At 39.9% G+C, this 72,089-nt stretch overlaps 3 protein-coding genes across 3 annotated transcripts; 2 read left to right on the top strand and 1 right to left on the bottom strand.

The window, feature by feature from the left end:
• LOC109821117 (auxin efflux carrier component 5-like) lies at positions 27,764-30,517 on the bottom strand. The gene is made up of 4 exons (XM_020387311.1): positions 30,366-30,517; positions 30,042-30,127; positions 29,810-29,964; positions 27,764-27,967 (listed from the first exon to the last, which is right to left on the bottom strand). Exons 1-4 carry the CDS (start codon positions 30,515-30,517, stop codon positions 27,764-27,766), a joined length of 597 nt encoding a protein of 198 aa, XP_020242900.1.
• LOC109822690 (pentatricopeptide repeat-containing protein At1g06140, mitochondrial-like) lies at positions 31,459-34,719 on the top strand. The gene has a single exon (XM_020388920.1). It carries the CDS (start codon positions 32,249-32,251, stop codon positions 34,580-34,582), a length of 2,334 nt encoding a protein of 777 aa, XP_020244509.1. The 5' UTR covers positions 31,459-32,248; the 3' UTR covers positions 34,583-34,719.
• LOC109821116 lies at positions 40,882-44,143 on the top strand. Its single transcript, XM_020387310.1, has 6 exons — positions 40,882-41,198; positions 41,732-42,361; positions 42,440-42,720; positions 42,862-43,222; positions 43,507-43,753; positions 43,871-44,143. Exons 1-6 carry the CDS (start codon positions 40,882-40,884, stop codon positions 44,141-44,143), a joined length of 2,109 nt encoding a protein of 702 aa, XP_020242899.1.

The following is a 72,089-nucleotide window of genomic DNA, read 5'->3' as shown; positions in this document are numbered from 1 at the left end:
TCTCTAGAAGTTTTCTCTGCTTTGATGACCTTCGCAGTCGACCGCCGCGGTCACCCGCCGCACTGTCAAATCTGCTCCAACGGCTAGTTTCCAGAGCCGTTGTTGAGCTTGTTTTTTGGTCTTTTCTTGGCTTTCTCTTGGCTTTGGGGTTTCATATAAATACCCCCTTATACCTCAGTTTTCAGCAAGAATCCAAGAGGTTTAACAAAGTTTTAATCAAGGGTTTAAGTTTGTTTAAAGCGTGTTTATAAGCTTTTAAGCATTTGAGTATTTCTGTTTTGTGAATCAATTCCACAAGAGCTTGAGTAGACCATCTATTGGTGTTTGAGCATCCAACTCTTCTCCTTCCACTCTTGATCTATTGAGAAGTTTTCTAAACTCAATCTAGCTTTATATTTTATATTCTTTGATTATCATTTTATTAAGCTAGTGTTAATATTGAGTTTAGTTGATTTTATTTTCTCTTTGTTCACACACACACACACACAACCATTGAGCTTATTGTATTTACATTCATAGTAAAATTGGGTTGTGGGATTGTGTAACTTAGAGAGTGAGCTTATAATTCATTCTCATCCATTATAGAGAACAAACACTTTGTATTGTGCTTATTATGAGAATCACTTTGTAAGACACTTGTACACCAAGAGAAGTGTGTGGAGAGAGTCGGGAATCGTCCTAAGAGGAGTGGTGTCGGTTGACAAACCTAGGGAGAGGTTGTATCTGAGCACTTGAGGGAGACAGTCTAGTTCAACACTTGAGAGGGTGTAGAGTGGGATTACAAAAGTGTGTTAGTTATAGAGTTTTCGGTAAACTAGCAAACCGTATTGTGTGGTGTAAACGTTATTCGGGTAAACGTAGAAAACCCGATTATGATAGTGGAGATCTCCTCGAGGTGAGGAGCGGAGACGTAGGTCATGGGGACCAAACTCCGTAATCATATCGTTTGTTTGTGATTGCATTGGCGCACTTATTTTTATGTTCATATCTTATATCGCCTTTGTTTATTGCTTGTTGATTATATTGTCAACTATCTAGTTTAGATTGTTTACCATTGTGTTAATTATATATCATTACATATATCTCATAGTATATCTCATTGCTAGGATATTTATCTTTGTTCATATTGCTTATTTTTGCTTGTAACATATTGTATATCTCTCTTGCAAGAATAATTTGTTAATTAGTTTTAATTGGCATAAAATCAGATTAGATTAGCATAAGACCCTAATCACCCCCCCCCTCTAGGGTCTAACAGATAATACTAGTGAAGAAGTTTAAGAAGAGTATCTAGATACAGCCAATTAGAAATTATAATAAATGTAACAACTATCATTTACACATTTCTTAGGCAAGAAATTATAATAGGAAATGCAACGACGCCCACATTATCAAAGGAAACTCTAATCCAAGAAAAGTATTTAGCTACAACCAATTTGTGTTGATATTATCATCTAGACACAAGTACTGCTAACCTGACTACAAATAACACTACTATCATCACCCTGAAGAATATTTCATTAATAGATTTGTGATATCTGCTATTCTCAACTACACACACATATTTATATTTATGGAGTTCCTAAATGAGAAAACTAGTAAGTGAGTCTCACACTGATGAAAATGCTGGTGTAATGAAATCATACAAGAACATAAGTACTTTTTGGCAATCGAGCTCACAAGCAGCCAAGCTCAAAAACATCTGATATTCAAATAACCAAGGTTCAGACAAGCAACCAAGTTCAAACTCACAAACCCACAAACCCACAAGCTCAAATGAAATCATACAAGAACATAAGTACTTTTTGGGAATCGAGCTCACAAGCAACCAAGCTCAAAAACAAGCTCAAACTCAAATAACCAAGGCTCAAACCCAAATCCCATCATTTTAATTATATATAACCCAGGTAGGGGCTCCGATATAGGTATAAAAATTAAAAACATGGATTGCCTCATCTAACAATGAAGTTGTAATGTAGGTTGCAATCACATGAATTGATTGCCTCACCTAACATTGTAAATACAATATATGTTGCATTCTCATCTTAGATTCCCCTACCTAAACATCGTAAAACATTGTAGATTGCATTCTCATAATAGAACCATCATCATTACCCAAATTGAACAATACAAAATAGCCATACCAATTCATATCATGCAATGTAGGTTGCTATCAAGTATCATATCCATCCATATTTACATAAATCTGCAAAAAAACCCAAATTATAATGAGATTGCAATTTGAGTAGTGAAATATGCATCATGTTGGCATATCGAAAAATATTGCATTCATAAAGATAATATACCCATTTATCCATGAGTACAATAATATCAACGAGTACATAGAGATACAAGCAACAATCTCTAACCAAGTGCCATCCACAACACATAACATATCCCTTACGAGAAATTATGGATACTATGAAGACTGAGCTTAACCGAAGCTCACAAATCCATCAAAGGATACAAGCATGTGATTAAGTACCATAACTTTGATAAATATGAAACTAAAACTGAAACTAAAACCATGGAAAACAAGCAAGCTCACAAGCAACTAAGCTCAGCGACAAACTTAAACTAAAACAACCAAATTAGTAAGCCATCAAAAACAAGCTCAAATAACCAAGGCTGTTCAAAGTAGGGGCTCGGATATATAACCAAATCCAATCATTTCCCCCAAAAGCAACAAAAAAATGACCCAAATCCAATCATTGGCTCTACTGATGGAGTCTTCGGCTTAGCAGCTGGGTAAATACAGATCTTTCTGTTGATGCATGATTCCTCAGAGGACCAACCTTACGTATTAACTTGTTAATTCTAGATGATGAAGGAACTATGAGGGTCGACATTCATGTGTCCTTTGTCTTTCAAAACATGCGTAAACTTTCTCCATATCTAACGGATTAACATTCATATAAATATAAACCATATAACTATAGTGAAAGTGCAACCTCTTTTGAGAAATCATTGTCTGAAGATGAGATTGTGATTCTAAATGGTGTTCATGACTAACAATAATGGGTGTTTAGTAACTAGAAGAGCAAAATTACACCACATAATGCAGCAAAACAAATGCAAAAGAAATTCTTATATGTTTAGTAACTAGAAGAGCAAAATTACACCACATAATGCAGCAAAACAAATGCAAAAGAAATTCTTATATCTAACAGAGATTTAGTCACACAGTTACACCACATAATGCAGCAAAACAAATGCAAAAGAAATTCTTATATCTAACAGAGATTTAGTCACACAGATAATATGCATATAAAGAGATAGATAAGGGAATGTAAGACAGAGCCATTGTAACATACCAAAGTTTTCTTCAGACCTTTGAACATTAGGCGAATATTTGGTGTTGTTGACGACTTTGGGCGCCGATTGTAGAAGAAGTTAGGAATTGGCAATGGCGCGTAGGAGAAGACATGATGAAAAAAATTTACTATCATTATGCCCATGGAAATCTACATAAACCCCTGCATCCCATCATTTATCATCTCCACCTTGTAATCACTCATCATCCTACATCAATAATACTCCCAAAAATAAGAAAAAAACAAACTTTAGTCAGCCAAATAAAAAACCAACAAAAGGGCAATCGAGAAAACTCATAGTTTCATCAAATCCATCTCACGATGCTTGCTAGGAGAAGACATGATGAAAAATTTTTTTGGTAGGTTCGCTTTTCCCCCCTTTTTCCCCCTTTTTTCTCTTTTTTGTATAGAGACTTGGTAGCGGAAGGGGGTGGAGAACATTAGGGTTTGGTAGCGGAAGGGGGTGATGCGACGGGAGACCCTGGTAGAGAGGGAGGAGGTGGAAGAGGTGAGGGAGAGGAGCTAGAAGTTGGGGATACCGAGGAAGCGAGGGCGAGGAGCTGGCAGTTGGGGATGCCGAGGAGAGGCGTAGGCCAGTGAGGTTGAGGGCGGAGAGGAAGGAGGGGGTGGCGTCATAGAGGCGGAGTTGGGGATGCCGAGGAGGAGGTGTAGGCCAGTGAGGTTTTCACGCGAAAAATGGACACGACGGGTAAAAGAGGAGGGAGACGAAAATAAAGCGGTGACTCTAGAGTTGGGAGCATCATTAGGATATTGGGATCTCATTCAGGGTTGTGATGAGCTGGACATGAGGACGTCAGAGATCCAGCCCACATCCTAGCTCAAAGAGAGGATTTCACAAATCCTAAAAACAATTAGTTTTTTATAATTTGAGGATTCAATATCCTAATTTTTTTTTGAAACAAATAAGGTTTATGGAATAACAACACTCAAAAAAAAACTTTTTACATCCCAAAACTTGAAATCCAGCCTATATCCTAAAAAAAATTGAAACAAACACCCCCTTAACTAATAGAGTTTTGGGGATGCTTAGAAGTAGGGTTGCAAACAGTTTGGCTACTAGTCAAATATAATATTTATCGTATCTATACTCACTAATTACAGATATTAATATGGATACTGATGTGCCTCGATAAAGAAAACTCATATCCGTCTCTACTAAAATCGGATACAGATAAATACATGAAAATACAAAAGAATATTATGAGAAGACCAGGTAACATTGAAAAGATTATTGTTCATATGATACAATAAGGTTCATTAATATATTAGTTATGTCCAAAAATAAAGTTTAGATCTCTAGATCGTCAAAATCAACCCTAAATCCATAAATCTAGGTATTGAAAATTTTGCAACTCTAGGACCAACATTAGGGGCAGATCCACCTAGGTGGAAGTGGTGTCACGTGACAACTTTCACCAAGGTGGTTCCTTACGTGCCCTTGAGTTAAATTGAGATTTTACAATGTTGTAAGGGCATATATAATGCTACATTGTAAAATATCATCTGATAAGCTTCTAACACCGTATGTGATCATCAACCACACAATGACAAATCAACCATATATGAGTTGTTACAATTCTGAATTTGCAAATTGAAAGACATTCAGCTACACTCCTTATGGTTAAGTTACAAAAGTGAGACTAGGTATTTGATAATATTGTTAATGATTATTTGAAAGCGTTACTAACAATAAAATTATATAGTTTTCTCAAAGTGTGAAAACTTATCGGGAACAAACATAAATTAAGTTAATTAATTATTAATTATATGGTGACACTACTTTTTAAAAATCATGAATCTGCCACTGACCAATATAGAGTCGAACTTAACCGAATACAAAATTTAACTGAATCCAAGAAAAAAGGGGTGCTTGTTATGGGCGGTCTTTGGTCTAACTTCATAATTTTTAGTTTCTGAAATTGATCCAGGTCAAGACAGAACTAAACAGAAGAAAAAAAGTTCCTCCCCTGTGAGGGAGATGTACAGAAAATCACATGGAGAAAACGAAGATCCCAACACAAATTTTAAATTTATGATAGTAATTACATTGAGCCAGTATTCTAATGGCACTGATTCAAAATAGATAGTAAAATATGCTTGATATGATTTTTATTCACACAAATAGGCTCCAAAAACTATCTTTAAGGTAATACAAAAACTAAGATTTTTCCCATGCACTCTTATTTTAAGGAGAAGGAGATTTATGCAATAATTAATTCCAACATTCCCAAGAAGCATTATTTCATAATTATTTGTTACTAGAAGTCTATACGCATATATGTAATATTTATAAATTAATAAGATAATATATTTGAGGAAAATAATGTTAGAACAACAGCAGAGATTAGAAAACTTACTAATAACAAAAAAAATATCACATAACAAAAAAAAAATTCCAACAAGATTATAGAAATAAAGATGACTACAACCGTGTACAAAACAACGTTATTAAAAAATACATTAGCTGCTATGACAAACCTTGTGATAGGTAAAAACCAAAAACTTGCACAATAAATTTTTTTGTTTGGATTGATTAACAAACAGCCAATTAGCCACAATAAATAGGTAAAAGACTATTCTATCAAATGTTCATTTATACGTCTACATAATTACAACGTACAAAGCATGTAAGAAAGAGATATAAAGCTATAACTTACAATCACAGTTTGAAAACATATGACAGAGGCATATTAACCAAAAAGCATAAAGGGATGAGGAGATAAGATTAAATAAGGCAAATTAAATTTAGCAGAATAAAAAAAATAAAGCAAGAGAAGAGACCAAACTAGATGGAAGCTTGAGGCCTGTCAATGTCAGTCTCCTTAAAGCAGATTTCCGGCATCCAGGGTGCTCGAGGAACACGTCGGAACTGCCTCCCAGTATACAAAAAGCCTGAGCGGAGTAAGCAACACGACTTCTCCGCTACGTCAAACCAAACTTGAGAAGAACACACTCAAAAGTATGCAATGAAAGAAAAGAGAGAAGGTTTTTGAATTTCGGTGTATTGACAAGAATGGGAGACTTCTTATTTATAGGCTAATACAAGGGTACTAATGGAAATATGAATTGAAAAAAAAAAGAAACTGTTTACTGGTTTTTCTCTCGTGAGAAGCTCCACGTTCAGCATGAAACTAACTGAGTTTGAATATTTCAGCAACTACTTGTTGATATTCCTCATGCACATTTAAAACAAACCAATGACCAAGTCCATTATCAAAGGTTAGGCCCAAGTTGGTTTTTCTTTTTCTTTCTTTGCACACATGGGCTTATTCAAACATGAGCTTCTATTATACCTATTTCTAAATTATTTTTCATTCACTATTTTCCAACAATTCGTTACATGAATTAAAAATAGTTTTAGTTTGATTCTATAATTGTGTTCAGTGACTGATACCTACATAGGATATGTAGGTGTTATCCTTTTAACATTCCCTTGTGAAATACAATTGCTTTACAAGCTGTCCAGTAGACATGTTGTCCTTGAACTGTCCCAATTTCTCCTGTAAAGAGCCATATATTTCACACAGATATCAATCTCTCATTGTTTGGTTCTCATGATTATGTTCGTTTTGGCCATGAACATCTACCTGGTTCTACGATAGTTTTAGAGAATTAAGCCCTTACAATTCTCTATTGAAGCGGCCCCACTTCATTCTTACATAGGTGATTAACTTAAGAATCATTAAAGCAACACATTGCTAGCCTAATCACTTCACTCACTGTTTCAAAATAGGAATAGGTTGGGGTTATCCCCCCATAGTGACTACATCAAGTTCTTATAGCTAGGTTGTCCCTTTGAACCAAGATCTTGGGATCTCTAGTCAACTAGGTTGGGTTTTCTTTACAAGAACTTATTTACTCATGGGCTTTAGTCACATTCCTTTAGTCAACTTCTCAACCAAATCTCGGTTTAACCCTTTGGTTAACGAATCCGCTAAGTTATCCTTTGATCTCACATAATCAATAGTGTAATTACCTAATGGTATTATGTCTACGACGTATATGTCTAGACTTACCATTGTACATATCACTCTGTGCTCTTCCAATTGCAGACTGACTGTCACAATGTATACAAATTAGAGGCACATGTTTCTCCCATTTTGGAATGTCCTCTGAGAAATGGCGTAACCATTCAGCTTCTTCTCCACATTTATCCAAAGCTATAAATTCGGATTCCATAGTGGATCTGGCTATAACTGTTTGTTTCGAGGACTTCCAGGATACAACAGCTCCAGCCAATGTAAACACATATCCACTTGTGGTTTTTTTGGTCTTTTATATCAGAAATCCAATTTGTATCACTGTATCCTTCTAAGACTGCATGATATCTTGTATAATGCAATCCATAATTTCGAGTGTATCGTAAGTATCTTAGTACTCTTACGATTGCTTTCTAATGATCAGCACTTGGATTACTTGTAAATCTCCTGAGTTTACTGATTGTATAAGCTATATCAGATCTTGTACAACTCATTAGATACATTAGACTTTCAATAATTCTTGAGTATTCTATTTGGGAAATACCCTCTCCTCTATTCTTAGCTAGATGGAGACTAGTGTCTAATGGCGTTCTGGCAACTCCAGTATCATCCTTGTTAAAATTTTCAAGGATTTTGTCCACTAATGAGACTGATTCAAAAAAAGTCTTTGTGATGTTCTCATGATTTTAATTCCTAAAATAACATCAGCAAGTCCTATATCTTTCATGTCAAATTTAGAATTTAACATGTTCTTGATAGATTTTATCATTTTGTCATCACTACCAATAATGAGTATGTCGTTAACGTAAAGACATAGAATGACATATCATTTTTCTGTTTCCTTAGTGTAAACATTTGTCACACTCGTTGATTATATATCCGCTGGTAATCATTGCATGATCAAACTTTTCATGCCACTTCTTTGGGGCTTGTTTTAGACCATATAATGATTTAACCAATTTACAGACTTTCTTTTTCTTCCCAAGAACTACAAAGCCCTCGGGTTGTTCCATGTAGATTTCTTCATCTAAATCCCCATTTAAGAAAGCTGTCTTTACATCCATTTGATGTACTTCTAGATTCCTCAATGCAGCGATTGCAAGAATCATTCTAATGGAATTTATTCTCGTCACAGGAGAATAAGTATCAAAATAATCTAAGCCTTCTTGTTGCTTGTATCCTTTGATTACAAGCTTGACTTTATACTTATCAATAGTTCCATCGGGTTTCATTTTCTTTTTAAAGATCCATTTGGACCCTAAAGTCATACAACCAGGAGGAAGATCCACCAATTCCCAAGTGTGATTCTGTAAAATAGATTCTTCCTCACTTTGGATTGCTTCTTTCCAAAAAGGTCCATCGAAAGAATTCACGGCCTCAGTATAAGTTTGAGGATCATTTTCTATCAAGTAAGTTAGAAAATCATCCCCAAATGATTTTTCTACTCTTACTCTTTTACTGTATCTCAGTTTATTTTCTTGAGCCAAATCTTGACTCTCATCTTGATTCATAATATCATATGTTCGCTTTGAAGTGCTCGCTTCATGATTGGATTTGCAAAGAAAGATATTTTTCAAAGAAAGATGCATTCCTTGATTCAATTATCATATTCTTGTGTATATCCGAATTTTTTGAATCACGCACAAGGAACCGATACGCGTTACTGTTATGTGCATAACCTATGAAGATACAGTCCACCGTTTTAGGACCTACCTTTATTTTCTTTGGTGTTGGAATTGCTACTTTGGCAAGACACCCCCACACTCGCAAGTATTTATAGGATGGTTTCCTACCCTTCCATAACTCATAAGGAGTTTTATTTTGTTTCTTTCGAGTTACCCTAGTTAAAAGGTAATTGCTTGTCAAAATAGCTTTACCCCATATATTTTGAGGTAGCCCAGAACTTATAAGCATCACATTTATCATTTCTTTTAATGTGTGATTTTTGCGTTCAGCAACACCATTTGATTGAGGTGAATAGGGAGGAGTTACTTCATGTATGATTCCATGCTGAGCACAAAAATCACCAATTGGAGTTTCATATTCTCCACCTCTATGACTCCTTAGTCTCTATATTCTCTTATTAAGCTGATTTTTTAACTTCCTGTTTAAAGAGAATAAATTTCTCTAAGGCTTCATCTTTGCTCTTTAGCAAGTACACAGAACAATATTTTGTGCAATCATCAATAAAGGTAATAAAATATTTATTATCACCCCTTGTTTGCACAAACTTTAAATCGCAAACATCACTATGAATCAATTCGAGGGGTTCAGTGTTCCTTTCAATTGTTTGGAAGGATGATCTCATTAATTTTGCTTCCACACACTTCGCATTTGTGTTTGAAGTTAATTTGGAAATAGGGAATATGGTCTAAGTTAATTAGTCTACGTATTGTTTCATAATTAACATGACCAAGCCTGCCATGCCATAGATCACATGACTCAATCAAGCAAACGAAAGAAGAAGTACTTTCATTAATCTTCCGTTTCACAATCATTACATTAAGCTTAAAAAGCCCATTTTTGGCATATCCTCTTCCCACATACACCCCATTTTTGGTAAGAGTTATTTTATCAGACTCGAACACCATGCAGAAGCCATGTTTGATGAGCAGAGACCCAGATACCAAATTTTTGCGAATATCCGGCACATACAGCACATCAGTCAGGGTCACGACTTTGCCGGATGTCATTTTTAGCATCACCTTTCCTTGCCCCTCGATGACAGATGAGGTAGAGTTTTCCATGAATATCTTCTCACCTTCTATTGTAGTGAATGTGGTGAACAGATCTCTGTTGGGGCAGATGTGCCTCATAGCACCTGTGTCAATCCACCATTCTTTTAGGTTGGATCCCACCATGTTGACCTCAGATATCACATCCACGAGTTCGAGATCATCCTTGACTGTGTCCTCAGTCATGTTGACCTCTTTTCTCTTTGGAAGCCTACACTCTACTGTGGCCCATCTTGCTACAGTTGAAACACTTGTCCCCAAATTTCTTCTTAGAGATACCTCCTTTGGTTCCAAGTTTCGGGTTTGCAGCACTTGCAACCACTTTCTTTCCTTTGGCTTTAAAGCTTTGACCATGCTCCACCATATTAGCCTTGGCAGTCATATGCTCAGATGCCTTTCCCTCAGATCGGTGGTTCTCCTCAATTTGGAGCTTCACAATTAGATCCTACATTGTTATCTCCTTGCGCTTGTGTTTGAGATAGTTTTTGAAGTCCTTCCATGCAGGGGGTAGCTTCTCGATCGTGGAAGCTACTTGGAAGGTCTCACTCAGTACCATCCCTTCGTCTTGAATCTCGTGCATAATCACTTGCAGCTCTTAGACTTGAGAAATGACGGATTTAGAATCCACCATCTTGTAGTCTAGGAGCTGGCCGACTATGAATTTCTTTGTACCGACATCTTCGGTTTTGTACTTTTGGTCCAGTGATTCCCACAGCTGCTTAGAATTCTTGAAAGCAGCATACACTCCATATTATGAATCATGAAAGATATTCATTATATAGTTCTTGCATACGAAGTCAGAGTGCTTCTAAGCCTAAACAGTGCTAACAATATGCACATCAGTTTCGCCCTCAGGCAGCACCGGAGCATTCCCCGTCAAGAACCTCGCAAGGTCCAAAGTTGTTAGGTAGAACAAATTCTTTTGTTGCCACCGTTTAAAGTTCATGTCATTGAACTTTTCTGGTTTCTCACTATGAGTGATGGAAACCATTGGTCCATTGACCACAATCGGAATTTTTGAAGCAACATGTTGTGCAGCGACAGAACCGTCAGCAGACACATTACCCTCGACAACCTTAATCGTTTCATCATTGATTGAATCCATATCAATTAGTTAAAAGAAAAGAATTTGCTTTAAGTTTGTTAGAACAACAACATAGATTATAAACTTACTAATAAGAAAAAAATATATCACACAACGGAATAAAAATTCCAGCAAGATTATAGAAATAAAGATGACTACCACCGTGTACGTTATTAAAAAAACATTAGCTGCTACAACAAACCCTGTGATAGGTAAAAACCAAAAACTTGCATAATAAAAAAGATTGTTTGGATTGATTAACAAATAGCCAGTTAGCCACAAGAAATAGGTAAAAAACTAATCTATCAAATGTTCATTTATATGTCTACAAAATTACAACGTACAAAGCATGTAAGAAAGAGATATAAGGCTATATCTTACAAATCACAGTTTGAAAACATACGACAGAGGCATATTAACCAAAAGACATAAAGGGATGAGGAGATAAAATTAAATAAGACAAATTAAATTTAGCAGAATAAAAAAATAAATAAAACAAGAGAAAAACTAGATGGAAGCTTGAGACCTGTCAATGAGAGTCTCCTTAAAGCATATTTTTGACCTTCGGGATGCTCGAGGAACGCGTCGGAACTGCCTCCCAGGATACAACAAGCCTAAGCGGAGTAAGCAACACTACTTCTCAGCTACGTCGAACCAAACTTGAGAAGAACACGCTCAAAAGTATGTAATGAAAGAAAAGAGAGAAGGTTTTTGAATTTCGATGTGTTGACAAAGAATGGGAGGCTTCCTATTTATAGGCTAATACAAGGGTACTATTGGAAATATGAATTGAAAAAAATTAGAAACTGTTTACTGGTTTTTTTCTCCCGTGAGAAGCTCCACGTTCAGCACGAAGCTAATTGAGTTTGAATATTTTAGCAACTACTTGCTGATATTCCTCATGCACGTTTAAAACAAACCAATGACCAAGTCCATTATCAAATGGTTAGGCCCAAGTTGGTTTTTTCGTTTTCTTTCTTTGCACACATTGTTCTACGCAGCAAAAATTTTGGTAGCACCTCTGGTGCACAACAAGAGAGTAAGATCACAACTAAATCCCTGTTTCACAAAGAAAACAAGAATCGAAAGTGCTATATCTTAACAAACTGGGATATACACTCTTCCTCTCATTAGTTCTAGGACTGACTTGTCGAGGGAACATAAACAAGTTATTATAAATCACAGTAAGCCAAACTATTTTTACGTGGTTCTGCAAGTTGTTTATGTCCACGGGGCAAGGAGGGGGAGATCTACTATTATAGAGAAAGAGAATACAAATAGAGTTTACAATCATACAAGGTCTCACAAATTAAACCCTCAAACAATCTCTTAAATCTTTCACAATTTCTCTCCTCTTTGTTTGTGGTGAAAGTTGATGTTTTCATTGTTATAGAATCTATTACAACTTTAGTCGTTACAATAAACTCGAATAAAATAAAAAGTTGATCTTTTTATAATATCTCCTTACACAAGAAAATAAAAAAAATTTACAACTTTATCAAAAAAACGCAGAGATCGTTTATCGGTCTTCTGCTTGCGTGGGTGTCTTTGCCTGTGCCGGGGTTTATCCGTGGACTACCGTCGATCAGATCTGATTACTGAAAAATCGGGCAGAGCTTCGTTGATTCGCGAAGGAATCAAGAAACCGTAGCGCTTATCTCGACAACGGCGAGATAATTACTCTTCTTAAGATTATCGCAACAGGATAATCTTAAGGAACGAACCCGGGGAACTACAGATCTGAATAATCTCTCTCTCTTGCGTTGAAGAACTCGATCCGATCTCTCCTCCTCCTCTCTGAAATCCGTGCACCTTCAGTCTTCAATCCGGTAGGGCTTCGCCTAATCTCCAAAATTCCAGATCTGAAAAAATAAGGCTCCAGGGGCTGTATTTATAGGCTTCCAGGAGGTCTGGGCGGTTAAAACCGATCGAAAACCGTCAAAAATACGTCCCAAGTGCGAGACAGTTCGGGGTGTCTCGCACATGTGCGAGACAGTTTGTACCCTCTTCAGTATTTCGGCTCTAATTCTTTCATCCGACCTCGGAATCAGGTTATTCAAGTTGTGTTGGAAAGATAACGAAAATATCTACAACTTTTATCTTTTAGGATTATTCAGATTCGAATCAAATCATGGTAAAAATAGCTTCACAATGTCAGAGACACCTTTGGGTGTCTCGGCCAGGTCCGAGACACCTTTGGGTGTCTCGGCTATTTTGGTCATAACTTTCTCATATGACCTCCAAATGACCTGATTATAGATGTGTTATAAATCTGACAAAAAGATCTACAACTTTCATGTTTTGAGTTTCTTCATATTCAAAACGAATCATGGTCAAAACAGCTCCACAAAGTCCGAGATACCTTTGGGTGTCTCGGCTATTTTGGTCATAACTTTCTCATATGTCCTCCAAATGACCTGATTCCAGATGGATTAGAAAGCTGACAAAAAGATCTATAACTTTTATGTTTTGAGTTTCTTCAGATTCAAAACGAATCATGGTCAAAATAGCTCTACAAAGTCTGAGACACCTTTGGGTGTCTCGGCTCAAGCCGAGACACCGAGACACCCTAGGGTGTCTCGGCCTTGGCCGAGACACCTTGGGGTGTCTCGGTTGGGCCGAGACACCTCAGGGTGTCTCAACTCAGGCTGAGACGCTCCGTCATGCACGTTTGTTCGTTTCCGTCGTAACTTCTTCATCCGAACTCGGATTTGAGCTATTCAAAGTGTGTTGGAAAGCCGACGATGAGTTCTATAAGCTAAAATGATTAGATCATATGTGGAATAAATAAGACACAAAGGGAATTTCGTCTTTTGTAAGTGACACGGGGCTCCCGATCAATTTGTATCCTCGTTATTCTGAAACTCCATTGCTTCACATAGTTCGCCGATTCACTTCAAGCGTTCGTCGACGTCAATCAAGCTTCTGTGACTTGGATAGTATCGTTCATCGTCTTCTCTTAGCTTTGAGCTATTCGTGGAGACCTATATGCAATTTTCGATGCCTACAGATACCCCTTCCAAAGCGTTCCAGACTCGTTTCTTTTATAGAAGAGGCTGGAATACTTTGGATGTGATTGGTCCAACCTTCGATCGGTATAAAGGACTTTTAATTAGCTTCAACTCTTGGCTCCTTTGATTTTCAGTCTATTCGATGCTTTGACAAATAGCCGAAGTCCTTCCGACGCTGCGTTTATCGCCTGGCCGTCGTCAGAGTCTCGAGTCTACCACCCGTGAGTTGAGTTTGGCTCGCGTCATTGAGTTGACTTTGAACTGACTATCTCCGTCATGATATATTAACTCGCGTTGACTTTTGTCGTAACGCGTTGACTGACGTTGATCTAGGGTTACGCGTTGACCGGCGTTAACCTTAGGGTTTAAATTATCATATGTTGACACAGTTTATACTCATACGTTTACTGGAGTATACACAGTTTAAGCTCTTAAGGTATTGGAGCCCTAAGTGTCGGGGCTGCAGGACCAACTGTTAAAGCTGATTCATCTGCATGTGTGGATCTTATCTTAATGTTGTTGGATAATCGAGTCACGAGACCAACTAACGGAGCTGATGCGTCAATGACTCGCATTTATAGAATTTCTAGCAAATCCTCAGCCATCAACGGATTTGATTAGCCTTTACCGACTACTGTTTGAGTCGGGCTAGCATACAGATTGTTTAAGTCCGTTCCGCATGTGACGTTAAGCTAGAAGAGTTAACCCTTTTAGCGCTACGATGTTGAATACGTAGACTTCGTCTTTCTCCTGTGAAAAGACTAAACAGCAATGTGTATCAGACATTGACTTAGGATTTTTGGCAAATCCTCAGCCATCAACGGATTTGATATGTCTTTACCGACTACCGTTTAAGTCGGGCTAGCAAGCGGATTATTGAAATCCGTTCCGAATGTGACGTTGTGCTAAAGGAATGAACTCCCTTAGACTTGATGCTACGACTTCGAATACGTAGACTTCGCCATTGTTACGGGAATAGGCTACCCGGCAACGCGTGTTAGGCGCTGACTTATCCTTACTTAGGATTCAGGATAAAAGTCCCCAGATTCGGATTCTGGTGTCTTCTTCAATCGGTAAAAGACTAAACCGGCAACGCGTATTAGGCGTTGGCTTATCCCTGCTTAGGCTTCGGGATAAAATTCCCCGTGCGTGTGTAGCACGGATTTTGGTGTTATTAATAACAACCTGCCACAATATTGAATATGTGGGCTTTTGTCCTTTTTACGGTCAAAGACTAACCGGCAACGCGTGTTAGACGTTGACCTATCCCTACTTAGGATTCGGGATAAAATTCCCCATGCATAAAAGGCATGGATTTTTGGTTACTACGATGCTGAATACGTAGACTCGGTCGTTTTTACGGGAACGAACCATCCAGCAACGCGGGTTAAGCGCTGACTTATCCCTACTTAGGCTTCGGGATAAAATACCCCAGACTGGATTCTGGTGTCTTTTTTAATCGGTGAAAGACTAAACCGGCAATGCGTGTTAGGTGTTGGCTTATCCCTGCTTAGGCTTCAGGATAAAATACCCAGACTGGATTCTGGTGTCTTTTTCAATCGGTGAAAGACTAAACCGGCAACGCGTGTTAGGCGTTGGCTTATCCCTGCTTAGGCTTCGGGATAAAATTCCCCGTGCATAGAATGTACGGATTTGTGTCTTTTCTCAGGGTAAAGATGAACCCAAAATGGAAGAGGAAGAATTTTATATTCTATCTCCCGGCACCGAAGAGGAAGAATTTTATATTCTATCTTCAGTTGGAAAGGAAACTCGAAGTGGGATCTCCACCCCCAGAATCCGGAAAGATGAAACTAGGAGTGTGATCTCCACTCCGAGAATCAGAAAGATTCAAGTAACCCGTTGCTTGATCCAAGAAAATAGTTCCTCATTTATTAAGGGGAAATTCCGATTTCGACCCTAACTTTTATAGGTTTGGCTGAAAAAGGAAAAGATGAAAGTCTTTCGTTTATCGAAAGGGATAACTCAATCTTAGTTCTAACTATCTGCATGTTTGACTAAGTGAAGTTAGAGACAATCCTAACTTTTATAGGTTTGATTGCTCAATTGAAAGTGGACCTCTCGTTCATGGAAGGAATCGAGAGGAGAATCTGGTTATGGCCCTAACTTTTATAGGTTTGACCAAGGAAGTAGTGGAAGTGGGAGGTTTGAGACGATCTTACCTTTTATAGGCTTGATCATTCAATTTGAAAGTGGACCTCTCGTTCATGGAAGGAATCGAGAGGGGACTTTGGTTGTGGTCCTAACTATAGGAAGGTTTGACCAGGTAGACAGTGAGAGTGGGAGTACAAATCATAGTGGGGGTTTAGTGTTTATCACTTTGTTCGTAATTATCGGGTTATCCCTAAGAAAATTACATATAGCGTTCTTCTAGGAACTTCCCATTACATGAATCATCCACCCCCAACTTCTTTCTTGGAACTGGGTCTGACTTTGTACTCCGTTACATGATCGGGTTATCCTTAAGAATATTAGCGTAACATTCTCCAGGAACTTCCCATCAACGGTAGGTAACAGTTTAGACTCATATACCTATTGGAGTATCAGGGAGCAGTTTAACCTCATATACCGATTGGAGGATTGAGAAGCAGTTTATACTCGTATACTCTTCGGAGTCATGAGAAGCAGTTTATACTCGTATACTTGTCGGAGTGTAGGAAGGAACAGTTTATACTCTTATACTTATCGGAGTGTTGAGAAGCAATTTATACTCTTATACTTGTCGGAGTCTTGCCGTTCTCGTTTGGCTTATCCCAGTGTTATGATGTCGGCTTCAACCAAGGTCTGAATGCTATTCTTTAAAGTAAAGCAAGCCTTGGTGGGATGAAGTACCCTCCTGTGGTACGCACAGTACTTCGGATCCGTAGTATTGTCAGCTTCCTCCTGATTCGTGATGGGTGGCAGCTTAATCTTGTTGTTTTCAAGAAGGGTCTCGAAGATGGCTAGAACGTCTTCGTCCTTGAATGAGTATTCTTTTTGGAGCCTCAAATCCGAAGTCTTCTGCTGTCTTTGGGGTTGCTGTTGCGACGTCTGATTAACATCAACAACTGTTGTAGGTGCCTTCCCTTCATCATGGGAAATGAGACTCGAATTCAGAGGGTTAGCCATCGGTTGGCTTCTTTCGACCTTCCTCCTTTTGAGAAAGCGTTCAGCCTGCTCTCCGCGCACCTTCAACTCTTTCCAGGTATCGAGCGGCTCTACTCCCATAACGTCCAAGATGTTAATGGACAAGTTGTTATGACAGGTTTGCAAGATGAATTCCTCCGTGACGGGATCCTTGCAGTTCATTACCTGATTGCGAAAGCATTTGATGAAAGTATCCACCGACTCTCCGTCTTTTTGTTTCTCATCAAAGAGTGTCCTGATCGACACTTCGGCATCATCATCGAAGAAATGAGTGAGGAACATACTCTCCAGGTCCTCCCAGCTGTTGATGCTTCCGGGCTTGAGACGACGGTACCAATCGAAGGCGGGCCTGCGAAGGGTGCTAACAAATGACCGTACCATCAGGGGCTCGTTACCAGAGATCACTCCCAAATGGGACTTGAAATAGATCAGGTGCTGAGTGGGGGAACCATTCCCGTCGAACGGCGTGAAGTTGATCAGGTTGAACTTCGCCGGATACGGGATCGATTCCCATTCTCTTGGATAAGGACACAGAATCCCGGTCTTCTTTACCTCTTGAGCAGACATTAAAGCGTTAATTTTGCTCTCGAGGTCCTTCATCTTTTCGTCCACATCTATATCTTGTTTTGGACAATTTTTGAGAGGAATAATGTGGCCACCCCTAGTGTTATCATCATTGGTGGCTCCACCCTCAGCATCATTATTTTTAGTGGGGCCACCCCCAGCGTTGTGTTCATCCACATCTGAATCGCTACCTGCTTGGTTAGCAGTGCTGCGACGGCTGGATCCACCTAGCTGATCGACAAAGCTCGGATTTGTTGGTCGTGCATTTGTCTCATCTCCTGCATAGCCATTTCCATCTCAATCTTGAATGCCTCTTTCTGCTTGGCCAAGGCTTCCTTAACCATTTTGGTTACTTCCTCGGTATTAATCATAAACACTTCACGGGATTGTCCCGGACTGGATACCGTATTATCAGAAGCGATTGCCGAGTTAGTATCCGATGCTTCATCATCCGAGGATAACCCTCTCTGCATTCTTTGATAATCCCTTTGTCTAATAGTTCCTGATCGTAACCGGGTTAGACGATACGATACAAGCGGATCAGAGCTAGAAGGTCGAATCGATTTTCCCTTATCAACCATATTGATGGTAACCTCTGGGGGTTCGTCACCTTGAACGACCGATCGTTTCTTACGGAGACGCTTTTGATTGGACTTAGACTTTTCGTTGGAGATCCTCTCAAATATCAAGACCCTCTGCGGAGTGGTCTTGGGGCAGCTACACGCTGATAATACTGCCCTGATAATTTTGATACACGGACAGTGAGAGTCCGCTTCCCGGGTACTTCTCTTTCGAGATTTATTCGTACCCCCAGCCCGATAGTACAACTCATCGACGTTGCGGTCAGAGCAACTTATCGGCTGTTTACATAAATTCTCAGGTATAACGCATTCTTCTGTTTGACGTGTTTTCCTCTGAGTAAACATTGCCTTGTTGGCGTCTGCATGAGTCACACGTTTGGAATCACACCTTTGTGAGGGTGAAACCTTAACGGGCTCCTGGTTTTCTGCACGCACCCCCGAGCAGGCCGTTGTAGAAATTAATTTGTTAGGATGTCGCGTACGACCCCCAGTCCGGATGTTAGCTCGAAGCTCCTTCAACGGTCTCAAGCTTTCCTTAACAGGCGCTTTTCCTCGATCCTCGGGTAGAGAACCGATGCGATCTTTCAATGAGACTCTAGCTTTGGGGAGAGCCACGTTGTCATAGAGCTTCACCGGAAGTGCGGGAGCAGGGTCTGGAGTTGACGAAGGCCGGAGAGCAACGTCGCCTGCTTTTGCCTTAGGCGCTGATTTGGTTTTTGGCACCCAAACTTGTTTGGATCTTGGCGATCTCTTAACTGCCTCTTCCTTTTGCATTTCCTATGCTTTTCGCACAAGGGTCCGGGCATGCGCAAGCAAGGCGCGGTGCTTCTGGATTCGCTCCTCGAGAGTAGAGCGGGTTCTTTTAACACGAACACATTCGTTAATTGGAGATCGAGAAGAGGATTCCGATGCTGGTCGTGGTAACAGATTAGCCACTTGGCGCTTTCTGAACTCCAGATCTGCTTGGTAATGGAGTCCATCCACCTGATCCAAAGTCTTGGCGAATTGGCGTGCGAGGCGTTGGCGTTTTCTTTGACGTGCTCTCTTTGATAGAGTTGGCACATCTTCAGCAGTCGGCTCCTTGATCGCGAAGGAGTTCAGATTTGCAGATCTGGTCTCATTGGATACCGGCAGACCGTTGCAAGGTATGACTGTAGCATCGACTACAGGGAGATCGACTTCTCGGATCTTCAGATCTGGAGACCGGCGGATCTTCTGGGAGGAGGAGATCTTCCTGCACTTATGAGGAGGACCAGATCCGGAGGAGGAGGAGGAGATGTATTCTTCAAATTTCTGCTGGTCGAATTCGTACTCAACCTCTTCAGCCACGGGGATCTTGATCGTCGGCTGCAGCACGACAGCTTCGGCAGCGAAGCTGTTGGCTCCCACTGTGGTCGCTAGTTTGTTTGCAGTAAAAGTTGATGTTTTCATTGTTATCGAATCTATTACAACTTTAGCCGTTACAATAAACTCGAATGAAATAAAAAGTTAATCTTTTTATAATATCTCCTTACACAATGAAAATAAAAAAAATTTACAACTTTATCAAACAAACGCAGAGATCGTTTATCGGTCTTCTGCTTGCGTGGGTGTCTTTGCCTGTGCCAGGGTTTATCCGTGGACCACCGTCGATCAGATCTGATTACTGAAAAATCGGGCAGAGCTTCGTTGATTCGCGAAGGAATCAAGAAATCGTAGCGCTTATCTCGGCAACGGCGAGATAATTGCTCTTCTTAAGATTATCGCAACGGGATAATCTTAAAGAACTAACCCGGGGAACTGCAGATCTGAAGAATCTCTCTCTCTCTTACATTGAAGAACTTGATCCGATCTCTCCTCCTTCTCTCTGAAATCCGTGCACCTTCAGTCTTCAATCCGGCAGGGCTTCGCCTAATCTCCAAAATTCCAGATCTGAAAAAATGAGGCTCCAGGAGCTGTATTTATAGGCTTCCAGGAGGTCCGGGCGGTTAAAACCGATCGAAAACCGTCAAAAACACGTCCCAAGTGTGAGACAGTTCGGGGTGTCTCGCACATGTGCGAGACAGTTTGTACCCTCTTTAGTATTTTGGCTCTAATTCTTTCATCCGACCTCGGAATCAGGTGATTCAAGTTGTGTTGGAAAGATAACGAAAAGATCTACAACTTTTATCTTTTAAGATTCTTCATATTCGAATCGGATCATGGTGAAAACATCTTCACAAGGTCCGAGACACCTTTGGGTGTCTCGGCCAGGTCCGAGACACATTTGGGTGTCTCGGCTATTTTGGTCATAACTTCCTTATATGACCTCTAAATGACCTAATTCTAGATGTGTTAGAAAGCTGACAAAAAGATCTACAACTTTCATGTTTTTAGTTTCTTCAGATTCAAAACTAATCATGGTCAAAACAGCTCCACAAAGTCTGAGACACCTTTGGGTGTCTCGGCCAGGTCCGAGACACCTTTGGATGTCTCGGATATTTTGGTCATAACTTCCTTATATGACCTCCAAATGACCTAATTCCAGATAGGTTGGAAAGATGACAAAATGATCTACAACTTTCATGTTTTGAGTTTCTTCAGATTAAAAACGAATCATGGTTAAAACAGCTCCACAAAGTCTGAGATACCTTTGGGTGTCTTGGCTCAAGCCGAGACACCCTTGGGTGTCTCGGTGTGAACCGAGACACCCTTGGATGTCTCGGCCTTGGCTGAGACACATTGGCGTGTCTCGTTTGGGCCGAGACACCTCAGGGTGTTTCAACTCAGGCTGAGACGCTCCGTCATGCACGTTTGTTCGTTTCCGCCGTAACTTCTTCATCCGAACTCGGATTTGAGCGATTCAAAGTGCGTTGGAAAGCCGACGAGGAGTTCTATAAGCTCAAATGATTCGATTATCTGTGGAATAAATGAGACACAAAGGAAATTTCATCTTTTGTAAGTGACACGGGGCTCCCGATCAATTCCTATCCTCGTTATTCTGAAACTCCATTGCTTCACATAGTTCGCCGATTCACTTCAAGCGTTCGTCGACGTCAATCAAGCTTCTGTGACTTGGATAGTAACATTCATCATCTTCTCTTAGCTTTGAGCTGTTCGTGGAGACCTATAGGCAATTTTCGATGCCTACACTCTTGATATGAAAAATAAACTCTGATTTTCTTCTTAAAAGGATAGCCGCCAAAACCTTTTTTCTCCTCTGCGTTTTCCTCTTGCACCTAACCCTAGGAACTAATTGAAATGTTATATATATAGCACAAAGTCAGGTGGGCTTGTCCAGGAAACGAAAGAAAAAAAAACTGCTCACGCGCTTTGCCTCCAGCTCGTGGCCCCCACGTGCTTTGCCTCCCACGCGTTCACCTGCTCATGCTCTTTACCTCCAGCTCGTGGCCTTGTGGTCCCCACTCACAATTCTCCACCTCGGTAAAGTTTCCTCCAAAACTGAGCCGACACCAAATCATCTAAATGTTCCATTTGTTATATCTAGTACGTCGTGAAGTTAATTTACGACAACGAACTCAATCCACAATAAGTCAGGAACGAGAGCTCAAACAATCTTCCCCATCGAAATTAACTAATCTAATCCGGCTACATCAAACATGACTGTCTATATATCTTCTTGCCCAAGGAATCAAGCCTCACGTAGTTCACCCAAATGGTCACGAATAACCTTAATCAACTAGAAGAGTTCGGAACCCTTGTCCAACATCATCAACAAATTTACGGCTGATAGCTCTCCTAATAGCCCCAAAGTGAAACAAACCAAACACCTCCTCTTGAGGTGAACCAACGACCATAACCAAATCTGAACTATGTCCACTAGCTGCACTCGAATCAAACAACTCCTCATTTGCATCCAAACTAACATGATTCCTAATCTGTGTCACCTCAGCTAGAATCACAAATGATGCAGTATGATCTGGAGAACGTGGAGGAATCTCCACCCAACGTGAAGTGGCATCACACTCCACCTGCTGTGAATATCCCAACGATCTGATTAACACTCTCTACATGCCGAGAGTTAAAAGTGATATACTTGCTCAGAACAAAATCAGAGTCTTTCAACTGATAACTAAACGAGCATCTGAATCCCAAATGTGCAATCAGATCAAATCTCACATCCTCGATGTGACCAAATGCTGAGCAACCAAATATTTGATGCAACCCAAAATCTGAAGCAGCTCCACCAGATCCAAAATCTCGAAACGCAGTAATCGACAACCTGTGACGAAGTTGTCCCAAACATGTCGAAGCCCGATCATCATAACCAATGATCAACATCAAACGTTGATTCTCCTCCAGTAAGGAATAGCTCACCAAATCTGTCACCTCATCTCGTCACCTCAATGTTTCCTCTCTAATGAAGTGTCTCCAACTACCGTGAGCTCGGTACAAGCGCAGAAAAGAACCCATACCTATAAAAGAACGATGAGTTACCTTCCTACCAACATACTTCCTCCAACTATTGTTGACTTCTAGGACTTCATACCAATGGGACTTGGTTGCAACCCACTAATACTTAGAACAGTTACCAACATAAGAAACTACATACTTATTACCTCCCAATGATGCCTCCTTGGAAGGCCTCCAAATGCTTGAATGAATACCCCTTAGAAGACCCCTCGATCAATGAATAGAAGTGCCAAACTCCACCTCGGTCTTCTTGCTCATACCAATATGTTCATAGGACTTTAAACTACAGGTCAAAGCACTCCTCAACAAATAATACACGATACCAATAACAAAATATCCCAGCCTCAAACAGCACCACAGTCTAGCCAAATCCGAAGAAGTCGTCAGCTCTCTATCAATCACCGTGCTTCCAAGCAAATAATACAATTTACTCTTTCTGACGCCCTTCATCACAATCATGAACCCCAATGTGACCTTCAAACGTGCATCCACCAAGGTCACCCTATAGCATACTGCTTTTAAAACTCCAAGTGAAATGATATTTTTCTTTAATTGCAGAATGAACCTCACTTCATCCAACTCCCGAATCACCCCATCACACATCCTAATCCGAACGGTACCAATACCACTAATAGAGCATGTATGTTCATTACCCATGAGCACGACATCCCCTCTTTCCAACTTCTAAAATCTGAAGAACCAATCCTTCCTAGGGCAAATATGGTAAGAAGTACCCGAATCCAACATCCACTCTTTAGAGTTAGCAACACAAACTGACGGTAGTGCAGATAACGAATAACCTGAAGAATTCAAATCTGAATTGTTGCCATTAGACTTGACAACATTCACCTCTGAAGCTTGTATAGCTTTTATTTTATTCTCCCCGGCTCGATCTAACTTTGGGCATTCGGCTTTTTAAAGTCTATCATCTTTACAAAAGGCACACTGATTTTTATGAACTGCAAAGTGTGCACCTCTAGACTGCAACCTCCTACTACGATTTGGACCACAGCCTTGAACTGCTAATGCATCTCCTGATGCCTTCTCGGAGGGTTCATCAACACTCTTCCTCAACTCATAATTCATCAACACTGAGGTCACCTCATTGTAATTAACAATCATTCTTTCATTAATCATAGTGAGAATAAAAGTATCATAATCATCCTCAGGTAACGAACACAAAAGTAGCATCACCTTGTCTTTATCCTCAACCATGATATCCACATTGGTCATATCCAAAAGCAGCTTTGTGAAGTTGTTAACATGCTCCCTAATGAAAACTCTCATCTTCATCTTGAACTGGTAAAACCTCTTCTTCAAGTGAAGGCGATTCTTAATGCTCTTGGTAAGGTACTTCTCATTGAGCGTTTCCTACAATTTCTTCGCCGACGTCTCGTTCATCACATCATAAATAAGATCTAGCGTCAAGCATGACCGAATAACTCCACAAACCCTATTGTTCAACTTCTTCCAAACCTTGTCCTCCATATCATTAGGTTTCTCTTGTAACTCAAGTGTCTCCTCCAAATTCTGCGTGTCCAACGTATCCATCACCTGGCATCTCCACAAACCAAATTTGATCTTACCGTTGAACTTCAAAACATCAATCTTTATATTATTGATGCTCAGACTCTGTATTGCCTTCGTAAGATACGATCTTGATGTGTTTGTTTCACCCATGTTGTAGATCTACCTCTTCAAATAAGAATCCTTCAGCGAATCCTTTGAACAAAAGCCCCAAGTCAAAACCTGGGCTCTGATATCACTTGTTGTGTGCATCGGAAATTTCGGCAGCACCTCTGGTGCACAACAAGAGAGTAAGACCACAACTAAATCGCTGTTTCACAAAAAAAACAAGAACCGAAAGTGATATATCTCAACAAAGTGGGATATACACTCTTCTTCTCATCAGTTCTAGGACTGACTTGTCGAGGGAACCTAAACAAGCTATTACAAATCACAGCAAGACAGACTATTTTTACGTGGTTCGGCAAGTTAGCTACGTCCACGAGGCAAGGAGAGGGAGATCTACTATTAGAGAGAAAGAGAATACAAATAGGGTTTACAATCACACAAGGTCTCACAAATTAAACCGTCAAACAATCTCTTAAATCTCTCACAATTTCTCTCCTCTTGATCTGAAAAATAAACTTTGATTTTCTTCTCAAAAGGACAGCCGCCAAAACCCTTTTTTCTCCTCTGTGTTTTCCCCTTGCACCCAACCCTAGGAACCTATTGAAATGCTATATATATAGCACAAAGCCGGGTGGGCTTGTCCAGGAAACGAAAGAAAAAAAAAACTGCTCACGTGCTTTGCCTCCAGCTCGTGGCCCCCACGCGCTTTGCCTCCCACACGTTCACCTGCTCACGCGCTTTGCCTCTAGCTCGTGGCTCTGTGGCACATTGGCTTCTTCAAACATGAGCTTCTATTATACCCATTTCTAAATCATTTTTCATTCACTATTTTCCAACAAATGACATTATGGAAATAACACCTAATTCAAATAGCAGCATCCTTGTTTCCGTTATTAACTCCAGCCCAAATATTTAAGGGGAAGGGATAATTGGGTTAATTAAGAACTAAATGAAAATACAGATCTCTTCCGAATTTGAAATAGGAACTAAACTGGGGGACTTTGTTAATCCTTGACTGTTTTTACTGAAATTGTGAAGATAGTTACATCCTGAATCCATTCCATCTATGATCTTTCTGAGCTACAAAAATATTTGATTTTTCCCTTCGAATCCATAGTATGCTTAATATCATATAGCAACCTATTTATACTGAAAATTTATTTGTTAATTTGTAAAATTGAGGACACTACCCATGCTGACTTTTTATTTGTTTTGTAATCTCTACAAGATACAAGAAGAGATCAGAGACAAGCCAAGAACATAATAATTAGGCAGATAAAATAAACAAAAATAAACATCAGCAAATAATCAACTCAAGAAATAAAAGCTTTATTGGAGCAATAGCAAGAACTACATACGATTACATAATCAAAATTCAACCCCAAACTTGCTAGAATTAATAAAGCTTTTTTTCCTAATTAATTATCACTTAGCCATAAATCTCAAGGGCCGTGTCATCGTCATCATCAACGAAGTAATCAGCCCACCAGTAAGGGCGTTTCTATAATACATCCCCTGCTTCAAGCTCTCCACGTAGTCAAGCAGCGCATATCGGCGTCTCTTGAAGTCTCTCGCCGCCTCCTCAGCCCTCTCTGGCCTCACCCGGCCCCACCACTCGGCCTGTTCCACCACCTCCATGGCCTTTACAACCACCATCTCCGCCACCATCGCCTTCTGCTCCTCGGTCTTCAATCCTGACTTGTTTATGATACGCTTCAAGTGTTTCTCCACGACCTCGGTGGCCGCATTGACGACATCACTCGTCGATGGTCGTTGCGGGACGTCGGGGGAAGGAAGATATCGAGGGGGAGTCGATGGAGAGGATTATTCAATTGGAGAGAGAATTTACCGAGTTGTGAATTGCAATGCGAAGGCTTTCTTTGTTTCCTAGCTAGGTTCATGGGTGAGGGTGTATATATAATATATAATATAAGGATTCGGATCCTCTCCACTACAAAAAAAAATAGTGGAGGGACCACTACATAATCACAGCCATTGATTATCTAGTTGATGGTTATGATTTTTTCTTTTAGTGTAAATTAGGAATGAGTGCAATACACGGGGGTATGGTAAGTGTTAGATTTAGATTGTATCATAACCGCCTACTAAATAATCAACGCTTGAGATTAAAAGTAGTGTCTCCACTACTTTTTTGTAGTGGAGAGGATCCAAATCCATAATATAATATATAAGAGGAAACTTTCTGGTTGCAGTTTCAGGTCTGAGAGTAGAATTTGGGTAGGATTAGGAGTGCATTCTTGATTGGCGTATGCGTTTTATTTATTTGAGAAAGGAATTGCCTTTTCGGTTTTGGTAATATTAATCTATTAAGTCTATACTAGGATATGGTTAGAATCAAGAAGTTTTATTTTGTTTTTTTGTTTTTTTGAAATAGACTAAGTTTGATATTTAATTAGCAAAATAGATCAAACAAGTTAATTAGCAAAACATACCAAGTTTCAGCCACATAGTTGAAAGTTGGTTTATTTTGCTAATTAAATATCAAACTTAATCTATTTCAAAATTTTGTCTTAATGTTTCTAGTGTTTTTATATATAGATATACTCTTTTGTTTTACTAATTATATATATAGCCTCGTTATGTTAACTTTTTTATTTTGCTAGTGTACCCTTTTGTTTTTTCAGGTTTTTTCTTTCTTTCTTTTTTTTTTTGTTATAAGTTAATGCAGTTTCCCTTATTTGTGTATGCAACAATTCAATTGTGTTTTAATTTTAAAATATAGTAATTATTTTGTTATACTGTACACTTGTTAACCACAATTACAAAACAAAAACACTTCTAAAAGAACAATGAGCAACTAATCAAGTTCTTTTTGTTTCAAAAAAGTAACTTACTTTTATAGTTATTTAGAAGAATTATAATTTCCTTAAAGTTGTAGTTTTTTCATTAGTTATTTCTATAATCATGTTTATCATGTTTTCGAACAAAGTACGTAGTTTTGAAAGATTTTTTTATTTTTTATTTTTTTGAAATAGATCAACTTTGACATTTAATTAGCACAATAGACATGGCTGAAAATTAGTATGTTTTGCTAATTAAATATTTTAATCTATTTTGCTGATTAAATGTTGAATTCGGTCTATTTCAAAAATTTCCATTTCATTTTTGTTGATGCTGAATATCACACAGCCAATTGGATCCAAGCTAGGATTGGTTCTGATCCGGAACTAGATTGGTCCCCCATTGAGTCTTCACCGGGACGTGGTAGGGGAGAGTGATGGAGGGGTCGCTTCCTTCTTCAACTTTATGCCTAGTTTTTGAACTGGAGATTTATGTCCATGCTACACGACGGTCAAGTTAGTGAAACTCGAGTGGGGAAATAGAAGATCAGGAACCAATGTGATTCTTGAAGTGGAAATGTCTCTGTCCAGAGGATCTACATGAGCTCCTATATCTAGAAGAAGAACTGTGTGTTCTTGTTTTTGTGCCATGTATGCTTTAGGGGGTTTTTTAGATTGCGAACCTCTAGCTATGGTGAATAGCATCTGCATATAAAGAGAACGTCAATGACAGATTGGTCACTTCGGCCATGAAAATGACGGTGACAAAGTGTAAGCTGGAAAGTGAGTCATCCTTTGTTCTACATGTGTCGGCTGGCGACTAGAGGGGAAATCACTTCGTCATGGTAAAGGGTGTCTCCGTATTTTTCGGAAAGTGATTAATAGCGTGACAGAAGGCACGTGGGCATACTGAATCATCCCTCGCTTTACAGGTGTCGGCTGGAGACTGGAGGGGAAGTCACTTCGGCATGGGTTTTCGGGAAGTGATTGATAAGTCATGGAGGCACGTGGGCAGCTGACAAGTTACAGAGATCATTAAGCTAAAATTTGTATAAGGTTTGTCCGATATGGACTGAAATGTTGACATATGCTCTGGGGGAGAGGCTTGAGGCCTGGGCCGAGTCATCAACTTAGCCGACAACAGAGAATGTCTCTCGAGTCGTCTCCGAGAATTGCCCAGTGAGTGGTAGAGTGCCCTAAGTGGGTCGTCCTCGTCGATAGGGTAGACTGATCTCACCTTTCGTGTCGGCGTGAAAGAAGGTCGACTTGATGAGTCGGCGAGGTTGAGGCCTCTGTTGGGCTTAGCCCACTCAAGTGGGTTTGAGGTTATTTTGCTAGGACTCTTATTGTATCATTTTGTAAATGCCCGTATCTTGGGTGAGTGAACATCATAACAATTTTAGTATAATTTGTAGTCTAATTTGGTTTGATTAATTTTGGAACAAGCTAGTCAACCTTATTAACTTGAATACTTGCATAATAATGATCTGAATCGTTTAGGATTTGGTTCCCGTCTTACTTTTTAAATGCCTCGCCTCATTGTTTAAGGAGATGAGCTTTTTAACTTTGTTTTGGATCATCATTAATGATGTCTGGTGTCCACTTCAGGCATACGTCAATGAGATTAGTTAGTTGTTCGAAAATTCGGGTATGTGTCAAGGAGATAAGTTACCTCTTGGTGTTTCTTCTTAGCCGGAGATCATCTACATCCTTGACTATAGAAAATCTCTACAATTTACTAATCCCATCATCTTACTTAGTTAGGGTTGGGCATATGCTGGTTTGATTCGTCACACCAGGCTGGGCCCAACCAGGCCCACATTGGTGGTGGTTGATGGGCCAAGCTAGGTTTTGATCCAGACTCGGCATCAGAGAAGCTAACCCGGCCCATCGTAGGCCCGACTCACCCCCTCCAACCCGAGTTTAATTATAAATATTTACTTGATTTAGCAAAAAGTAAATGAGCATCAAGCCAATCAAGTATTCTTTCAAAATCCGAAATTGCCCATATCTTTATGTTGCAACGTGTGTGTGTGCGCGTGTGTGTGTGTAGAGAGAGAGAGAAATGAGTATGTTTGGTAATGAGGTTGCATAATCTCATCCACTCATTCAAATGGTTGCATATCCCCATGCACTACTCAACCCATGTGAATGTGGTCCCCCCTTTGAATGAGTGGAGGGGATCGTGCCACCTCACTACCAAGCACAAATTTTGTGCTCGGTACCAAGCATACCTATATATATATATAAGAATAAGACTCCTATCAACTTAAGTTGATGTCCACCAAACTTTCTAGTCACTCACTTATTAATATAAAAAATCTTTTCATATCATTAGGGCTGAGCACGGTTCGGTTCGGTTTGGTTTTTAACAAAATTTGAACAACCGAACTGAACCGCCCATTATTCAAAACCGACCCGAACCATTGCAAGTCGGTTCGGTGCGGTTCGGTTCAGTTTGTTCGGTTCTAACTTCATCAAACTTTGAGTATTTTGTCTGAACTATAAGGAGCATTTGGGCGTGTAGGAAATGAACTAGCGTCTTACCTGAACTATAGAGACTCTGATTGGTTTGCCTCTAATGACGACTGCTACAGAAGCTAATGCTATTACAGCAGGACCAGTAATGAACCTTATCAACGTTCCAATTGTTGCATGTTTCTTTCCACAGGTTATCCTTGGTTGCAAAGCCATGAACAATCCTAAGAAGATAATTTTATTTCACATCCTCATTTTAAATGTGATCCACAAAATCTTTAATTTTTGGTACAAATATCACCTAAACTAAACATAGCCATTCGCAATTCAGCATTTGATAACATTGTCACTGAATTCTCCAGTATAGCAGGCTTCTGTGTTCCCCATCTTTAAGTATGGTTTGTGCGAAACTTTACATAAAGCCATTTTAATGAGAGAAAGCTTGGTTAGTGATATTGATTATGGTAGCGGTGATGAGTTACATCATCCAGATTGCTAGCCCATATATGTGGAGATTAAAGTAGAATAACTTATGTTTATGAGCTAATTTCTCAGAAACCAAACATATAAAAAAATGCAACTTTGCATCATTAATTCATATTATCCTACTAAAAAAATGACTCACCTGTTACAACCCAGAGTGATAACTGTCCTCACAATCCCATCCAGCTTCAACCTCCTCTTCCTCCTTGTAACATTCACCGACACCAGCACCAGAGTCCCATCACCCCCCAACTCTGCCTCCTTTGCCCTCCTGGGCGGTAACCTGATCCCCATGGCCGAAGCCCTCGACGGGAAGAGGGAGATGAAGAGGGAGGGGAGAGAGCGGGCGGTGGTCAGCGGAGAGAGGGCGGCTGGAGGTCTTTTTTTTTCGGGGGGAGAGGGAGATCTGAGAGGGAGAGTGAGGCGGTAGGGGTTGGGATAGATTAGGTTTTTGTAAATTTTTTTTGCCCAACCTGAAGAGGACGGAGAGTGAGAGAGGCGGACGGAGAGTGAGAGAGGCGGACTGAGGAGAGGATGAGATCTGAGGAAGTGGCGTTTGGGAAAAGGGAATGTGATATTAGGGTTTGAGATGGATCGGGTTTGAGTGGATGGGAAGTGGGTATTTAGTTGGTTCGGGTAGTTCGGGTTGAAAAATTTTCAACCCGACCCGAACCGCCCTAATCATAAAACCGAGTTTTTCGGATCGGTTCGGTCGGTTTTTTCGGTTTGGACCGAACCATGCTCAGCCCTACATATCATGTAATGATCCCTAGGTAATATGAGTAGCTAAAAAGTTTGGTGGACAACTTTTTACTATCCACTTATGTTGGCACAATCAAGACAAATAAAAACTTTCTCTTATGAACTCTATATATAAAAAATCCTTACAAAATCGGGAAGGGTTAGTTTGTTAGGTGGCCTTGGATAATTAAGATATATAAATGTATCACACATTTTTAATGAATATAATTATAAGTTTCATATATGATTCTATTAAAAAGATGTAAGAAAAATATATACATGTATAGTAATATCACATACCCATTATCCTCCTAATGGCAGTGGAGATTTATTTTGGATTGTTTCCTATATTTTAAGAAAATCCAAGACATGTAAAAGCTACTTGAAGGGGGAGAAAAATCAAAATGTATATATGCATCCTTTACCAACCAAATCAAGAGAAATCCATTTTTGTTATTCAGTTGGGAAAGAAGGGAAGAATGTTAATTTTAAAGATTCTGTTCTTCAACGGCTGGCTCTAATAAATTCCTACAATTTATTTAAATGTTTTTTAAAACATGTAATTTTATACCGAAATAAATACAAAAAAAACATTCTCAATCTTCCAAAATTTTCAAGAAACAAAAATAAAATGAGTCACCGACGCACAAATTCCGAGTCCGCACAAATTTTCACAAATCCCTCCAAAATAAAACCGAAGCCCTACCCTTCTTTTTTCAGCTCCTGTTTCGCCTGCGAGACGTCCGACACGTCATCGTACCGGTGCCCTCCGCCCTCCACGTGTCTCCCTGATCCGAAACTCAAAGGCCGTTACCGGCGCCAACGCCACCACTCCGCCGATTTCCGCTACGATCCTCTGAGTTACGCTCTCAATTTCGACGACGGACGGAGCGGCCGGCGGATTGCGCCGATACCGCTTACCGCGGAACGACTTTCGGTGTCGGAACTTTTCGGATCGGCTTCCCTCTTCTCCGCCGTCGAAGTTTGGGGGGTCGTCGAACTAATTGCCGAGATTAGGGTTACCCTCTTTTTTATTCCTTTTTTCTTTTTTTTTTCGTTCTATGTTTTCTGCTTGTTGTTTCGCTGCAATAATTGGAGAAATTAAGGTTTCGTTCGTTTGCCTGTTTTAGTTGAATTTTTGCTTATATTTGTGGGAAAATTTCATTCTTTTTGATAAATTCATGATAAAGATGACTTTTTTTCCCGTCGGTGTCAGATTCCATGTTTGCTACTTTGCCAATTCTTTTTCTTTTTTGAGAAATTCGATGGATATTGAATAAAAAGATGATTTCTTCGTCTTCTGGGATCCAGCCTGTTAGACTTGTTCGTAAGAATTTATCGAATTTTGTGGAGTCAGCTTTGGAGAAATGTGTAGATATCAGGTCCCTTAGAAAGGCCCATGCTTGCGTCCTTACCCATGGCTTTAGTTACAGCATTGACATCAAGTCGAAGTTGCTGGGTTGCTATGCTTATTTAGGTAGCTTGTCGGAATCACGATGGGTATTCGATAAAATGATCGGTAGGAACCTTTCTCTTTGGAATTCAGCCATTGTTGGGTACTTTAGAGCGGGTTACTTTGAGGAAATTCCTCGGCTATATTCAATGTTAAAGTCAGAAAGGATCGGTGTTGACAGTTTAGCCGTTACGTTCAGTTTGAAGAGTTGTGTTGAACTGAGAGATGTGGAATTCGGAAAAAGAATTCATGTAGATGCTATTAAGGCTGGTTCCAACGGCAGGAAATTTGTTGGTTCTTCTCTCATTGGATTGTACTCGAGGTGCGGGAAAATAGATGATGCAAGACAAGCATTTGATGAAATATTGGATAAAGATATCGTTACATATACCGCACTCCTTACAGGGTATGCCCAAATTCCCGACTCCCGAGCACGGATGGCCTTTAGAATTGCTAGCAGGATGTGGAGGGAAGGATTTGATGCTAATCGAGTAACCTTAGTGAGCTTGCTTCAAGCTTCAGGGCACTCAAAAGCACTGAAAGAAGGCCAATCAGTACACTGCTATGCCTTGAGGAGAGGAATTGGTATTTCTGATGAAGTACTGAATACAAGTTTTGTTGGCATGTATTCTAGGTGTGGTGCTTCAACTTCTGCTGTGCGTATTTTAAGTCAAATGGGAACAGCAGTTGCTTCTTGGAATGCTTTGATTGCTGGGCTCATTCATTGTGGTCAGAGCTCCCAGGCTTTGAAGCTTTTCTGCCTTATGGTGAAAGAAGCAAACTGTTTGCCAGATTCTATTACCTTGGCAAACATTCTCACAGCTTGTTCTGATCTGGATTATGCTTTTCAAGTTGCGAGTGCCCATGCTTACGTAATCAGGAGGGGATTCCCTCTTGATTTAGTGGTAACTACTGCTCTTGTCGATTTGTATTCAAGATGTGGTAAAATAAGGAAGGCCAGGATAATTTTTGATGCGCTAATAACTAGAGACGAAGTTTTATACAGTGTAATGATTTCAGGTTATGTACAAAATCGTGACGTTGATGAGGCCATTACAATGTTTAGAAGCATGGTAAAAGCAGGCGTCAGGCCAAGCTCTGTGGCAATACTGAGTCTTCTTTCAGCCTTTACTGATCTCGGAGATATAAGGAAGGGCAGGTCAATTCATGGAATTATTGTGAGATTGAGTCGTTACGTTGAGATAGAAGTTTCAAATCAGATAATAAATATGTATGCTAAACTGGGATACACAGACACAGCAAGGAGATTTTTCGACTTGCTACCTGAGAAGGATCTGGTGTCTTGGACTTCTATGATGATGGGTTATGTAAACTACAACAGAGATGATAAGGCTCTAGCACTTTTTCATCTAATGAGAAGAGAAGGGGAGGAGCCTGACTCTGTGACTCTTATCACCTTACTTCAGGCATTTCACCAGGTGGGATGCTTAGAAAAAGTTAAAGAAGTCCATGGTTACATATACAGGACTCACTTAGAGAAGGACGTTGTTACCATTAATTCTATAATCATGGCTTATGCCAAATGTGGAAGGTTAGGTGTTTCTGAGGCTATGTTCAGTAATTTGGTAGAACGAGGGCTGACCTCATGGAACACGATTATTGCTGCCTATGGGATTCATGGGCACTATAGAGAAGTCGTCGAGCTGTTCCATAGAATGCCGGATGAAAATATTATGCCAGATGAGATGACATTCACGTCTGTTCTCTCTGCTTGTAGCCATGCTGGGCTTGTTGAAGAGGGTTGGGAGATTTTCAACTCCATGAATTCCAATTATTTCTCCATTGTTCCCAAGGAAGAGCACTACAATTGCATGGTTGATCTGTTGGCTCGAGCAGGTCGGCTTGAGGAAGCTTGTGACTTTCTCAAGTGCTCACCGTTCAGCGACAAGACAAACGCACTACGTGCTTTGCTTGCAGCTTGTAGAGTTCATGGAAACACAAAACTGGGGGAGATAATTGGGAGGCAGCTCCTTGATTTAGATCCCCAAAATTCAAGTGTTTATGCCCTGGTTTCCAATGTATTTTCTGAAGCTGGGAAGTGGAATGAGGCTGCAAGTTTAAGGAGTGTAGCTAGAGAGAGAGGGTTGAGAAAATTGCCAGGTTTGAGCTTAATAAAATCAGATGAGCATATATGTGGGGTATGACTCCTTTACACTGTTAAGAGTTTTGTTTATTTTGTTAACTGTTGTTTTATTTTAGAGGGGGTCATGGTGCCGACTTTTGTCCAAATCTATATCATTCATTTGAAATGCGTAATCATAAGAAAGTTTTGAGTGCTCAATTGCTGGGACATTTGTGGTCAAGCACACTAGATGCGTACTCACAGCATGGGGTTTTATTTGTTTGAGATTTTATAAATTTGGTGCCGTTCTCTGATATAGGATGTTCTTCTACATCAAGTTTCTTTAGTCTCTGGGTGCTTGGTATCTGTAGTTTTGAAAGCGCCGAATTCAGTGCATGAGACCAATTTATCGTGTGTTGTTGCGTATTATCTTGGTGAAAAGGCACGCCGTAGAGCTTGAAACTTCCTTTTATGTCACTAATTCAATGATCACCGTTGTATCGGGGCACCATGAAAGTTGTGGGCAGGGATCACTGGGTACTTTCTGCTTGTATCGCCTACAGGGAAAAGTTAAAAGCAATAGAAGTGAGTTTATGCTTGCATTGCCTGTTCTCCAGTTTGTGCCTGCTTCATCATTTAGTTGGCGTTTGAAATAGCTAACGTTTCAAAATGCAGATCTTGTATACCAGCATGGAGGTGTCTCCTGCCTGTTTCTGCCGTCTCGAATCGTGTCTACTGATGATAGACATGATGGTTTCGGAGATTAAATTGCTCACTTGTTCCTCATTTGTTTTTCTTTTTCCTCCTTTGTTTCAAAGCAAATCCTAGCATATAAGGATCATGCATGCTACATCGCGCGACATCTCTGTTTTACCGCGTGCTGTAGGGATTTCGTCCAGAGATAATTAATTATAAAGGCTGTTCATTCCTGGTCATAATTTTTCAGTTTTTTTCTTTTTCTTTTTCCTTTTTTTCCTCTCTCTTTTTGCCTGGAGAGGCAAAATGAGAGCATGGTGAGTCTCTCATTCCTCGTATTAGCCTCCCATGTCATCGGCCAATTTGCTTAGAGCTTCATGTTGGAAATATATCAAATAATTAAGATTATAGCATGAAATAATTATGAAATTAAAATAAATAAGAGATAAGAAAAATCAGGTCTGACGGGAGCAGTCGTGTATTCACTGTCCTAGAAGATTGAGAACCCGCCTATCGTCCTGGCGCAGATGGTTCCCTCTCCCCTAACGGTAAAAACCCCGGAAACGGACGGCCTCTGTACTCGGGCGAGAGTACAGAGCTTCTGCTCAGATGAAGAAAGCTGCCCAAAAATAAAACCAATACTATGAAGAAATAATATGAAGAGGAGAGAAAAGACTTGTTTTTCTTGTTGTTTTTCTGAGAATGCGAAGGGTTGTTTATATAGGGGTCTTAGAGAGCCGTTACAAATCCTAGCAATCAATACAGTAACGTACGTCATAATGTCGACCGTTACGTAATAAACCCGTAATTAATACGGTAACGTTCGCCATAATTATATAGCCATTATGCACATTAATTGCTGAGGAAAATAAAATATGTAAAACATGTTAAATTGCCTTTTCTTTTTATAAAATATCCAACACTTCAGTCAATAATTATTTTCACCAAAAATCAAACTAAATTCCATTATTTTTGTGGGGTAAGATATAAAATTAAACTAGAGGTTTTTAGGAATGCATGGGTATATAGTGTTTGTTAATGTCTCTGCACGATTTGGTTTAGGTTACTGTTTTCTTGCGTAGATGTAGTTAGGGGTGGGGGTGGCCGGTCCGGATCAGAGTGGGTCGGGTCTATTTCTCTGATCCAAGGTCTGGAGCTGAACCCAGCCCGGCGCACAACCACCCAGGTGTGGGCCGGGTTTGATCCGGCCCGCCGCCCATGACTCATGGGTCGGCCCATGGGGTTTTCATCCAATTTTTTCCTAATTTTTATCTTTTTAATTACATTAAACTTGTATTTACAATTATAAAATTATTTCTAATTTATTATTTAGTAATTTAAACTTATATTGAACTATTTTTAAACTTTTTAATCCATCTAGATAGACAGCAGCGAGCTTAAAGCTCACTGCTTTATTTCTTAGTGGCTCAAAAGCCCATGAGCCAAATACTTATGGCCTTTTGGCTTTGTTGGCAGCTAGTTTCAGATCCAAAGGGCTAAAATAACAGCTAGTTGTAAACCCAAAAGACAAAGAATAATTAGCCCAACCAAAAAATATATCATGTGTCGGGGTGGGTCGGGCCAGGGCAGGTCGGGCATGGGCCGGGCCTATTTCTCTGATCCCGGGTTTGGGACTAGACCCAGCCCCGCTCATGAACCAGGTATATCATGGGTCGAGTCGGGTTAGGCCCACTACAAGCCGGGCCAGATCGTGACCCATGATGGGCTGGGCTGAGCCGGGTCAGCTAGCTGGTCAATACAGCTCATACCCAACTCTAAATGTAGTTGATGTCTTTGCTTTGCTGTTCCAATTTTTAGCTTTGGTCAGTTTGGCATCATATGTACAAAAGATATATTCTAGTTGAAATTGGTTTTAATAGATATAGTATTTGCATTGCACATCATCTGTTTGGCGAGTCCAGTATAATAAATAAATTACATCAGATGAGATGGTTGATAGGCTGGTGGAGAAGAGACATTAGGAGGATTTCTATGCCCATTCTCCGCAGAGCTCTCACGTAATTGTGAGTGCAGGAGGAGCCGTTGGTCTAAATTGCATCTTATATTTTGCTGGGAACTTAATATTTTATTCCTTGGCATCGGATATTATTGAATTTACCGTCATCTGCTGCGTTACCCAACATCTTGTATCGAATTTGGTTGTGTGGAAATAGAGTTGCATACGCAAAATAATCCAGTTGGATTTGTATTTCAATTGTTTTGTACGTGACATGTTATTGGACAAAGGTAAATGAACCTATCGTTTAAATATTTTTTAAAAAAATCTACAGTAAACATTGCAGTCAATTTGAAGGAAAAGTATCACAAGCAAAATTACATTAATCTCTATTTCTCATTCCTCCCAAAACCTTTCGGAAAAAATGTGTCGGGGCCCCAAAAGCTGAAAAATCATGTGACGAGGCCTCTTATATTTTCCCCCTTGTGTATAAGCCCCAAAAAGCAGCCTTTAATATTTCTAGGGCCCTCTACGTCAGCTCTATACAGCCAGAGGCATTGTATTTTAAAAAAACCCGACTTTGCCCTTCTCCTTCTTCCCCAGACGCTTCGTCACCACTCTTCGTCATATCCCATTAAATGCAAACTACTGTAAGAAATGGAGGGAAATTTCCCCCCTTTTTCAGTCTATCATGAGCAATAAATATCTAGTTATCCATTACTCTTCTATTACTCTTCCTCAGACCAAAATTCTCTCCATTACTCTTCCTCAGACCAAAATTCTCTCCATTACTCTTCCCTCCACTTCATAATGGCTGAAAAGGACATCACCTGCATCGTAGCTTCGGGTGATAGAGCAGTATTCATGAAGATTAAAACTTCAACCACCATTCTTGATCTAAAATTTAATGTGTCAGATAGGTTAGATCTTCCATATGAATCATTAAGTTTGTCATTCAAAGATGAAACGAATGGAAGCTTCAAAATTCCTATTGAGAACGAGGGGGATCCGTCGTCTATGGTGGAGCATTGTCATAACAGAGGATTAAAGGAGGTTCACATGCAAGCTTTCAAGGAAAAAGAGGATTCTTCAAAAGTCCACAGTGCCGTTCACGTTCGAGATGACATGTATGGGCAAGGATTTTTTTGATGCTAAGACCAATATTCATGTAATATCAATTAATGTTAGTTCATTGGATTATAGCTCGGATTCTAATAGATTTGCTAGTTCTAGCCCACAACTTGCTAGTTATAAACTCAGCCCTTGTTTTTTAATTCAAACTTAATAATTCTTGCTTCTACGTTAGTTCTAACTTCTATTACCCTAGTTCTAGCTTGTATACAGTCAGTTCTAACCCACAACTTGCTAGTTCTAAACCCAGCCCGCGTTTTTAATGCAAACTTGTAAATTCTAGCTTCTACGTTAGTTCTAGCTTCTATCTCACTAGTTCTAGCTTGTATACAACCAGTTCTAGCTTACAACTTACTAGTTCTAATCCCAGCCAGCGTTTTTAAATGAAAACTTGTTAAATCTAGCTATTACGTTAGTTCTAGCTTCTATTACCCTAGTTCTAGCTTGTATACATCCAGTTCGAGCCCACAACTTGCTAGTTCTAAACCCAGTCCGCGTTTTTTTCATGCTAAGTTGTAAATTCTAGGTACTACGTTAATTCATGTAATATCAGTTAATGTCGGTTTAATAGATTTATTGTTAAGTATAATCTATTAGTTGTTAGTTCCAATAGACTTATTGTTAGTGCTAATCGATTTGCTATGAGATCTAGTTCAAACTGTGTTAGGTCCAACATGTTAGTTCTAAGGGGGGGTTATTGGTTGGGGGTAATTGTTGGGATAATGAGATAATTTTTGAAACACTAATGTTTGGTGTTATTCATTGGGGTAATTGGAACTGGGGTAATCTGTGTGGTGTTATTGGTTTGTTGGGGTAATTCTGGGACAAATACCCCCATTTCCCCCAATTTATCCCACCTATAAAAAGAAACTTCAGCCCTGCCCCAAAAATTTTCCCCCTTTCTATCGCTGGAACCAAGAAACCCAGCCGAACGCCCGCTCTCTCCGCCTCCTCTCTCCGCGTCCGCCTCCTCCGCGTCCTCTATGTTTTTGGTCTCTAGGTCGGCGTCCGCCTCCTCCGCCTCCTCTCTCCGCCTCGAGCTCGTACGTCGTTCGTCACCGTTCGCCGCCTCGAGCTCGTACGTCGTTCTCGAGCTCGAACGCCCGCTTCGCCGTCGCCGTTCTCGGGCTCGGTCGCCGCCGCCATCACCTCCGCGGCCTCCTCCGCGGCACCGCCTCCCAACCCAGGTACAATCTCTGGTTCCATAAGGCACCGATGTCAAAACTGAATTTTATAGTGAACAAATTGAATAGCATGCCTATGGAAACAAATTGAATGTTTTAACAGATTAGGAAAACAAATTGAAAGGTTTTTACTGAACTGATGTATTACGAACAAGAGTTGATTGACATTGCATTTGGTCTATAGGTATTGAGTGACATTTCATTTTTTGCTACTAATCTCCTCATCAATGCTAGCAAGTCAAATTTGCTGCTGGAAAACTCACCAGCTACTAATATCCTCATCAATGCTAACAAGAGTTGAGTGACATTGCATTAGGTTCTGTAGAGTTTTGGTGAATCCCTTTCACCTATTTAAGCATTTCTTGGATATGAGGTGATGACACATGAATTTGTACCCCACAAGTTAGTACTTTGACAATCGTTGAGAATGATCATTCTGTTTAGAAATATACTTGGTAAGGGAATTCATAAATTTCCAAGGTGATTAGTTTTGTGTTGTATTATCTTTTACGCAATGGAAAATGGTGGTTGTTTTATTCTTGAGGTACTATTTTGATACTCAAGAGAATGACACTCAATTCAAAAATTATAGGATTTGGATTTCCATATTGCAATAATCATACAAACAATTACACATGGAAGGAGTCAGATAGCTGTGTGAAGGCATTCGAGTATCTAGTCATGATAGTAGTAAACATGGCTGCACAAATAGGAGGTCTAGTCACGAGTATCTCGCACCTCATATCACAAGAGGAGATAAATCTACTCATTTCCCAACTCAGACATGGCATTACGGACCTTGGCCTTCAATATTTGAAATTTAAGATGGATAGCAACCCACGTGATTTTCGTCGAGTATACCGTATGTATCCGGATTGCTTCATGAAATTGTGTATGGTCTTGCGAGAACGTGGGCATTTACAAGATACACGGTATATCAGCGTTGAGGAGATGGTTGCTATTTTCCTACTCACCGTTACTCAAAATCAACGATATTGCATCACCACTGAAAGGTTTGATCGATCCCGATTTGCCGTCAGTGTTTGTTTCAATAAGGCACTACAGGCCCTTGTGTCATTAGCCCCTTGTATGATGGCTCCTCCTCCTACTGATCCACCAGAAAAGGTCACATCTGAATCTCGTTTTTGGCCTTACTTGCATTATATTTTGTAAAAACCCGACTTTACCCTTCTCCTTCGTCCCCAGACGCCTCGTCACCTTTCTTCGTCACATCCCATTAAATGCAAACTACTGTAAGAAATGGAGGGAAATTTCCCCCCTTTTTCAGTCTATCATGAGCAATAAATATCTAGTTATCCATTACTCTTCCATTACTCTTCCTCAGACCCAAATTCTCTCCATTACTTTTCCTCAGACCAAAATTCTCTCCATTACTCTTCCCTCCACTTCATAATGGCTGAAAAGGACATCACCTGCATCGTAGCTTCGGGTGATAGAGCAGTATTCATGAAGATTAACACTTCAACCACCATTCTTGATCTAAAATTTGATGTGTCAGATAGGTTAGATCTTCCATATGAATCATTAAGTTTGTCATTCAAAGATGAAACGAATGGAAGCTTCAAATTTCCTATTGAGAACGAGGGGGATCTGTCGTCTATGGTGGAGCATTGCCATAATAGAGGATTAAAGGAGGTTCACATGCAAACTTTCAAGGAAAAAGAGGATTCTTCAAAAGTCCACAGCGCCGTTCAAGTTCGACAAGACATGTAGGGGCAAGGTAATAATAATATTATTATTATTATATTATTTTTAATATTTTATATTAAAATAATTTTAAAAAATAATATTATTGTATATTATAACTAATATTTATTTAATCATTTGATGTTATATCAAGTTAAACTTGAACTTAATTGAGCTATAATATAATATTATAAAAAGATGTCATACCAATTGTCCCACTCAAATTGTCCCATTACCCCAATTTACCCCACTTTACCCCACTTTACCCCACTCAAATTATCCCATTGGGTAAAATTACCCCATTGGAACAATTTACCCCACTCAAATTATCCCATTGGGTAAAATTACCCCATTGGAACAATTTACCCCAATTTACCCCAAATTATCTAAACGTTTTCATGTTAGTTCTAAATGAAATCTTTTTAGTTCAATTGGATTCCACGATAGTTATAACACAAGCAGTTGATGTTTTTTTGCTTTTTCCTTATTTGTGTTATTTGTTGATGTTTCTATTGTATAGTTTATGATCATTTGTTCATATTCTTTAAATTTGCAGCGCTACCAGCAGTATGAACTCAAAAAGCATAGAGGGTGGTCCGCCATTGTCGACGCCCACATGTGTTTCAGATAGGATCCCCAATGATAATCCTTCTGGAGATAATATTCCGATGATTGATGACATGATTAGCAGATCAGAGAGGATTCCTGCTTGGTGGCACACTACTTTAACCGGTGAGGGACAACGGTTTGAGAGTGCGAAGGAATTAAGATTGGCTTTACTATACTATTCCATGGCCAAAAAATTCGAGTACTTGTTTGCTAAGAATGAACCGAAGCGTATTCGAGTCTTTTGTCGGTTCAAGGAAGCCCAAAATTGCCCGTGGATGCTATTTGCCTCTCCAACACAAAATGAGAACAGACTTGAAATCAAAACCTTCGTGGACAACCACACATGTGGGAATTTTGGTAATAATGTAGGTCAATCTAGGGTGTCACGACAATTCATTGCGACCCAAGTATTACCCACGTTAAAGGTCCGACCAGATTTACGACCTATCGACGTACAAAAGGAGTTACTAACTTCGTATGAGCTTAGGGTCGATTATAGCAAGATATGGTGGGGTAAAGAAAGAGCACAAGAGCAACTATATGGTGATGCCCATGAGTCCTACGATCAATTACGATGGTAAAAGAAGATAATATCTATAATATAGACACTAATTTCATTTATGTTGATCCTAACATATAATCTTCAATGGTCTAGGTATGTAGAAGAGGTTAAGAAGACAAACCCAGGTAGCTACATTCATGTTGAACAAAATGAGGAGAGGTTTTCAAAGCTATTCATCTGTTATGCCGCCTACATAAATGGGTTTTTGAACAGTTGTAGACCACTTATATTTTTTGATGGTACCTTTCTGAAAGATCGTTTCAAAGGTATACTCCTCAGCGCCGTTGCATACGATGGAAATCAGGGGATATTTCCATTAGCCTATTGCATCTGCGATCAGGAAAATACTGTAAACTGGAATTGGTTCTTACAAGGTTAGTTCGGGTCATGTTAGTTCTACTAGAATTCATGCTAGTTCTAACTCATTCGTTGTTAACTCTAACTTCAAATATGTTGACTACAAATATTTCGTTGTTAACTCTAACTTCAGATATGTTAACTACAAATATTTATAGGTTTATGGTCTATTCTCTATGAAAGGCCAGATCCATACAACCCTCCACACAAGCTAGTTATAATATCTGATGCGGATAAGGGGATCAGAGAAGCAGTCAGAGAATATTTTCCGGATGCTATACACTCTAGATGTGTTCTGCATCTAGTTGAGAATTTCAGGACAAAGTTGCGGGATTTGGGTTTCAAGGCAAAGGATACTCGGATTTTGGGCAACCTTTTGCAATCTGCTTGTTACAAATATACTAAAGCAGAATGGAATGACTATGTGGAGGACATTAGACTGGCGGACGAACGAGCCTACAATATTGTCATGAACTACGCTCCAGAGAACTGGACTAACGCATTTCCCCCAGGAATTGGGTAATTTATAAGCTATGTCATTTCTTATTTCAGTTAGTTGTTTGCCTAACTAAATTAGACATGAATGGATATACTGGAACTAACTATAACCTAGTCGGAACTAACATAGGCGATATACCCAACACTTGTAATAGAACATGGATAATAACCCAGTTAGCTGGAGTTAGAACTAACTGGGTACCATCTAGAACTATCACGATAGAAGCTTTCACTAAGAACTACTCAGCTAGAACTGACATGACAAATAACTCAGTATTTTTGATGAATTCCCTGTTATGTTCCAGATATGGTCACGTTACATCAAATGTTGCAGAGTCATTCAACAAATGGATACATGAGGCTAGGCTTCTACGGATACTACAACTCGTAGAACACATACGTAAACAAATTATGGTTCACATGAATAAGCGACGATTAATGGCTGAAAGTTGGAATGGATTTCCTTGTCCCAAAGCTGAACTTGTCCTCAAAGAGAACATGGAAAATGGGCGTCCATTGGATGTGCGTCAGTCTCATACAAGATTATTTGAGGTACAATCTCATAAAACTTGTAAAGTGGATCTTGACAATAAAACATACACGTGCCGCGCGTGGGATGTAACCCGTATCTCTTGCAAACATGCATGGGCAACTATTATGTTTATGAAGAGGGATGTTTACCAATTCTGTGACTGGTTTATGACGGTTGAAGCTTTTAAAAAGAGCTACGAGCCAATCCTCTACCCCATCCCCGATTACGAGAAGCGTAGCGTACCACGGGAGGAGATACAGATCCTATCACCATTAATAACAAAAAGGAAAGGGAGAAATAAGACCAGGCGTATCAACAACAGAACAGTTTACACCTGGCTACTTAAATGCTCTCGATATCATGTGGAAGGTCACAACCGTAAAACATGTAATGAATCTATTGCTGACTAAGTACTTGATATGTTGTTAACTGTTTTATTTGTATATTTACAAACTAGTACGTTTTGTTTAATGTTGAAAGTATTCTCATGTGTGATGAGAACTAGCATCATCTCCACTAGCAAAAATGTTGTAAGTATTAGAACTACACGAGAACAAATAGATCTGACAATGGCTAAGATAGAACAGACATGACAGCATCTAGAACTAAAACCACAGCAGCTAGAACTAACATAGAACCCATAACTAAGAACTTAGCATGTAAAAATCACGGGCTGAGTTTAGAATTAGCAAGATGTGGGCTAGAACTGACTGTATACAAGCTAGAACTAGTGGGATAGAAGCTAGAACTAACGTGGAACACAGAACTAAGAACTTAGCATGAAAAAAACACGGGCTGGGTTTAGAACTAACAAGATGTGGGCTAGAACTGGCTGTATACAAGCTAGACCTAGTGGGATAGAAGCTAAAACTAACGTGGAACACAGAAATAACAACTTAGCAAGAAAAAACACGGGCTGGAATTAGAACTAGCAAGATGTGGGCTAGAACTGCCTGTATACAAGCTAGAACTGATGAAATAGAAGTTAGAACTAACGTGGAACGCAGAAATAACAACTTAGCATGAAAAAAACGCAGGCTGGATATAGAACTAGTAAGATGTGAGCTAGAACTGGCTGTATACAAGCTAGAACTAGTGGGATAGAAGCTAGAACTAACGTGGAACACAGAAATAACAAATTAGCATTAAAAAACAAGGGCTGGGTTTAGAACTAGCAAGATGTGGGCTAGAACTGACTGAATACAAGCTAGAACTAGTGGGATAGAAGCTAGAACTAACGTGGAATCAAGAATTAACAACTTAGCATGAAAAAAACACGGGCTGGTTTAGAACTAGCAAGATGTGGGCTAGAACTGGCTGTATACAAGCTAGAACTAGTGGGATAGAAGCTAGAACTAACGTGGAATCTAGAATTAACAACTTAGCATGTAAAAAATGCGGGCTGGTTTAGAACTAGTAAGATGTGGGCTAGAACTGGCTGTATACAAGCAAGAACTAGTGGGATAGAAGCTAGAATTAACGTGGAACCCAGAACTAAGAACTTAGCATGTAAAAAACACGGGCTGAGTTTAGAACTAGCAAGATGTGGGCTAGAACTGGCTGTATACAAGCTAGAACTAGTGGGATAGAAGCTAGAACTAATGTGGAACACAGAACTAAGAACTTAGCATGAAAAAAACGCGGGCTGGGTTTAGAACTAGCAAGATGTGGGCTAGAACTGGCTGTATACAAGCTAGAACTAGTGGGATAGAAGCTAGAACTAACGTGGAACCCAGAACTAAGAACTTAGCATGTAAAAAACACGGGCTGGGTTTAGAAATAGAAAGATGTGGGCTAGAACTAGCTGTATACAAGCTAGAACTAGTGGGATAGAAGCTAGAACTAATGTAGAACACAGAACTAAGAACTTAGCATAAAAAAACGTGGGCTCGGTTTAGAACTAGCAAGATGTGGGCTAGAACTGGCTGTATACAAGATAGAACTAGTGGGATAGAAGCTAGAACTATCGTGGAACACAGAAATAACAAATTAGCATGAAATAAACTAGGGCTGGATTTAGAACTAGCAAGATGTGAGCTAGAACTGAATGAATACAAGCTAGAACTAGTGGGATACAAGCTAGAACTAAGGTGGAACCCAGAATTAACAACTTAGCATGAAAAAAGGCGGGCTGGGTTTAGAACTAGCAAAATGTGGGAGAACTGGCTGTATACAAGCTAGAACTAGTGGGATAGAAGCTAGAATTAACGTGGAACCCAGAACTAAGAACTTAGCATGTAAAAAACACGGGCTGGGTTTAGATCTAGCAAGATGTGGGCTAGAACTGGCTGTATACAAGCTAGAACTAATGGGATAGAAGCTAGAACTAAGGTGGAACCCAGAATTAACAACTTAGCATAAAAAAAACACGGGCTGGGTTTAGAACTAGCAAGATGTGGGCTAGAACTGGTTGTATACAAGCTAGAACTAGTGTGATAGAAGCTAGAACTAACGTGGAACACAGAAATAACAAATTAGCATATAAAAAATGAGGGCAGGGTTTAGAACAGGCAAGATGTGGACTAGAACTGGCTGTATACAAGCTAGAACTAGTGGGATAGAAGCTAGAACTAACATGGAACACAGAACTAAGAACTTAGCATGAAAAAAACGCGGGCTGGAATTAGAACTATCAAGATGTGGGCTAGAACTGGATGTATACAAGATAGAACTAGTGGGATAGAAGATAGAACTAACGTGGAACACAGAAATAATAAATTAGCATGTAAAAAACGAGGGCAGGGTTTAGAACTAGCAAGATGTGGGCTAGAACTAGCTTTATACAAGCTAGAACTAGTGGGATAGAAGCTAGAACTAACGTGGAACCCAGAACTAAGAACTTAGCATGTAAAAAACACGGGCTGGGTTTAGAACTAGCAAGATGTGGGCTAGAACTGGCTGTATACAAGCTAGAACTAGTGGGATAGAAGTTAGAACTAACATGGAACACAGAACTAAGAACTTAGCATGAAAAAAACACGGGCTAGAATTAGAACTAGCAAGATGTGGGCTAGAACTGGCTGTATACAAGCTAGAACTAGTGGGATAGAAGCTAGAACTAACGTGGAACATAGAAATAACAACTTAGTATGAAAAAAACGTGGGCTGGAATTAGAACTAGCGAGATGTGGGCTAGAACTGGCTGTATACAAGCTAGAATTGGTGAGATAGAAGCTAGAACTAACGTGGAACCCAGAAATAACAACTTAGCATGAAAAAAACGCGGGCTGGATATAGAACTAGTAAGATCTGAGCTAGAACTGACTGTATATAAGCTAGAACTAGTGGGATAGAAGCTAGAACTAACGTGGAACACAGAACTAAGAACTTAGCATGAAAAAACGCGGGCTGGAATTAGAACTAGCAAGATGTGAGCTAGAACTGACTCTACACAAGCTAGAACTAATGGGATAGAAGCTAGAACTAACATGGAACACAGAAAAAGTATGAAAAAAGTATGGGCGGGAATTAGAACTAGAAAGATGTGGGCTAGAACTGGCTGTATACAAGCTAGAACTGGTGAGATAGAAGCTAGAACTAACGTGGAACCCAGAAATAACAACTTAGCATGAAAAAAACATGGGCTAGATATAGAACTAGCAAGATGTGAGCTAGAACTGGCTGTATACATGCTAGAACTAGTGGGATAGAAGCTAGAACTAACGTGAAACACAGAAATAAGAAATTAGCATGAAAAAAACTAGGGCTGGGTTTAGAACTAGCAAGATGTGTGCTAGAACTGGCTGAATACAATTTAGAACTAATGGGATAGAAGCTAGAACTAATGTGGAACCCAGAATTAACAACTTAGCATGTAAAAAACGCGGGCTGGGTTTAGAACTAGCAAGATGTGTGCTAGAACTGGTTGTATACAAGCTAGAACTAGTGGGATAGAAGGTTTAACTAACGTGGAACACAGAAATAAGAACTTAGCATGAAAAAAACGCGGGCTGGAATTAGAACTAGCAAGATGTGGGCTAGAACTGGCTGTATACAAGCTAGAACTAGTGGGATAGAAGCTAGAACTAAGGTGGAACCCAGAATTAACAACTTAGCATAAAAAACCGCGGGCTGGGTTTAGAACTAGCAAGATGTGTGCTAGAACTGGTTGTATACAAGCTAGAACTAGTGGGATAGAAGGTTTAACTAACGTGGAACACAGAAATAAGAACTTAGCATGAAAAAAACGCGGGCTGGAATTAGAACTAGCAAGATGTGGGCTAGAACTGGCTGTATACAAGCTAGAACTAGTGATATAGAAGCTAGAACTAACGTGTATACAAGCTAGAACTAGTGATATAGAAGCTAGAACTAACGTAGAACCTAGAATTAACAACTTAGCATGTAAAAAACACGGGCTGGTCTAGAACTAGTAAGATGTGGGCTAGAACTGGCTGTATACAATCTAGAACTAGTGAGATAGAAGGTAGAACTAACGTGGAACACAGAAATAATAAATTAGCATGTAAAAAAATGAGGGCAGGGTTTAGAACTAGCTAGATGTGGGCTAGAACTGGCTGTATACAAGCTAGAACTAGTGGGATATAAGGTATAACTAACGTAGAAGCATGTATTAAAAAGTAGCGGTTAGAACCAACATTGTAACCAAAATTAACAATTGCAGCAGCTATAACACGCTCGAGGGCTAATAGAACTAATACGATAGCATCTAGAAATAACATATTATTCGGTATAACGTTTGTAAATAGAATTAACAACGATTTATAAAAACAAGACTGTGAAGTACGTTTATAATAACGATTTATAACTACCGTCCACACCTTGCAATGGTTTTTAACAATGATTTATAACTATCAACGAATAGTTTCCTTCCATTACAGTAGCAAAATTTGACAGAAACTATCTTCATACGGTGTTGCGGAGAAGAAAGAAGCTGGAACCTCATTTGTTGCTTCCCTCGCTTGAGCGGTAGATGTCTGATAAAACTTTATCACTACTAGTTCTCTTACGCTTTCCACGTGTGGATGATGGAGAGCTGGACTTTGATGATCCACTTTGCGATCCTGAAGCGTTTCCTGGCTGAGGAGAATTGACGGTAGGGTGAGCCACCGCCAAATTGGAAGGGCCGATCCCTTGGTTTTGGAGAAAGCGCTGCCACTGTTCTCTATCCACAGTTATGTGCCTACCGTCCCAGCTAACGTCTTGAAACTCTGGATCATAACTAATAGGCTGCGCAGGCTGTGACCCTAAGTTAAGGCGAGTGGATCCCTGAGACCTCTCCAAACCCGTCCTGCATTGGACCTGCGTGACGGCGTAGCCTTCCTTTATGTTTCCGTCAACCGGAGATGTGTAACGGAACCCAAGCTTCTTAGGGATGTCAGATAAATCCCTAACCTTGAGGAGCACTTTGCAGTCTTCAAAGTTAGTATTGTTTATGACGTCTCTAGAGCACTTAATGCATTCACCAATACCAGCGAGGAGAGTTCGCAGGAATTCATAATTCCAAAGGTGGTATGGTACATTGAAGAGACGGATCCATACAAGAAAAGGTTGGGGCACCATTGTTAACTTGTGATCTTCCCTCCAACGGCGGAATCTTCCCCTAAAGGTGCCCATGTCTACTAGGCCGAGCTCTATGGCTTGGGCAAGTAGGGCGTCCGATGGAAACTGCACCATGAAGCTATGCCCTGCCGCGTTTTTTATTTGATGGGGCCATGACGTTAGATTGAATCGATAAGCCAGCATCTCTCTAAGCTCCTGGATGGATGGACGGCCTGCTTCAAGATTGAAGATGGCGAAAGCAGAGAGATGCCTGATGGTGCTGGTGGTGGTGGTAGGGACGGTAAGCAACCTTGGTGGGGCCCGAGCAGTAATACCGTGATGACAATCTCGAGAGTGGTGCCCTGACCCATGGCAATATACACAGGCACAATTCTTATCCATCTTTGATGTTTACTAACAAAGATTGAAGCGGGTTGGGTTTGAGAGTTTGTTTTGGAATAAGGGGTTTAGAGAGTCCGCCGATGCTGGTGGAAGAAGAAGAAGTTGATGGGTTATGAAGGTATGGCGTCGACGTGAGAATCGAGAGAAATAGCACTAAACTATACTATATTAAATGAGAATATATGATGGAAACGCTGTTGGGATGATAGGACATGTCTTGAAAAGGTGCAAATATCCGGTGTGTCATAAGGCAGGGATGAGATATTATTTTCTTAGGAAGACGCGCTCAAAATGAGCCAGAAAAAAAAATATTCATCCTAGAACTATCACTTACAAAGATAGAACTATGGCAAAATTATAGATAACAAGAATAAGCTTCTATTACCCTAGTTCTAACTTGTATACAGCCAGCTCTAGCACGCACCTTGCTAGTTCTATACCCAGCCATTGTTTTTTAATGCAAAATTGTAAATTCTAACTTCTACGTCAGTTCTAACTTGTATTACCCTAGTTCTATCTTTTATACAGCAAGTTCTAACACAAACCTTGCCAGTTCTAAACCCAGCCTGCGTTTTTAACATGAAAACTATAAATTCCATGCTTCTACGTTAATTCTAGCTTCTATCCCACTAGTTCTAGCTTGTATACAACCAGTTCTAGCCCACATCTTGCTAGTTCTAAACCCAGCCCGCGTTTTTTACATGCTAAGTTGTTATTTCTGGGTTCCACATTAGTTTTAGCTTCTATCTCACCAGTTCTAGCTTGTATACAGCCAGTTCTAGCCCACATCTTGCTAGTTCTAAACCCTGTCCTCGTTTTTTTCATGCTAAGTTGTTAATTCTAGGTTCTACGTTAGTTCTAGCTTCTATATCACTAGTTCTAGCTTGTATACAGCCAGTTCTAGCCCACATCTTGCTAATTCTAAACCTTGCCCTCGTTTTTTACATGCTAATTTGTTATTTCTGTGTTCCACGTTAGTTCTAACTTCTATCCTACTAGTTCTAGCTTGTATACAACCAGTTCTAGCCCACATCTTGTTAGTTCTAAACCCAGCCCGTGTTTTTTACATGCTAAGATGTTAATTCTAGGTTCTACGTTAGTTCTATCTTCTATCTCACCAGTTCTAGCTTGTATACAGCCAGTTCTAGCCCACAATTTGCTACTTCTAATTTTAGCCCGTGTTTTTTCATGCTAAGTTGTTATTTCTGTGTTTCACGTTAGTTCTAGCTTTTATCCCACTAGTTCTAGCTTGTATACAGCCAGTTCTAGCCCACATCTTACTAGTTCTAAACCCAGCCCGTGTTTTTTACATGCTAAGTTCTTAGTTCTAGGTTCTATGTTGGTTCTAGCTTCTATCCCACTAGTTCTAGCTTGTATACAGCCAGTTCTAGCCCACATCTTGCTAGTTCTATACTCAGTCCGTGTTTTTTTCATGCTAAGTTGCTATTTCTGGGTTCCACATTAGTTCTAGCTTCTATCTCTCGAGTTCTAGCTTGTATACAGCCAGTTCTAGCTCACATCTTACTAGTTCTAAACCCTGCCCTCATTTTTTTCATGCTAACTTGTTAATTCTAGGTTCTACGTTGGTTCTAGCTTCTATATCACTAGTTCTAGCTTGTATACAGCCAGTTCTAGCCCACATATTGCTAGTTCTAAACCCAGCCCGCTTTTTTTATGCTATATTATTAATTCTGGATTCTACGTTAGTTCTACCTTCTATCTCACCAGTTCTAGCTTGTATACAGCCAGTTCCAGCACACATCTTGCTAGTTCTAAACCTTGCCCTCGTTTTTTTCATGCTAAGTTGTTATTTCTGTGTTCCATGTTAGTTCTAGATTCTATCCTACTAGTTCTAGCTTGTGTACAGCCAGTTCTAGTCCACATCTTGCTAGTTCTAAACCCTGCCCTCGTTTTTTCATGCTAAGTTGTTTATTCTAGGTTCTACGTTAGTTCTAGCTTCTATATCACTAGTTCTAGCTTGTATACAGCCAGTTCTAGCCCACATCTTGCTAGTTCTAATTCCAGCCCGCGTTTTTTCATGCTAAGTTGTTATTTCTCGGTTCCACGTTAGTTCTACCTTCTATCCCACTAGGTCTAGCTTGTATACAGCCAGTTCTAGCCCACATCTTGCTAGTTCTAATTCCAGCCCGTGTTTTTTCATGCTAAGTTGTTATTTCTCGGTTCCACGTTAGTTCTACCTTCTATCCCACTAGGTCTAGCTTGTATACAACCAGTTCTAGCCAACATCTTGCTAGTTCTAAATCCAGCCCGTGTTTTTTACATGCTAAGTTTTTAGTTCTAGGTTCTACGTTAGTTCTAGCTTCTATCCCACTAGTTCTAGCTTGTATACAGCCAGTTCTAGCCCACATCTTGCTAGTTCTATACCCAGTCCGCGTTTTTTTCATGCTAAGTTGCTATTTCTGGGTTCCACGTTAGTTCTAGCTTCTATCTCTCCAGTTCTAGCTTGTATACAGCCAGTTCTAGCCCACATCTTGCTAGTTCTAAACCCTACCCTCGTTTTTTTCATGCTAAGTTGTTAATTCTAGGTTCTACGTTGGTTCTAGCTTCTACATCACTAGTTCTAGCTTGTATACAGCCAGTTCTAGCCCATATATTGCTAGTTCTAAACCCAGCCTGCTTTTTTTCTTGCTATGTTGTTAATTCTGGATTCCACGTTAGTTCTAGCTTCTATCTCACCAGTTCTAGCTTGTATACAGCCAGTTCTAGCCCACATCTTGCTAGTTCTAAATCCTGCCCTCGTTTTTTTCATGCTAAGTTGTTATTTTTGTGTTCCACGTTAGTTCTAGATTCTATCCCACTAGTTCTAGCTTGTGTACAGCCAGTTCTAGCCCACATCTTGCTAGTTCTAAACTCTGCCCTCGTTTTTTTCATGCTAAGCTGTTTATTCTAGGTTCTACGTTAGTTCTAGCTTCTATATCACTAGTTCTAGCTTGTATACAGCCAGTTCTAGCCCACATCTTGCTAGTTCTAATTCCAGCCCACGTTTTTTCATGCTAAGTTGTTATTTCTCGGTTCCACATTAGTTCTAGCTTCTATCCCCCTAGTTCTAGCTTGTATACAGCCAGTTCTAGCCCACATCTTGCTAGTTATAAACCCAGCCCGTGTTTTTTACATGCTAAGTTGTTAATTCTAGGTTCTACGTTAGTTCTAGCTTCTATCCCACTAGTTCTAGCTTGTATATAGCCAGTTCTAGCCCACATCATACCAGTTCTAAACCCAACCTTCGTAATTTACTTGCACACTTGTTATTTTTGCTTCTACGAGATTGAACCAGCAGAAACGAACGTAATACACTTAAACTAATGCTCAAGTAGAGTTAACAAGAAAGAGCTATAACATTCGCAACTGCAATTAGAGCTAACAAGGGCTCTTTTTGACCAACAACAGGACATTAGAGAGTCCAATACCTCTGTTAATGTACATTTTCAATCTAACTGCTGCATACATAATTGTATTTTTATAAACATTGAATCATTCTCTTTGTGTAAACATGTCATTCATCACTATAAGCTGACCCATCTGCATGTCTTTGCTCACAACCGGCTAACAATAATTTTGCGGCAACCCTCGCTCGCATAGTTTCAGGGGTTTCGTCCGGAGGATTTACCCGCAATGTCGAGCGACCTTGAATTATTGCTTGGATGTAGAGGTAGACGAATACACCATAGTCATAGCTGCAACATAGTATGCTATATTAGACATTTTCTCTAGAGATAGAACTATAACACTTTTTACAAAAAGGAACTAACCTCCCTCTTTGTTGCTCGCATTTGATGGCCCTGTATTTAAATACTCTGGATACATTTGACCTTACAAAATCAACTTGCTGTTCATTAAAATAGTTTATGATTTTATGAACAGGCACCATCCAAGCTTCATGGCCAGCAGAACTGTAGTGGTTGACGACATTTTCTTTCAGATCAACTTCAACCAGATGCCAATGGTCGTGCCTGACCAACGGAATCAATAGATGCTCTATGCGAACGACTGTGTATTTTTCAATATATTGCAAAAATAGATCGTAATGCGATGGGTCGACGGAGTAAAGTGAGTGCTACCAATAGTAGCACATAATGTTTAGTATTATGCATGAGGGAAGATAGAACCAACTTGCTTCTACATTAGGACTAACATGTTATAAGCTAGAACTAACATTCTAGTTGTTAGGGCTAACGTGACGCAAACTAGAACTAATATGGCTCATGCAGAACTTACATGGCTAGAACTAAAACTAACATCCATTTTCGCCAAAACTACCACGATAATTTAGAACTAACATGTACTTACAAGAAAGAACACCGAGACGACGCCAAATTTTTTGTCATATGACTCTTGGTGGATCGTGTCCAACAATGCTTCTTCCATTTGTAACATCAATGAAACATTAAAATTTAATATATGAACAAGACTTTATACATTATTAAGCGTATATAATCTAACCTTGTCATCAAGCCGGCCACCACGAAGCAAATACAACAGCTCTTCTCTGTTTATAGTGCTATTGGCTGTTTTAATAACATCATATCTCCTGAAAATAAGAACTAACATGGATTAGGACTAACATGTAAGGAATTAGCATATAAATAGTCAATTGAACCTTACTTGTGATTCTTTTGGGAGCAAAACTTGGTTAGGCAATTATTTTCAGCTGCGGAGAGTCTAGCAGATACTTCAGATGGTATCCTAAAATTATGTACAAAGGTACCCCTGCTATCTATTATACGTATGTTAAACAATGCAGTGTCTGGAATATCTCTATTTAACTCGCCCAATAGACCTTCCTCCTCAGCCATCATTGCCTTCAAACTCAACTCATCCCAAGTGGAATATTGTTTGCCATTATAAAAATTGGTAACTTTGTCAGCTTTGTGTACACCATCAGGACTTGCATGTATATCTATAATAACTTTTTTCTTTTTCTTTCCCTTTCCCTCTGTGTATGAGGTCTTACACCATTTAGACCGCTTGCTTGCCCTTCGAACCTTCCTCCGTGGGGCTGCTACAATCTCCTCTGTTTGTACATCACTTGACAGAGCTTCTAAGATTTTGTCCACCTGATGTGAAATATTAGCAACAGCCTCGGCAGAACTATCTACATTCCCACTTTCTCTTCCAACATGCTCCTCTTCCCTATACACAATCTCTGCCTCTTTCTGTAGATTCTCCTCAACCCTGCTATCTACATTCCCCCTTTCTCCACCAACAAGCTCCTCTCCCTTCTCTGATTTCTTATCTACATTTTCCACCTCCTTATCTACATTATCTACTTCCCTATCTACATTTTCCTCCTCCTTATCTACATTATCCTCAACCTTGTTATCTACAATAACCTCTTCTCTATCTGAATTCTCCACAGCTTTATTCTCGGGGGGTTCCGCTTCACCATTCTTCTGGGGGGCGACATCCTCCCCGTCTTCCCCTTCTATTATAGCTTTCCCCTCAGCTATATTCCCAACATCAGCTCCTTCTTCCATTGAACCAACAGGCTCCACAACTTTGCCTTCCATTGTGGTGCCCTCCAAATCAACTTCCCATCCATGAACAGCAACATCATCAACAGGCTCCTCGGCATTATCCTCAGCCATCTTATGCTCAGCTTCTTGCATGATGGGGTCTTCCTTATATAATCTACTAGATTTGGAAGGCTGTTCCTCCTCATCAGGCCGTGGGTTTAGCTTCATTTTTTTATATTTTTTGTTTGATATTTTCCTTCAGCACCACCGGGTCTATGACGTCATCAGGTCTTCCAAGTTCTTCAATTATTCTGTTTAGCCTGTTGATCTCAATCATAAATTCTTTACAATATGTACTCTTGCTCTGCTTTGTGGCAAAGAGTAGTCGTTGGAGGAATTTAGCAGAATTTCTCCAAAAGGTAAGTTGCTGCTCAATGGGTAGATCCTTCACCTCCTCTTCATCTTCAAAAGCATTGTCAATATGTTTTGACATGATCTGAAATTATTAAGAGATTATATTATAATAAAATAGGATTATACATACATGGATATTGTTTACATTTAGCTTTAGACAACTTAGACTTAATAGGATACTTACATAGCCTATTGAGAAGTTCTTCGTTTCCTCCGCCCTCGCCTTCCTCTTTAACTAAGGCACATGACGCACTCCTTCACTCCCCTGAACGGCGGGAAGTGCAACAACCTTTGAAGGAGCAGGCCCAACTTCCACAACAGGCCAATCAACTTTAGTTATTGAAGCTGATTTAGCCTTCAATGCAATGGTCCTCGCCCTCAAATATGAGACTTTCACCTCCTTTTCTGATGCCCAGTTTGTCATTGGAGGTCTGGACTTGTCGACGTAGGCATATTTCTTTAACCCCGTCATCTCATAGTACCAAAGCTAAAGCAAATACATTAAGCATTCAAATCAGAACTAATAAGGCATAAATTAGAGCTAACAAACAGATACTCCGTTAGAACTATTGTGATCCCAACTAGAACCTAGAACTAGCATGCCTCCTATTATAACTAAGGTGAGATGCAATAGAACTAACCAAACTTTATTAGAACTAACGTGACCCAATTCTGAACTAACATGATGCCATTTAAGGCTTAGCAGCATGACCCAAATAAGGACTAACATGAATACGGCTAGAACTAACATGAGTAGAAACTAGAACTAACGTGGTGAAAAGTAGAACTAACATAGCAGAAACCAGAACTAACGTGGCATAAGTTAGAACTCACATGGCATGAATCAGAGCTAGAATGAACCAAATTAAGTAAAACATGTCACTTACACACAAAAGTGTCATGCAACCTGGGACATATGTGACCCCTGGCTTCTTCTTGCACTCCACAGCAACTTTAATCCCCCTGTTAATTTCTGTATAAAAGAATTGAGCCCAAGCTATCTTTTTGACCCTCTCAATGCTATCCAGATATCTGAGTAGAGGTCTAAGGATACCCTCCCCACTTCTGGGGCACCATATCATAGAGCATTGGTACAGAATTTAGAGCAGAACAAAATCTTGGATATTCTCTTCTTCTGTAGACTCCACGAGCCTTTCCAGCTGCCCTTCAAGGTATCTTCGATGGGTAATTGTTGCTTTTTTTAACTTCTTCCCATCTTCAGTTTTAAAAAGATGAGCGAAGTATTACAACCAGATTCTGTTTGTTGAGTCCCGGTTAATACGTATGACTTCCCTATAAGCTGGGAAGTATGTATGGTTATGGACCCATTGCAAATCATATTTAACACTTTTCAAGCCCCCAGTCTTTGAATCAGGGATACAAAATGTGTCATTGGCCCTATCATAATAACTCAGGAGCAGTTCAAGCATGGGGCGATTAGGCGCAAGAGCCCCGAATAAAATGTAGTGCTGAAATATCGATCCGCGATATGCATCCCTGTGACACTGACGCATCTTCAGAGCAATACACTTCATGAATTACCAATAACCCATGATATTGACGGTTATCCTTAATGATTTAAACGCGTTATTTTCAGCAAGCCTTTTCCTGTAAAAATAAAAATTTTAAGTTCAATTAGAACTAACGTGAACTGAATTAGACCTAACACTAAACGACATCTAATAGAACTAGCGCCGACTGTTATAGAACTAACATGGACTCAAACTAGAACTAACATTGCCTAGCACTAACATTAGGGCACGGCATCTAATAGAACTAACGCCGACTGTTATAGAACTAACATGGACTCAAACTAGAACTAATATTGCCTAGTCTAACATTAGGGCACGACATCTAATAGAACTAACGCCGACTGTTATAGAACTAACATGGACTCAAACTAGAACTAACATTGCCTAGCACTAACATTAGGGCACATTACTTCGAAACCCCAAATAGTGGATAACCTAACACTTACTGTTTTTCTGGGGGAGGGGGGGTACGATGGTACGACCAGCCCTTGCCGTTCTTCTTTGACGGTTTCACTATTCTAGGGCCTACTTTTGTATTACCATGAGGGTTTGAGTGGCTTGAGTGGCTTCCTCTGCGCTGCCAACCCCAGACGAACCGTCTTTTTCCTTCAAATCGCCGCGATGAGAGATTTCGTAGTCATTTACCGATTCCACTTTCCTGGACGACATTTTCCGGCGAAAAACCAAGCCCGCGAAAATAAACTCCGTCGCTGGAAATGGAAGTTCGAGAGTTTCGGTGGCTCTTTTGTATTTTGGAAGAGAGAGAAATAGAGGCGGGGTTCTAGAAAAAGTAGGGGGCGCAGTAATCGAGTCCAGTCCATTTAATGAGATGTGACGAAGCGTCTGGGGACGAAGGAGAAGGGCAAAGTCGGGTTTTTTCAAAATACAATGCCTCTAGCTGTATACAGCTGACGTGGAGGGCCCTAGAAATATTAAAAGCTGCTTTTTGGGGCTTATACACAAGGGGGGAAATACAACGGCCTCGTCACATGATTTTTCAGCTTTTGGGGCCCCGACACATTTTTCCCAAACCTTTCATAAAAGATAAAACAACAAAAAAAATTAGTAAAAGCTTTAAGAAGCTATTACATTTACCTCCCGTCCTCATTCATTGCATATTTTTCTTCAATTAAAAATTCTAATATTTAAGTATTTTGTTCTCAAATTCAATCCTCTTTCTTTTTTCTTTCAATTCCACACACTTCTTATCCATCTCAATAAGCTCGGCCTTCATGTTCTTCTTCTTCTCAAATATGAGCATATTTATCATCACTTTTGGCCTACAAATGATCTCATCAAACCATTAGAAAAAGTGACAACATTTGGTCCTCATTGAATGATCATAGAAATGACTACTGTAAGATCTTCTCCTAGGATTAGCTTCAGTTTAATAAGTTAGCAAAGAACCCCTAAATTTACATTTGAAATGCACCTCACTAAATTTCCCATGGGAAGAAGAAGATCCACCAGCAACAATGTGTCTTGGGAGAGCAAATTATCTACCATCTCTCTTCAACCTGTAGATGAAATCCAAATTTTTATTAATTTTTCTTCTTCATGGGAGAGAAATTAATAGATCAAGGATTAGGAAGTTGGGTGAATTATGAACCTAGGGTTTGGAACTAAAGGGGGATCATGTTTTTCTAAGAAGAGAGCGGAGCACACCCCTCCCCTCCCCCCTCCCCCCTCCCTCCCTCCTCTTTCTCTATCTCTGTCAAAGTTATTAAATGTGGAATCCATTTTAGCTGGTTTGATTAGGGGTTTGGTTAAGAGATGGCACATGTAGAGCACATGAGCTCTTATTAGGGTATTTCTGGGATTTGAGATAAAAATGTGGGGTTAGGTGGTTGACTGGAACAAAAAGATAAATATAATGTGGTTATGGTAGAAATTAAACATATAATGTGGTTTGTGTGAATTGAACCTAAATATAAGGTGGTTTTCATGAAAAGCCCAACTAAGAATGAATTATTGGAATCATTAATATTGAAGTTCCCAATCTACCTTCATAGTGGTTCTAATTAATTTAGTTATGGCCTGTGTGAATTATTGTTTTACCTATTTTTGTAATTTCCACTTTTATATTAATAGAAAACCACATATTTTCAAAATAATATTGTGCCATTGGATGGTTGTCCCTGCGAGCATAGTAAGTTTTGAAGTGAAAGTCCTCCTACTAGGCTTGATAGGTTTTAATATGATTACACTATTATGAGAACTGAATAAGCGGGAAAACCCTACATTTCTGATCAAGTTCAAACTTCTTTGCTACTACTTTTTGAGGCGAGCAAGACCTCAGATTTCACGCGCTCTGCTTCACCGCATGCTCCTTTGCACTCCACTTCTTATGTGGTACAAAGGAACGTCTCCGCAGGGATAATTATTCTTTGATGATTTGAATACTTTTACTCATAAACCATAGTATGTCTACGAATTATTTGAACAGTTCATCGAAGTTTAAGTTAGATTCATAAGAATACAAATATATAAATACATGAATTTTTTTAAACAATTTAGAGAATGAAACAGTGCTAGCTACTGTCTGATATGTCGAGGCCGCTGGACTTTATTTTACAGAATACTTTATTACTTTATGCCTTTTACATAAAGGGCGTGTTTGGTTCACGATAACAGACCCGAAAACCCCTTTCCTCCTCTTGACAACATCGCCACCTTGACAAAACACATTCTAGGGTTTTCTTTTCCTTACTTTGGTTCGCTTCTTCTCCTCGTCCCTCCAGCCGCGGAAATACCCTCCACCTCAGCTCTTTGTCTTTCCCCAATTTTCTTTGAAAATGAGAGAAAATCGCCGAAAATCTGTACTATTGTCAGATCTGTGGTTTATTTGGGGAAAAGTTGTTGAGGGCTAGGGTTACCACCGCTTTCCCTCATTTTTTTCACTCTTCGCGCCACGATTCCTCTCCGATGCTTGCGGGAGTTCTAAAGTGTTGACTTCGTGCTTGATTTTTATATTTATCAAGCCTCAGTTCCTCAAATTCTTTTTTTGTTGGAACTTGCTAAAAAGGCAACGCCTTTATTGGATTCCTGCTTGCATGAGATCTTTACTTGTATCGGGGATACGTAATCCGTGGACCATCGAATCAACGATCTGAGTCGGATGTGAAGAAGGTTTGATGTTGATGTTTCGATGTGGGTGTATTTCACAGCTATAACCGTCCATGAATGTTTCCCAACAGTTATGGAGTCGCGTGGACCCCGCAAAAAGTCACAAAACCGTCAGAAAATACAAGAGGTTGTCTCGCAGTTGGCGAGATAGCTCTCACTGTCTTGTGTATCCAAGACAGCCTACACTGTCTCGGAAACATGAGACTTATTGGATTCCTGCTTGCATGAGATCTTTACTTGTATCGGGGATACGTAATCCGTGGACCATCGAATCAACGATCTGAGTCGGATGTGAAGAAGGTTTGATGTTGATGTTTCGATGTGGGTGTATTTCACAGCTATAACCGTCCATGAATGTTTCCCAACAGTTATGGAGTCGCGTGGACCCCGCAAAAAGTCACAAAACCGTCAGAAAATACAAGAGGTTGTCTCGCAGTTGGCGAGATAGCTCTCACTGTCTTGTGTATCCAAGACAGCCTACACTGTCTCGGAAACATGAGACAGTGGAGACTATCTCACCAACTGTGAGACAACTCTGTGTCCCTTTGAGTTACCATTTTGCGTTCTTCTTTGCTTCATTTTGCTTTGGCTACTCTTCCTTGACTTAGATGATGACGTTCTTCGTCTTCTCTCAGTCTTGAGATGTGTTTGGGACCTATAAGTAATTTTTAACGCCTGCAATAAGTCCTTTTCACTATCTTCTAGTAGATCTATTATTTACTTTATTTCTGCGAAGGAATACATATCATCGATATTATTAAAAGTAAACAAAGTTGGATGTATGTGTTGTGCACCTTTGCGGAAGCGTGCTCGCACATTGAATGAATTTGTAAGCACGAGAGAAAAGAACCAATCCATGCACGAGCACAATCCAATCCAAAATATGACAAATCAAACCAAACACAAAGATATACGTGATTCGGCAATTTGCCGACGTCCACGGAGAGAGGATGAGAAGATTCCATTAAATCAAGAAGAGTACAGAGGGTGACAATCTCACAAAAGCTCACAAATAAACCCTAAACCAAAGCTCTCTCCTTGCTCACAGGTTCTCCCTCACAATATCCTTAGTACAAAATCAAATCTCTAATATTAAACCATAGAAAATCGTGTTTGATTATATATCAAACAACAATCCCAAACAGAGTAGGAAACCAAGCCCAGGCCAAGACCCGACACGCGGTCGACCGTCGCGCTATTCGCGGTCAATCGTGGCCAACGACAGAAATGAAAAATCCATTACAGGCTCTTGCGGTCAACCGACCGCCGCACCAGCTGACGCGGTCGACTGCCAAAAGTACAGAGACTTTTTCTTGTGCTGTGCATATTTACGGTCGACCGTCACACCACTCACGGTCGACCGTGAAACTTCCAAATGCCTGTCAGCTTTATTTTTCCTAAACTCTTCAATTCTTCACCTCGCTGAAGTTTTCCCAAAACTAAGTCAACACCAAACTAACCAAACGTCCCACTTGTTGTGTCTAGTACGAAGTGGAAGTAATCCACGACAACGGACTCAATCCACAACAAGTCAAGAACCCAAAATCGGCTGCACCAATGAGGTTGCCTACGTACTCCCTCTCCCGAGGGATTAAGCCACCCGTAGTTCATCCAAATGACCGCCAACGAGCTCAACAATCAAGAATATGCAACAAGTTTCTGCAGTGATCAAACTTGGTACTCGGAGCCACCTTATTGAGCATATCCGTCGGATTATCCTTCGTGTGGGCCTTCACAATTTTCACATCGTCATCTTCAAGAACATCCCAAACAAAGTGATAACAAACATCAATATGCTTCGTCCGAGCATAAAAAACTTGATTCTTCACCAAATAGATAGCATCCATGCTATCATAATGAATAGTGACGGACCATTGTGATATACCTAATTCCTCCAAAAGTCCTTGAAGCCAAATAGCCTCCTTCACAGTCTATTATGCCATATACTCTACCTCCATCGTCGACACAGCCACCATAGACAATAAGGTGCATCTCCAACACACTAGCACACGAGTCAAAATGAACATATACCCCGTCGTAGACCGACACTTATCCAAATCCCCGGCATAATCCGAATCAACATAGCCAATGCACAACTGCCCACCTCTAGTGTCCCGCTCAAGCACTAAACCAAAATTAAGCGTACCTTGAATATACCTCAAAATCCATCTCACGGCGTCCTAATGAACCACTCCTGGATCGTGCATGTATCTCGAAACCATGCTCACCACCTGTGATAAATCCAGCCTCGTATATACCATTACGTATATCAAGCTCCCAACCATGCTCGCATATGGAGTCTTTGATATCAACTCTCTATCTTTAACTGTTTTCGGCGAAAGGTCAGCTGAAAGCTTTAAATTGGCTCCCAAAGGTACACTGACTGACTTCGTATCCACGCTAACATTAAATTGCTGTAGAACCATCTTCAAATAAGCCATCTGTGTCAAACAAATTATGCCCTTCTCTTTGTCTCTGCTGATCTCTATCCCTAAAATACGCTTAGACTCACCCAAATCTTTCATCTCAAACTCCTTTGAAAGTTATGACTTCAACTCATCTATAGCAGACCTGGAAATAGAGACAACTAACATGTCATCAACATAAAACAACAAATACATATACATACCTCCTTTCAACTTGCGAAAATACACGCAAGGATCAAACTGGCTCCGAGTGTACGAATGACTGATCATAAATCCATCGAATCGCCTATACCACTATCGAGGAGACTGCTTCAAGCCGTATAGCAATTTCTTCAACCTACAAACAAATTTTTTCTTTCCTGCAACTCGGAATCCAAATGGCTGAGTCATATATATTTTTTTATCAAGATCACCATGAAGAAATACCATCTTCACATCTAATGATCTAACTCTAATCCATACTGTACCACCAAAGTTAGCAAAATCTGAATCGAAGAATGCTTTACCACTGGAGAGAAAATCTTATTATAATCAATACATTCCTCCTCTGCATAGCCCTTCGCAACCAACCTAGCCTTGAACCTCACTGGAGTGCCTTCAATTGCCTCGTTCTTCATGTATACCCACTTGCAACCAATCGCCTGCCGCCCCTTTGGAAGCTCAACAAGCCCCCATGTATCGTTTTTATGAAGAGACTCCATCTCCTCCTGCATAGCTACCTGTCACGAATCAGCCTCTGAACTCTGCTCGGCCTCTCTAAATATAGTAGGCACCAACTCATCGATACTCTCCACCGGAAGTGCATATGCAACTACTGTGTTGGTATACCATGTTGGCATTTGTATGTCTCTTCTCTATCTCCGAACCACAATAGAATCCTAAACCTGACCCGTCGGTCCCTGATCCTACACATCTGTACTCGTACCCTCATCGTCGTCGCCGTGCTCGCCTGGCATCACCTTAGTCGGCACTCTAATAGATACTGTACCATCTGGACAATGTGAAGCTGCATCGATCTCCACCACCTGTGATGTCTCCAATATTGGGTCGCTCTCCACCTGATGAGAGCTGGGAAGCTTAAAGATAAAACTCTCATCGAACGTGACGTCTCTACTTAGCATAATTTTCCTATCAACTGGATCTCATAGCTTGTATCCCTTGACACCACACTTGAATCCTACAAATATGGTCTTCCTAGCTCGAGGTTCCAACTTACCAGTCTTAACATGATAGTATGCAGGGCACCCAATATCTTGAGCTGGTCATAGTCGTGTGCTGGCTCTCTCGACCACATCTCTATAGGGGTATTCCCCTTAATTGCAGATGAAGGCAGCATGTTAATGAGGTGGTTCGCATATGAAAGTGCTTCAACCTAAAAGATCTTCTCCAAACTACTATGCGCCAACAAACATCGGATCTTCTCTAGCAAAGACTGATTTAACATCTTTGCCATCCTATTCTGCTACGGTGTATGACTAACTATGAAGTGTCTCTCTTTGCCCTCGTCTCAATATAGCTGCTGATAGGGGCTTGATATGTACTCACCATCATTGTCGAATCGCAACATCTTGATCTTTCTCCCAATCTACAGTTCTAACCTTTTTTTCCACTCCACAAATATATCTAGGACTTTACTCTTCTTCACCATAGTGTACACCCAACAACACCTATAATAATCATCAACAAACGTGACGAACTAGTATCGATCACTAAGTGATACAGTCTTGGTGGGACCCCAAATATCTGTGTGCATGTAATCCAGGATGTCCCTCGTCCTATGAATGGCAGTCTTTAACTTTATTTTTGTATTCTTACTAAGAACACAATGCTCACAGAACTCAACTTTTTCACTCTTAGCTCCTTTTAATAGCCCCTGCTTGCATAAAGTTTGCAGTGACTTTTCAACTGTGTGTCCCAACCTATAGTGCTAAAGTCTGCTCATGTCTACCTATGAAATAGCTGAAGCAACCTGGCCAATCTTGGTGCTCCCCTTCAGATAATATAAATTCTAACTGCAGACTCCCTTCATCACCATCAAAGATCCTTTAGTAACATTTGCTACAGCATCCTCAAATGTCACCTTGAATCCTTTCGCCTCTAAAGCTCCAACTGAGATAAGATTCTTCTTCAACTGAGGAATAAATCTCACCTTTTTCAATTCAAGACTACTCCATCGTACATCCGAATCCTCACGGTACCTATCCCACAAATACCATAGGATTGATCATTTCTTATGACAACAACACCCCCATCGAGTCTCTCAAACGATGAAAACCAAACTCGTCTAGGAGTCACATGATAAGTAGCGCCAGATTTTAGTATCTAATCTGATGCATCCAAGTAATTCACATCCGAAGTAATCAATAGAGAAAATCTCGAATCATCTGAATCACCACCTCTCGCAACGTTTACCTCATTGGCCTTCTGGCCCTTTTTCTTATCGTTCTCCTTCTCCTCGAGCTTCGGGCAGTCTCTTTTTCAATGTCTCTGTTCCTTACAGAATGCACATTGGTTTTTCACTAACTGGTGATGGTCTCTTGACTCTAACCTACCTCTATTTCCACCTCTCGGATATGGGCTTCTACCTCTCGTCGCCAAGGCCTCTTTTGAAGTACTAGCACGGGAAGTCTTATTGTCCTTCCTCCTCAAATCATAGTTCGTCAAAGCGTTAGTTACTTCACTATAGCTGATAAAAGATCTCTCATTCAACAAAGTAAGCATAAGGTATCATACTCCTCATCCGGTAAGGAACACAAAAGAATAATAGCCTTGTACTCATCCAATATCTTCTCATAAACATTTGCCAAGTCCGACAATAAGTTAGTATAGTTGTTCACATGAACTACTAGTGAGGTGCTCCTGGACATTTGAAATCTGAATAACCTATGCAACAAGTGCAATCTGTTCTCAATACTCTTCGTAAGATACTTGTGGTTGAGAATTTCTCACATCTTCATTGCAGACGTCATCCTAATCATATTATATTTCAGCTTATGTTCTAAACAAGACCTGATCACCCCACAAGCGTTCCTATTCATCTTTTCCCATACCGACTCTTTAGATTTAGATGGCTTCTCTTGGACCATGATGGTCTCCTCTAAATTCTAAGCATTAAGTGCATCCTGAACATCGCTCATCCACAACCCAAAATTGATCTTGCCGTCATATTTAACCATACTAATTTTAGTATTCTGAAAACCAATTTGAACTGTACCTGTCATCTTGCTGCTTTCACCAACTTCTTCACCCATATTCACAAACTCCAAATTGTAGAGAAAAATTCAAACTTGATAGAATTTAGAAGTTACCTAACTGAACCCTAGAACAGATTCTAAATAGATTTCTTAACCACACGAGGAAAGCAAAATCTTCAACGGTAACCCCAAACACTATCTTCACCGAAGCCTAGAACTCCAAGAACCAAGCTTCCACGATAAATATTCCTTCACCTAATACCAAAACCCTAGATCTGAAATCTGAGTTCTGATACCAATTGTTGCGCGCCTTCGCGGAAGTGTGCTCACACACGGAATGAATTTGTATGGACGAGAGAAGAGAACCAATCCACACACGAGTACAATCCAATCCAAAATACGACAAATTAAACTAAACATAGAGATATACGTGGTTCGGCAATTTGCCTACGTCCACAGGGAGAGGATGAGAAGATTCCACTAAATCAAGAAAAGTACAAAGGGTTACGATCTCACAAAAGCTCACAAATAAACCCTAAACCAAAGCTCTCTCCTTGCTCACAAGTTCTTCCTCTCAATATGCTTAGTACAAAATCAAATCTTTGATATTAAACCCTAGAAAATTATGTTTGATTATATATCAAACAACAATCCCAAATAGAGCAGGAAACCAAGCCCATGCCCAGACCTGACACGCGGTCGACCGCTACGCCAGTTGCGATCGACCATGGCTAATGACAAAAACTAAAAATCCATTACAGGGTCTCGCAATCGACCGTCACGCCAGAAGATGCGGTCGACCGCCAAAACTTCAGAGACCTTTCCCTGTGATGTGCACATTTACGGTCGACCGTCGCGCCACTCGCAGCTGACCGTGAAACTTTAAAATGCCTGTCAGCTTTATTTTTCCTGAACTCTTCAGTATGCACTACTATATTCCTAACCCATTCGAGAAGGACAGATCCAATAATTACGAATTTAAGTACTAATTCTTTATTTATATAATATAAAGTAAACGATCATTTTTGGGAGGAAACTTTGTCTCCTATCCAAATATGAGTCATCTATCTTATATTATAAGTCCAAAGAATTAGATGTAATTATTGGATGGAAGTCTAGGGATAATAATATTTTTTCATTCACGTAAATTGGATATATAACACATTATTAAAGTTATAATCTGTTATATATCACTCTATTTTTAAAAAAAAATTATTTAACATATTTTCACATCACAACCTTACATAATCACACATATTTATAGTTTTTATATCATAATTAGGAGTGATGGACTATCATGAATCGGATATTTTTTACATCATAATTTATGGTTTTTAAACTAAATTCAACAATAAACAATATAAAAATTAGAAATTTATAACTTTTCATGAAAATCATACCTTTCAAATAGATAAGAGGCAGTGATCAAGATTGGGCTGAGAAATTAACTGCGGGAACGACACTCGAGGAAAGCTAGGGTTTTAATTTTTTTAATTAAGGGGGGCCCGGGGGGCGGCTAATGGAGGGAGATGTTGGCCTTCTTGTTTTAATGATATTTAACAAACAATTTACTTTTAATGTTGTTTGTCTAATATTTATGTTTTCGTATTTATTCTAGGCAAATAACGAGTTGGAGGATGGATGGAATAGAGCCTCAACGATTATATTCAATGGAGGTTGGCGGAATAGTGGAGTGAAGCCTATGCATTCAAGTCAAGATCCAAGTTCAAGCTTCTTCCGCAATATTTACCAAGAAGAGCTTCATTGAAGATCACAAGCTTTGGTAAATTAGTTTAGGTGTTATATTATGTGTGTTCAATACTTCAAGCTCAATTTCATACACACACACGTTTATTTTGATTTATCGTTGTTTTGGATTATAGACTTATTAACACAACGATATATTTTTTATCAAGTCTATAAACCTATTGAAAAGTGTTTTGAAATTTGTTTGAAATGAATTTTTCAAAATCAAGTTTTAACAAGTTTTGTTTATGCATGTTTAAAGTTCATATTCGTGCATGTTTTCATAAAACAGATGAGTTTTCATAATTGGAAAAATAATTTGAAAAAATTTCTTCGTTTACATGTTTATCTTCATATATACAAACATTTCCCCAAGTTTTACTAATTTTAGAGTTGTTTTGTTATTTTCAATTGAATTTACAAAACCAAGTTTTCAGTAGTTTTTTAGAAACTATTTATCTATGTTCAAACATTTATTTCTATCAACTGGGAAGTTATTTTTCCGAAATTATTTCTCTAACATGTTAATCTACATGTCTTCTCGGCAGTAGTTTTGGCCTTTGGCCCCCATACTTTGCGTAGTTTCGATGGTTTTTGGGCTATTTCTTGCTTCTGTAATTTCTTGGCTTTCTGCACAAGGATTTTTGCGTGCGCAAGCAATGCGTGGTGCTTTTGAATGTGCTCCTCCAGGGTCGAACGGGTCCTTTTGACACGGACCCATTCCTTCGTCATTGGTTTAAAGGAGGAACCGCTCGCTCTCTGTTGTGGCGCTTGGTACTTCCTAAACTTCAGATCCACCTCATAGCGGATCCTGTCAACTGGCTCCAAAGCGTTGGCAAGTTGGCGTGTGAGACACTAGCGTTGTCTTTGACGTGCTCTCTTTGATAGAGTTGGCGCGCCTTCAGCTGTAAATTCCTTGATCAAGGAGGGGCTCGGATTTGAAGATCCAACTTCCTCGGACACCGGAGGAGCATTGTGAGATGGAACTACAACAACAATGGGGTAGAGATTATCATCTTGGGTCTTCAGATCTGAAGACCAGCGAACCTTCCTTGAGGAGGAGATCCTCTTGCCCTTGTAAGGGGAGAAGGATCTAGAGGAGGAAGACATGTACGCCTCGTACTTTTACTGGTTGAACTCGTATTCAAACTCCATATCAACCGAGATGAGGATCCTTGGGTGCAGCACTACAGCCTCGGCAGAGAGGCTATCGACTCCCACTGTGGCCGCCAGCATATTTGGTGCAAAAGTTGATTTTTTTCATTGTTAAACTCATCACAACTTCTTTCGTTATGATAAGTTCAAAAAAAAGTAAAAGTTGATCTTTTTATGATATCTCTTTACACAATAAAGAATAAAAATTATAACTTCTTTCAAATAACGTACAGATCCTATTTATTAGTCTATTCTTGCGTGGATACTTTACCCGTGTCGGGGTTTATCCATGGACCGTCGCGGATCAGATCCGGTTGATCGGGATGTTAGAAGTTTGTTGCTTCACAAAGAAAGTAAGAACAGAAGTGATAATCTCGACCAAGCAAGATTCTGACTCTTCTCAAGATCAAGTCTAAGCTTCATCTCAAGGAAAGGGTGAATGAGGCTTCAGATCCTTCGAGTTGCTCCTTTTTTAGGCCAGGATTCTTCCAAGATTTGTTAGCCCTTTCTAAAGTTTGTGGTTCACTCTTCAAACCAATAGCACTTTGCCCTAAAATTTAAAATTTGAAGAAATAAGCCCCCAGGCTTGTATTTATAGAACTTCGGATGTGGGTATTTAGATAAGAATGAATGATTTGACCCTATCTCCAGTTGACATTAGCCTAACCACTCTTAGATATGATATCAAGTCAGTTGGGAAGCTTAGGAATGAAAAAAATCCCGAAAAAACCCGTCAAAACGTGTTTTTGGATACCGACAAGCGGGACAGACACCGGTGATCCACGTGGGCGCGGGACACCAATTGCGTGAGACACCAACTGGTGTCCCGCAGCTGCGCAGGATAGTTCTGGACTTAGCCATTTTTTGGCCTTCCGGACTTGTTTTTCTCGTTGTTTTGCATGTTTTGTCATTTTGTTGACTTATACGCCTCGCCAACTTGCTTCATGCACTCATTAGCTTCTTTACGGCCTTGGATGATCCTCTTGGGTTCAAATAATCCTCCCCGACTTAGATAATAATGTTCATCATCTTCGCTTAGTCTCTAATTACGTGTGGGAACCCATAGGCATTTTTGACGCCTACAATAGCCAAACTCATCACCAACATAGACAATAAAATAACACTTCAAAGACTTAGAGTCAAGTTTATTTCTAACATGATCACTCAAATGAATATATGAAACACAGTCAAAAACTTTTAGGTGAGAAAGGTTTATCTTCTTTCTACTCCATACTTCTTCTGCTATTTTGTGCTCCAAAGGCACTAATGGTCCTCAGTTGATCAGTTAGGCAGTTGTGTTGACTGATTATACCCAGAATTGCTTTGAGAGTCCTGCTTGAAGTCGTATGCTTCTAGCTCTTTCAATCAATGTTCTGTTCATTCGTTCTGCTATGTCGTTCTGCTGAGGTGTACCTGACACTGTTCTATCCAATCTGATGCCACTATCATAGCAAAACTTCTTGAACTCTAAATCTTCATATTCACAACCATTATCTGATGGCAATTTCTTAACCTTCAACCCTGTTTTGTTTTCTACCATAGCCTTCCATCTCTTGAAGACTTCAAACACTTCTGATTTGTTTTTCAAGAAATAGACCAAAGTCTTCCTCGAGTGATCATCTATGAAAGTAAAAAAGTATAACCTTCCACGAGTGGACTGTACTGATGTTGAGCCCCACACATCTATGTGAACTAGCTCAAACTTCTCTTTCTTCGGTGTTATGCCAACTCTTTTAAAGCTTATTTCTTTTGTTTTCCGAAGATGCAAATTTCACATAAGTCAAAATCAGCCGACCTCAAACCTGGTAACTTTCCATTCGACTGCATAACCTTTAGGCCTTTGCTACTCATGTGACCAAGCCTCTAGAGCCACAAATTTGGATCTTCTTTACTTTCAACCACTATAATGGATCCATGTGCATTTGTCGTCATGAAGAGAGATCCACTCTTCGTACCAAGGGCAACAATCATAGACCCCTTGGTAACCTTCCATGTATCACATGCGAATGTTGATATATATCCCTCTTTTGCCAATTGTCTTATGGAGATCAGATTCTTCCTTAAGCTAGGAATATGTCTCACATCATTCAGCATCCATATAGACCCATTGTGTTCAATTTGCACCGCTCCTTTTCCAACTATATCACATGGTTGATCCTCACCAAGATAGACTTTTTCTAAGTTTCCTGAAATATAGTTCTCAAATAAATCTCTATTTGAGGTAGCATGAAACAAAACTCCTGAATCCGGCACCCATGATTATGTATTGCTCTCCAACGAGCAAATAAGGGCATCATCTGATTCTCCTAAGACAACGTTCACTTCAGTCTTGTTCTCCTTGTCTTTCTTGGGTAACCTGCACTGATTATCATAGTGCCCAAACTTGCTACAGTTCCAGCAGTCAATCACTTTCTTGCTTTTATGATTTTTGGATCTTGACCTACCGTTCCTCGAATTAGGTCCTCCATGGCTATTCCCTCTATTTTTATTTTTATTTCTACCTCTGCTCTCAAAATTCAATGCCGACCCTGAATTAGAGACCCCTTCTTCTTGCCTTATGATCTCCTCGGTCATAACCATGTCTAGAACTTTAAAAAACTTCAGTTTTGATTTTCCACATGACCCGCTAGTCGAAATAACGGTGCCCTTCCAACTATCAGGCAACTGACCAAATATTAACAGGGCTTGAATTTCATCATCAAATTTAATATTAACGGAGTTTAGTTGATCCGTAATCTCATTAAGCTCATTCAGGTGTTCCTTGAAATTTTGGTTTTTGGACATCCTTAAATTAAACAGCTTCTTTATGAGATGTACCTTATTCGTCGCAGAGGGTTGTTCATACATACTAGATAACACAACCATAAGATATGCCGTCGAATTCTGATTCTTGATGTTGAAAGCTACAGATTTGGACAGGGTCAACCTAATTGCTCCAAGGGTCTTCTAATCTAATAGCTTCCACTCTGCATCCTTCATATTCGCTGGCTTCTCTCTCAATGGCAAATATAAATCCTTTTGATAGAGGTAGTCTTCCATCTGTATCTTCCAGAACCCAAAGTTTGTCCTATCAAACTTCTCGATCTTGGACCTCTCCTTCTCAAATCTCAAGTCTCTGACCTCAAATCGCCTGCGCCAAACCTGATCGCTCTGATACAACTTGCTAGGATTTATCTAACCCCTGATATGATTTGGAAATAGAGATGAGAGAGAAGAGAAAGAGAAAATCAATCACAGAAGGAAAACACACAAGATTTACATGGTTCACTTCTCGAAGTGAGAAGCTACATCCTATGACACGCCGTAAATGGAAAGCAAAATTCCACCATTTTTAATCAGTTTACAAGTTCTCCTAATAACCCTTTAAATACATAAAGGGTTATAT

Source organism: Asparagus officinalis, chromosome 8 (genome assembly GCF_001876935.1).
Source record: "Asparagus officinalis chromosome 8, Aspof.V1, whole genome shotgun sequence".
Lineage (NCBI taxonomy): Eukaryota > Viridiplantae > Streptophyta > Magnoliopsida > Asparagales > Asparagaceae > Asparagus > Asparagus officinalis.
This window is presented reverse-complemented; position numbering and strand designations above follow the sequence as displayed.

What these genes read in the sequence shown, in the direction of transcription:
- LOC109821116 (XM_020387310.1), top strand. Translation starts at nt 40,882, where the DNA reads ATGGCTGAAAAGGACATCACCTGCATCGTAGCTTCGGGTGATAGAGCA. An exon ending in CTGGAATTGGTTCTTACAAG is followed by an intron (nt 42,721 to 42,861) that starts GTTAGTTCGGGT and finishes AAATATTTATAG; the next exon opens with GTTTATGGTCTATTCTCTAT. An exon ending in CTCATACAAGATTATTTGAG is followed by an intron (nt 43,754 to 43,870) that starts GTACAATCTCAT and finishes ATGTTTATGAAG; the next exon opens with AGGGATGTTTACCAATTCTG.
- LOC109821117 (XM_020387311.1), bottom strand. Translation starts at nt 30,517, where the DNA reads ATGGGGATCAGGTTACCGCCCAGGAGGGCAAAGGAGGCAGAGTTGGGG. An exon ending in ATCACTCTGGGTTGTAACAG is followed by an intron (nt 30,128 to 30,365) that starts GTGAGTCATTTT and finishes CCATACTTAAAG; the next exon opens with ATGGGGAACACAGAAGCCTG. An exon ending in TCAGAGTCTCTATAGTTCAG is followed by an intron (nt 27,968 to 29,809) that starts GTAAGACGCTAG and finishes CTTTATATGCAG; the next exon opens with ATGCTATTCACCATAGCTAG.
- LOC109822690 (XM_020388920.1), top strand. Translation starts at nt 32,249, where the DNA reads ATGATTTCTTCGTCTTCTGGGATCCAGCCTGTTAGACTTGTTCGTAAG.